This window comes from Periplaneta americana, chromosome 6 (genome assembly GCF_040183065.1).
Source record: "Periplaneta americana isolate PAMFEO1 chromosome 6, P.americana_PAMFEO1_priV1, whole genome shotgun sequence".
Lineage (NCBI taxonomy): Eukaryota > Metazoa > Arthropoda > Insecta > Blattodea > Blattidae > Periplaneta > Periplaneta americana.
In genome coordinates, this window is record NC_091122.1 from 17,789,318 (window position 1) to 17,850,265 (window position 60,948).

Genomic DNA, 60,948 nt, shown 5'->3' on the forward strand with positions numbered 1-60,948 from the left:
TCGAGTGGTACGCAGAAAATGATCTAAGTTAAAATACAAGCAAAGTTAGAAACAATCTAACATTACGCTACCTGGTTTTGGCAGACGCTTTCCACCCATAGTTGTAAATATTCTTCAATATATACAGGGACATCATTTTATTTTTACTTGCATTTTTATTGTACCTGCATTTCTGAATGTACTTCACTCCCACCCCTTCACTATTGTCCTTGCTCCCGTCAGAAACACAAACTTACGGCCGCTGTTTCATTCAAAGTCTTCAAGCAGTGAAGTAAACACTGCAGTGTATAGTGTGTTTCAGAAATATGGTTGCGTTTTCTATAGAAGAAAGGACCTATATTAATAATATCGTACTAAAAAATTATATTCAAGAAACGATAAATTCAATTTCAGAGAATATGCTTCAAAATGTTTTTAATAACATGCGTACAGAATTGAAGCCTGCAGTGTAATGAACGGCAACCATTTTCAGCAACTTGTTTAAAAATTCAGATCAGTTTATTTTGAATTGAGGTGGCTAGAAGCAAAGGAATGCTAGTGACATTTGTAATAACATGAGTTAAGTGCATCCAGTGTAAGCTAAAGTATCTAAAATTTTAGTGGCAAAGGGATATTTTAATCTCATCACACATCAAAATTTAAATAAAAATTTCACCGATTTTACGAAAGCTTAAATATTTAAACCCCATTTTCTCAAAAGTAACTTAAGTGCACTTACAGCCCTTTACTTATGACCCCCTCAATTTAAATGCACTCTCTATATTGTATGTTAACATCAATAATTAATATACTAAATAAAGTAGACATTACATAATGAACATAGCCGCCTGAAAAGTTGAGTTTTTGAAAAAAAATGTTACTACTCTACTGTATTTTGATAAATTCCATAAAAGTGATGATCAAACTGAAAATCATATCGTATTTCCCTACAACATAAATGGATACACTACTTTTCTCTCCTCCTATACCTAGTAAAATGATTTGTTTACATATTGCATTAGCAACATCAAACTCCTGTAATGGAAGGGGGCAACAGTGTTTCCGAGTATAGCCAGGTTAATGTTAAAAATGTTGGTAAAAATAAAGTGATGTCCCTGTAGAAGCCCAACAGAATAATATGTTATGTTGACCAGGGATCTACGAGGGAAGGCGGCCGACACTGTTGCTCCGCGACCCCGAGCTGATAAAGAGTGTGATGGTGCGTGACTTCGACTCCTTCGTGGACCGGCCCACATTGAAAGAGCGAAGCTCGCCGTACGTAGACAACATGTTGCTTAACATCAAGGGGCAACATTGGAAGAACGTGCGCTCCCTTCTCACACCCACGTTCAGCTCGGGGAAGCTGAAAGAAATGAAGAATTTGATAGACCAGTGCGGTCAACAGCTAAACACTTACCTGCGCACACAGACAGGTCAGCTTTCTCTTTGCTTTTTTTTTCCTTCTTAAGGGGAGAGGATGGTATTTTTTTTAACTTTTTTCCTATTTGATGTAAAATATTAATTTTTTGTATGTAGTGAGCTAATAGCTGTGGCAACTCAACCAAATAAAAATATTTTGAAAAAAAAAATTATTTGGGGGTCCAAATTTGAAATATATATATATATATATATATATATATATATATATATATATACCCAATGCAAGATTGTACTAAAACCGATATATCTAAACCGTTTTTACCAAGACAGATTCAAACAGTTTTTTGCAATGTATTTGCAAAAGCATGTTCTACAAACTGTCTGTAACAGAATTTTGATATTAGTCCCTACGTTTGTAAAATAAACGACTAAAATTTAATAACAATTTTCTGATTTCCTTTCTTGCAAACAAACGGACGTATTTTTAAATGAAATCAATTAACAAAATTCTGTTACAGAGAAAAGTTTCCTAATAGTCTAAAGAATGTGTGTTCTAAATTTCATGCATGTATCTTTAATAGTTCAGAAATTATATCCATTTTTATCTGGCAAAGTAGAAAAAAAAAAGTTACTGGAAACCGATAAAAGCGGGCGTGTGATTTAAAAATCCATAGCGCAGGAAGTTTAAAAATGACGTCTCAATATCCGATAAGGGCACAAATACCCACAAAATGTTATGCAATGCATTCCACACATAGGCTATCAAAGGGTGTTTTAAAGAAAAACAAAATTGAAAATTTAATTTACAGGAAACAACAATAAAAGTGGGCGAGTGATTTAAAAATTCATAACGCAGGAAGTTTAAAAATGACGACTCAACATCCGATAAGGGCACAAAATGTTATGCAATGCATTCCATACATATCACAGAGTATTTTAAAGATTTTTTTTTAATTTACTCATTTTTCACCAAAAAATACCATCCTCTCCCCTTAAAATATGGTCATTTGGTTCAGAGAAACCCTTTTTGGTGCAATGATAATTCGTTTAACATTTTTCTACATTAGACTTGAATGCATCCCTTAATAAATCACTCCAAATTAATAGAGTTAATTGTGTACGAAGATAATTTTTATGTTAATCTTGCTCTGCATCTTTTTTTTTTCTTTTCTGTTAAGTTTATTTTATTCACTCCTTAACATCTGTGGTCATGTCGCGTGTTTAGAATGTGTGGGTATATCAGTAGGCCGTTTTTACTCTTGTTGAGTTCCTGTTTCTATTGTTGTTGTAGATGGCTTGTGTTCATGTAACTGATCATGGATTTTGATTAATGGTATTGGTAATTGAGACGGTAATGAATCATGGCATGTATTTTTCCAACCCAGCATTTGCCTTTTTGCAGGCCCGGATGGCTCAAGCGGTAGGGGCACGGCATGTCCCTATCACTTGGTCCGAAGGGTTGTGGGTTCGAGTCCCCACTCGGACATGGGTGTTGTGTTTGTATTAGTATAAGTAAAACAAATGAAAACGAAAACAGAAAACAAAGATAACTTTGGTAAACGGCCTCTGGCCGGTCTAAATTTAATTACAAAAAAGAGTACTAAAACCTGAAAAAAGGCAAAGTAGCAGCTAGTTAAAAAAAATAATGTTTTTGGTATTGGTAATTGAGACGGTGATGAATCATGGCATGTATTTTTTTCAACCCAGCATTTGCCTTTATGACTAAGGGAAATCATGAAAAACCCCAGTCAGACTGGTCGCCCACGGGGTTTGAACCCGGGAGGACTTCCCGAATGCGTGTCTCAAACGCTACCGTCTGAGTCAACTCGCTCGGTTGTATATCATTATTTATGCAAATAAAAAAATGAGGTACCCTACGTAAATATTATTTTAAGAAACACAGGAAACGAATATGGGTATATTATGAGCGCAGGAACGCCATTTCGTGACACCTTTTAAAATAACTCAGCTCCAGTGAGCTCTATGGTAAAATGCTTATTTATTATGAGTTGTATTTTTGGTCAAGTAAAAATACTCATCTTTACGACAAAACTCTTTACTATTATGTTGTGTGAACAAAAAGAAACTTAAGTGTATAAAATTAGAGTATTTTATATGCACCAAATAAAGTTGCAATAATCAAGATGTACAATATTTCGACAGAATATCAAGTTTTCTGTGCGTAAAGATCTATTTTCATCTTACCTCAGTCCTCATATGTAACATTACAGCCATCTAGAGAGACTACAAATTAATATATTAATATTGATAAACGTCAAGGCCGCCTGAAATAGATGGAGTCATTTGCTTTTATTTCATCATATCCATCGTTGTCGTTCCTGCATTAACTCCTATGTGACAAATCCATTTTCACATTTTTGCTAGAGCAAATAACTTAAATAGTGATACAGCAAATAATACAACCTACTATATGTAACTACGAGTATATTTTTTTCTTACGAAAATGTAAGAATTCACGATCTCCTATGTACCATTGCCATAGAATGAATAAATCTGTTTTTCTTCCTACTGAAAAATTTTATATTATGCACATAGGAGTTATGGAACAACGACGCTATAATCTGAGGCGGCGGTGGAAATGTATTGTATTGTTATTTTAAAACTCTTGTATATCCTTAAATATCAGTCCTATCAAAATTTTGCTTGGAATAAAACTGATCGGAAATCATTTTTAAAGAAACTTTTGTTATGTAACATTCTTCACAAAAATCAATAATAAGCGAGATATTTCGGTTTATTTAATTCAGGCTCTCTTATAACCCCCCTTTTAAATAAAGTATTTTGAATGCCATAATATAGCCTAAAATCTAAGTTACAACGAACTTAATTTATATTCCAATTTTCAGCAATTATCGCGTGAAAAGGTAACAAACATCCAAACAGAGAGACAGACAGACACACAAAAATTAAAAAAAAGTGATTTTCGGGCTCAGGATGATTAATTATACATGTTAAAACCAATTATTTTTGGAAATGCGAAAATTACCAGAAAAATGTCGCTTACAGATTTATTATTAGCAGTCCACACCTGTGGAGTAACGGTCAGCGCGTCTGGCCGCGGAACCAGGTGGCCCGGGTTCGAATCCCGGTTGGGGCAAGTTACCTGGTTGAGGTTTTTTCCGGGGTTTTCCCTCAACCAAATACGAGCAAATGCTGGGTAACTTTCGGTGCTGGACCCCGGACTCATTTCACCGGCATTATCACCTTCATTTCATTCAGACGCTAAATAACCTAGATGTTGATACAGCGTCGTAAAATAACCCAATAAAATAAAAAAAAATATTATTAGCATAGATTTTGTTTGAGGTGCGGTCTTCGTTGTGGACGAGGCCTTGGTCTTCGTCCTGCACGTACTTGTACGAGGTCAGTCTCTTTTGCACATGATAACTTCTCATTTTTGTTTCTCATAAACCTATGGTTCCGTGTCGTAGATTTAAAGCACGTATAAGAAACCTGTTCTTAATAGATGGCTCCAGGCAAAATCTGTCGACCATTTTTCGACCGCGCTAAATTTCGACGGTCAATAACCCGTGCAGTTGAAATCGTCATTAAATAATAGTAAATTATGCAACGAGCCTATAATGGTAGTAATTAAGACGCGAGTATGTTTATGAAACGAGCGCAAGCGAGTTTCATAATTTTCATACGAGCGTCTTAATTACCATTATAGGCAAGTTTCATACGACTTTTTATGCTCGACCATATTCCTAACTTGAAATTATTCATAAGTATTCATGTTATTCTTATCTGACTGGGGAGCGGAACTGACCTTGTGCAATATGTCGTAAATTGTGAGATGTGCGCAGACGCGAAAGTATTTATTTTTTCCGAGAAACAAATGTCATTGACCTTGTTATAATCTAGAGAGTAAAATAAACATGAATCTTTATATAACCTTGAAATTGATTTAGACATTGAAAAACGAGATGACAAATTGCATTTATTTGAATATTATTTACAATTAACGCTAATTATTATAGTAACAGAACATAAACTTCTGCGACAGTATTGGATTTCCAGCCTCCGTGACGTTTCGCTAGTTGTCTTTCGATTGCATCCGATAATAATCAATACTTGCGCTTTCATATCGCTACAATGGTGCTTTCTAATTGGTGAAACACCTGAACTTTAATGAATAGGTATACTTTAATGAGGTCCATTAAAGGGCTGCTACCAGGTGTATAATTACTACATTTCGGCATGGTCGAGCATAAAATACTATTCACTACACGACTACTAACAACCGCAATCAGTGACATGTGACGTGTTCGTGATCTGCAAGTCACCGTCTGATCCTGGATCTGTGTTGCAGGCAAGACAGTCTCAGAAGTGGAGCTGGAGATGAAGGAGCTGTTCGGACGGTTCACGCTGGACCTGATCGCGTCCTGCGCGTTCGGCGTGCAGTGCGACTCCCTCAAAGACCCGGAGGCCGAGTTCGTCCGGATTGCCGGTACCTACAACGATATTTCGTTGCTGCAGAGGATCTTCATCTACCTCGTATTTCTGTTCGTGCCACAGTACGCACATTTCTTCCCAGTCAAAACGTTTAACCCGAAGGTGAGTAAAAAATATACAGTGAAACCTGTCTAAAGCGGCCATCTGAAGTTATCTTGTAAAATGGCCGTTTTATCAGGTGGCCGCTTGATTAAGGTTGCGGTTTTTATGAATCAGTATTAAAATACTGAATTTCATTGACTTTTTAGTACTGTGCGCGTACAACAATCGTGCATATTAATATCAGCCTCTTCCATTCTTGCAACTAGCCTTTTCAAAACTCGCTTGCGGTACCTCAGTTTAAATGACTGGATAATACCTTGTTCAAGGGGCTGGAGGTGTGATGTCGTATTTGGGGGAAGAAACGCCAATTTCACGGATCACATTGCGATTTTGTCGTTTAATCTTCGAATTGAAATCGTAAAGCTTTATTGTTGGCAGGCCACTTCACCCCCAATAAGCCCATGTCAACATTTTTCAAACATCTCGGTTTCAATGATTTCCCTATCATTAAGAGTGCTTCTTTTTCTCCTGCAGCATTACAACAAAACAGCAGGTTTATTCTGTCTTATGCCAACTTCCCCCCTTTACACTCTTTTTCTTAAAACTTAAAGTTTTGTTAGAGAGGGCCCTGAAAAAAAAAACCGTTTCGTCAAAATTGTAAATGTCTCTGAGTTCATATTCCGCAAGAATTGAAGGCAGTCTATTTTTTTCCATTCTTCAATAACATTGGTTGCAATGTCACCTCCTTCACCAGAGACAAGAACGAAATGCAATGTTATGCCGTTTTATAAAGCACTCTAACCACCATTACTAGCAACGAAATAGCTTACATTGAGTTCTTTGGCAATTTCAAGACCTTTCTCTTGAATCATAGACCCACTTACTGGCAATTTCTTCGCCCTCGCACACTTGAACCATTCGTAAACGAAATCATTCACATTACTAAACACAGATTCTCTCTTCCTTTTTTGGCCACCACGCTTATTTTCCTCCACTCTTTTAATATTTCATATTTATTCTTAATTATACCGTTTGTGTCCTTCCACATTTGAATATTTCTGCAATTTTTCTCGCAAATGTTCCCTTCTCACTGTCTTCGCCCTCTAAACTTAACACCACTCTACATTTATTGTTAGACATGATTTCTCTCTCAAACCAACTTTACAGTTCCTCTGAATCAAGCGAATGAAAAGAAGAAACATTCGTTAAAAGCTGGTCCAAATAGGGAAAGACAGAAAAAGGAGAGAAAAAAATTCGAATGGTTAACTACTGACCTAAAACATACTATGACATTTTCGATAGAAAAAGTCCGTGTTTCAATGCTTTAAAAATGAGTAAGAATATACAGCTGTGCAGAGTCGGAGTGAAAAGTGACAAAAGAGTCATAAAACAGTAACCAACTAATCCCAAGATGTGAAGGGTGTACTGTTGTACACTTAGCTATTGTCCCCTGTCCTCTAACCATCGAAAAAATAGGTCAAACAGTATCCGTGAAAAGATTTTTTGTTGGACAGTGACTGTTATAGTCAGGTTCCAGTCCAAATAGACCCCGGCCGCTGGCCGGGGCATGAGATGGCCGCTAAATAAAGAGAGAATTTGTATTGATTTTATGGAAAATCCAATTGGTTCCAGAGAAAATTGGCCTTTTGACCAGGTGGCCGTTTAAATGAAGTGACCGCAAAGGCAGGTTTCACTGTACATACGGAAATTTAAAGGAATAAGGTTTCATGTGGACACACTGCATTACAAGAGCTTCTCAATTTGTCGCTTCGTATTCGCGAACTTCTCTAAAGGAAATGAAAACATACCGTGATATTTAATGAGATTATTTTGTGAAATAATAATAAATCAATCTATACTAATAATAAATCTGTAGCCGAAATTTTTCTGGTAATTTTCGATTTTCCAAAAATAATTGGTTCTAACATATATAATTAACCACCCTGAAACCGAAAATCGCTTTTTTGACATTTTTGTTTGTATGTCTGTCTGTCTGTCTGTCTCTCTGTCTGTCTGGATGTTTGTTACCTTTACACACGAAAATGGCTGAACAGATTTCGATGAAAATTGAAATATAAATTAAGTTCGTTGTAACTTAGATTTTAGGCTATGTGGCATTCAAAATTCTTTATTTAAAGGAGATGGAATTAAATAAATCGAAATATCTCGCTTATTATTGCTTTTTGTGAAAAAATGTTACATAACGAAAGTTTCTTTAAAAATGATTTCCGATAAGTTTTATTCTATGCAACATTTTGATAGGACTGATATTTAAGGATAGGATACAAGACTTAAAATAACCATACAATACATTTTCACAGCCGCCTCAGATTATAGCGTTGTTGTTCCTGCAATAACTCCTATGTGCAAAATATAAAATTTTTTAGTAGGAAGAAAAAACACATTTATTCATTCCATGGCAATGGTACATAGGAGGTAGTGAATTCTTACATTTCCGAAAGAAAGAAATATAATTACATATCACTATATATGCTGTATCACTATTTAAGTGATTTGAAGGGTTCAGAACCATAGTGGGCCAAGCGCCATTTACTGAAGACGTAGAAAACAAGGGTTAAAATTAAGTTATTACCATAATTCAATGGAAACATATAGCAAGTAATACTGAGTGTTCAGTTCAAAATGTGTCATGGCTCGCTGTATGTCGTCATGTGGCTATTCGATGAGCCTAGAGAATTCATTCTTCCTACACTTCCGCAGAGGCGTATTACCTAAATGCGAGAGAAGTTGCCTAGCAAGTACGGCCTTCATTCTGAAGATTACTTACCGATACGTACGGCAACGCCAGTAGTGGCAAGAATGTGAACTGTTTGGAAACACGTACTGAAGTGAGTTTTTTTTTCTTACTTTCGGGATATGGGGAGAGGGTTAAGACGATTACTTACGTATTTGTTGACATTAACTTGGACGGTCAACATGGACACGGAGCATTTGATTTGTGTTGTGGAATGTTGCCGTACGCAATCGATGATAACAAATACCCTGCGTACGACTTGCCCGCGCAAAACACAGTTCGAAAGAGGTTATGGTAGCACACAGACTTTACAGACCGCCATCTGTTGCTACGACATTCAAGTTATACCGTACACGTTCTCAAGTTCAGATTGAACGCCTTGATTAATAGGCAACTTCTCTGACATAAAAGCTGAAACTCGCTTCAAATCGCTGACTCACAACAGTGACGTCAAGACACACTTTGAAATGAAAACCCAGTATAAAGTATACACATTAAATCAAAATGATGTCAATCTTCATTAAACTATGGTTGCATGTAATAAAAATTAAGAAACATGTTAAAGGAATTGTCATTGCACCAAATGAGTGGTCTCTGGACCAAAATGATCGCATTTTAATTATTTAAATACAATTTAAATTAAGTAACATATTAATCGATTTATCCTTCTATCAAACACGAATGTTCCTGGATCAAATGTCCTATTTTAATTATGCAATTACTTTATAGTTATTTCTAATGGGTGCAGCGGAGCGCACGGTTACGGCTAGTTAAAATAGAATAGGGTAACGCATGCAATAATAAATAGTACTATATTTAATTAACTGGCCTAGCATTAACTTAATATCACTGGTCGACATGGCTTTGCCTCCAAAAATATAAATTAAAGCGGAAAACATTTCACAAATGTTCAAGGACAGGTTTGAACCTAAGTGACACCAATAAGACATCACTCATGTGGCAACTAAGCCAGGAGATAATGGGTAGGTTAGCAGTTCCATTCCCCCTCCATTGCAGACGTCGCTGACTATCAACATATTACATTAATGAGACTTCAGATGAATGCAATGTTCTTCCTGTGGCATAATATATCGTGAAGTGAGATGTACTGCCTGATAATAGATATACATATCAGCCAGAACCTCAATCAGATGTAAATTAATGATTAATGAAACATAAAAACTGCACAAATATTTGTGATTATAACTTTATTCTAGCCACAGGTGTAGCTCAGTCGGCAGAGGTGCTTTCCTGCTCACCCGGAGCTGCCCCCACACGTGAGTTCGATTTCCGCTTGGGTTAATTACCTGGTTGGGGTTTTTCCCGAGGTTTTCCCAACTGTAAGGCGAATGTCAGGTAATCTACGGCGAACCCTCGCCTCATATCGCCATCACCAATTATATCGACGCTAAAAAACCTAGCAGTTGATATAGCGTCGTTAAATAACTTACTAAAAATAACTTCATTCTGAACTCATCCTTCTATTAGTAACAGGTATAAACAGTTTTTGAGTTGGATACTTCTTGAATCCCGTAATTTCTTTGAATATGGGAAGTGAAATGAATTGTTTTCAAAATGAGCAAAGCGTATAAGGAAAAGTATGTCATTTCCGTGATTTTTTTAGTAAGTTATTTTACGATGCTTTATCAACAGCTTAGGTTATTTAGCGTCTGAATGAGATGAAGGTGATAATGCCGGTGAAATGAGTCCGGGGTCCAACACCGAAAGTTACCTAGCATTTGCTCATATTGGGTTGAGGGAAAACCCCAGAAAAAACATCAACCAGGTAACTTGCCCCGACCGGGAATCGAACCCGGGCCACCTGGTTTCACGGCCAGACTTGCTAACCGTTACTCCACAGATGTGGACTCATTTCCGTGATACCAATATTAATTATGTATAGGTATATTTGAGGGGCTCACAACCAGAGTGGACCAAGTCCACCAATGATCAGTTTGTGAATTAATACTCGTACTATCTCGGATGAAGAAAACGTAGATTTATTCACTGCCATAACAAAGAAAGTCCATAACTCATTTGTTACTCCACAGAGGGCAGCATTTCCTATGGAAGGTAAAGATTGGTAAGCATGAGCCAGGATAAGACTCAATATCTCAGAACTATTTCAGATGGACTTGGTCCACTCTGGTTGTGAACCCCTCATTTATTGCTTAATGCATTATTCGTCCCATTCAACAGTGATTAAAATGTCATGGAAACCATTTGGGATTTTTTTTTTTTTTTTTTTTTTTTTTTTACGTTTCAGTGTGTTGATTTTCTGGCGAATGTTGTCAAGGAAACAAAGCAATATCGCACGGTACACAAAGAGCAGAAATGGAACGACTTGCTACAGCTGATGCTAGATGCTGCTGAAGAAGAACAGGAAGAAGGAATTAGTAAGAATGAAGACAGCAGTACCAAAACCAGCACGAGGAAAACTTCTACAGGTGAGTGCAAGACAAGGCAAAATGTTATAAGTACTGGTACAGTTAAAAATAAAGAAAGCATTCTGCTTCACACGAAATTAGAAATATTCCAGCAATATACGAGTAAGAGTCAGTAAGTTACACATTCAAGCAGCAACCAACATGTTTTAATGAGTTGCTTGAAGCTATCACTTCTAGATAACAATATTATATATGTACGGACAAGCGAAACAAAGAAGCAGCAGTTCCAAGACGGCGGCATCTTTTAAGGTGCGTACCATTGGCGATTTTATCCAAACAATGATGCACGCTTTGACTCGGACTGATAATGATGATTCAAAACTCATACCCTGTGACTATCCGGGTTAGCACTCACTTCAGAAAAAAAATATTTCAAATAAAAGTTGAATACAAAAAAATCATCACACCATCCAAAATATCAGAGATATCAACCCCACCCTATGAATAGGGCCCAAAGGAATGCCTTCCATGACGTAATCTGACACGTCCCCTCCTCCAATTACATTTAGAAAAATCAACATTGTACTTTTAAAAGAAAATGCATTGTATCATTGTATGTGGGGCACCTTGTAGGTTTTCTGGTGACGGGATCGACGTGTAGTTCCGAAATGTTGGATGTACCTACATTTAGGTCAAGGTGTAAATACCCAAAAACGTCGTACCGCACTGATCGTCGTGAAAGTTTCAAATCATGAAAAACATAACTGTGAATATAATGAGAACAGATTATACTCAATGAAATACTGATGCATCAGGAACATCTTCAAAAACAACTTTTAAGAATTTGGTCAAATATGTGAAATCTAAAGACTATTCAAAAAATAATAAGACATTAGACCCGCTTTACTGTTCCATACAATGGACTAAAATGTGTTCTGAAAAAAGATCGAGGTTAGTTTCATGTGAATACATCTGACTTAAATCGACAGACATGCGAGATCTTTCATTTGGCACTAAATTAAGCTCGCGAGGTATACTGCCCGGATTTTTTTTCCCATCCTCAAAATGGCCGCGGCGCCAACTAAAGGTCATGCCCACATCGTAGTCGTATACCCGATCGAACGAGACCACATTTTTTCAGTCGTGTTTATTAGTCACGAAGTTACAGTGTCGGAACGCAAAAGTTACATTCCAGTTTCCGTCCTTGTACCCTAAGTGTCGATTTGAGTTTAAAGACATATTCACATCAAAAAAAGTCACAAAAGGACAACGAACGCTGTTTCAGTGCTGAACGAGGAGACAATCATCGCTCAGTCGTTGATGTTCCTGTTGGCTGGGTTCGAAACATCCAGCACTCTGCTGACGTTCGCTAGCTATGAGCTGGCTCTGAACCAGGACATTCAGCAGAAGCTGCGTACCGAAGTCGAGGAGGTTCTGGGCAGATATGAGGGACAGTGCACGTACGAGGCCCTGCATGAGATGAGCTATCTGGAGATGGTGCTGCTAGGTGAGTGAGTGAACAGAGAACAGGAACAGTGCACATACGAGGACCTGCAAGAGATGGTACTGCTATGTAAGCGAGTGAACAGGTAAGAGGGACAGTGCAGGTACGAGACCCTGCAGAAGATGAGTTACCTGGCGATGGTGCTGCTAGGTGAGTGATTGAACAGAGAAGAGGAACAGTGCACATACGAGGAACTGCAGGAGATGGTGCTGCTAGGTGAGCAAGTGAAGAGGTAAGAGGGACAATGCACATACAAGGACCTGCAGGGGATGGTACTGCTAGGTGAGCAAGTGAAGAGGTAAGAGGGACAATGTACATACAAGGACCTGCACGAGATGGTACTGCTAGGTGAGCAAGTGAAGAGGTAAGAGGGACAATGTACATACAAGGACTGCACGAGATGGTACTGCTAGGTGAGCAAGTGAAGAGGTAAGAGGGACAATGCACATACAAGGACCTGCAGGGGATGGTACTGCTAGGTGAGCAAGTGAAGAGGTAAGAGGGACAATGTACATACAAGGACCTGCACGAGATGGTACTGCTAGGTGAGCAAGTGAAGAGGTAAGAGGGACAATGTACATACAAGGACTGCACGAGATGGTACTGCTAGGTGAGCAAGTGAAGAGGTAAGAGGGACAGTGCAGGTACGAGACCCTGCAGAAGATGAGTTACCTGGCGATGGTGCTGCTAGGTGAGTGATTGAACAGAGAAGAGGAACAGTGCACATACGAGGACCTGCAGGAGATGGTACTGCTAGGTGAGCAAGTGAAGAGGTAAGAGGGAAAATGCAGGTACGATACCCTGCAGAATATGAGTTACCTGGCGATGGTGCTGCTAGATGAGTGACTGAACAGATAAGAGGGACAATCCGTCCACGTATGAGCTCTGCATGATATGAGCTACCTGGAGATAGTGCTGCTATGTGAGCGAGTGAAGAGGCAAGAGGGACAGTGCACGTACGATGGGCAGGGTATGTGGCACGCATGGTAAAATCCAGAAAAATGCATATAGAGTGTTAGTTGGAAGGCAGGAGGGAATAAGACCTTTGGGGAGGCTGAGACGTAGATGGGAGGATAACATTAAAATGGATTTTAAGGAAGTGGGATATGGTGGTAGGGACTGGATTAATCTTGCTCAGGATAGGGACCGATGACGGGCTTATGTGAGGGCGACGATGAACCTCAGGATTCCTTAATGTCATTTATAAGTATAGTGTTTTCCTATCCTACACTTTAGAACCTATTTTATGTTATATAAAGCCTAAAAGAGCTTATTTTAGGTAAATAAAACACATTTTTAGGACCCAAAAATCCGCAGTCTACTCATGTGTTCGCAGAGACACTGAGGAAGCACCCGCCCTTGGCCAGAGTGGACAGGAGCGTCACACAGCCCTACACGATCCCCGGCACCAATATACAGCTGGACGAGGGTGTGTGCGTCTCCATCCCCGTAATGGGGCTGCACCACGATCCTCGGTATTACCCGCAGCCCGACGTGTTCGACCCTGACAGGTTTCTGCCTGCACAGAAGGCCGCCCGTTCGCCGTATGTCTACCAGGCGTTTGGGAATGGGCCTCGCAACTGTATAGGTACGCAGGTTACAGTTTTGTAACAACTATCACAAGAACTAAAAAAACAACCGTTTATGTTGCAGTATACGCCTTGGTCTTCTTGTCTGTCTTCATCTTTATATTAAACTAGTGGCTTGTGCAGCAAATGCTGCAAACTAAGTTCATTAGACGTTCAAATAAACATTTTTCAGATTTATTTTCAATGAAGAATAGCAGACATTCTGAAAGTTATTTGCTTCCATAATAACGAAAGATACTCTCTCTCGAGCCAATACTGAAGAGAACCAAGCATATAAATATTTACACCACACCGCCATTAAATATATGAAAAAGACCGAACCCCACTTGATTAATAACTATAAAAATATTTTATTTTTAATAATATTATCTTACGTAAGTTTTACAGCTTTCAGTAACATATACTATATAACCGCCACTCAGTAAAATATAGAAATCAAAATCTAATTTAAGTTATTCTCTACATCTACTTATATAACCCCAAAACGTTTCACTTTCGTATCATCAATATAGCATTAATATGTATAATTAATGAAAAATAGTCACATCATGGCATTAACCACAATAACATTTCATTTCTAATGGCAATAATGCCATCAAACCACCTCAAGATTCGTAGTTTTTAATATCCAATACACAGCTGTACCCAGAAAATTACAGACCACAGAATCGAACCTGTAAATTAAGTTAAGTTTTTAATAACCAATTTAATTTGAGCTCTAAATATGTCAGCATTCTTGGAGATCATGGCCTTCGTGTAATATTGTTTTCTGTAGTGTGTGTTTTGTTTTATTCTGAAATGCAATTAGCTGGTTCTCAAAACTGACGACAGATGGATTTTGGAAAATAGGAAAATTATGTTGAAAAACTGAAATTTCACTGAAAACTACTATTTTTCTGAAAAACTTTGAGTTCCAAGCTTCAAAATGAGGGGTCATTTATTAAAATCCGTTCAGCCGTTTTCCAGTAATTTCCATTACCAGAGTATATATTGATTTGTTCCTAATATCTCTCTGTTTCCATTTCTACCTCCATTACATTTGTAGTCATCTTCATAATTATTATTCGTATCTCATCTTCGCCTTCATTCTACATTTTGTCTTCATTCTACATCTTGATCGTCATATTTATTTTCCTCTTAGATAGTTTCAATGGTCCAATTAACTTTAACTTCATTGTTATCTATACCTTCATCTTCGTCTTCACTATTATTTTCATCACCATTATTATCTTCGTTACTGATTTCATCTTTATCTCCGGCTTCGTTACATTTATCTCATCATATCTTCATGTTTATCTTTATGTAATATTAATGTTAATTTTAGTGCCCATTGTTACTGTTATCCTCGTCACATTCACATTCACTGTTATTTTTATCTTCATCTTTGTATGCAAGTTATCTTTATCTTCATTTTATATCCGTTACCTTTATGTAAATCTTTATATTCACATAATTTGTTTATATTAATCTTTATATTCATGTTACCTTTATCTTCATCTCTGTACTTATGTTATCTTAATCTTCATATACTTAGACCTATATCTTCATTTTTACTAATGTTACCTTTAACTTGATCTTTGTATTAATGTAGCTTTATCTGCAATTTGTATTAATGTTACCTTCATTTTATGTTTGTACAAGTTTCCTTTATCTTCATCTTTGTATTTTTTTTTTCTTTAACTTTTGTAGCTTTCGTACGTTGGGTTTCCTGAGTCAGCCATGATCCATTTCCTATATTTTACCATTTTTGTATTCATGTTACCTTTATCTTCATCTTTGGATTCATGTTACCCTTTTTATCTTAATCATTGTATTCATGGTATTTTTATCTTCATCTTCACATTGTGTCTTCATGTTATTTATCCCTTAATTTTCGTATTCATTGTTACCATTATCATCACCTACGTCTCCTTTTTAATAATCATCTTCATCTTAAACTTCGCCTTTTTTGTTACCCCCATTCCCACCATTTCATCGTCACAAATCTCATCCATATGTTTATCTTCATTTCCATCGCCATCTTCGACTTCTTCATTGTTATTTTTTCATTATTTTCTTCATCTTTATTATGTTTGTGGGGAATATGTTGCCGCATTACCTGCCACATTTGGAGATTGGCTCCTTGACTCTGGTGGAGCTGGTATTGGAAATGGTTTTCCTTCAGGCCTGAACTGCGTTCGCGGACTTATTGGTCGCAAAGGTGGACTCTGTCCCACTCCTGAAGACGGCATGTTTGAAACACACTGCTGGGGCTGTTGAGGGGGCTGATGTGAGGGTTGTGCCCCAAAAGGATAGCGTTGGTCCTATTGGTTGTTGGCCTGTCTACTGTTCTGAGGCCCTATTGGCAGAGGAATTTGGTTCCATATACTTATACAATGATGTCCATCCATCTTTGGAAACAAGAAAAACACGTTCAGGACGAACTGTTACTTTCCCGCAAAGTTTGAAATATGTTCTCTAAGGGGGAAGTAACGTGGCTAATCTGTGGTTAGCCTTGACACTAGTCATTTTGTAATTATTTTATTGGCTATCCTGTTTCTCTTTTGTTTTCTGTTTCCATGGATATTCATTCATTGATTCTTCCAATAAAGCCATTTAGTTTGGAGTTAAATTTATTTCAAACTCTTATTAATTAATTGTGTACTCACAAAATATCAAGTGGTATACATGTTCATCTTCAATTATCTTTGCCTCTATATCGTCACTGTCAACGTAATAGAACTGGTTAGCGGTACCTTCTTCTACTTTAACAGTTACAATTTTGAGTTAGTAGGGAGGTTCTATGTTCTACAAATCACAAATAATTTAGTCTTCTTCACATTTATTTTATGTTTCAATTTCCATAAAATTGATAACAGCACCTGCAACATTCTTTTTATATCATTTACAGAATATGATAAAACTGCAGCATCATTCGCAAATATAATACTGTGTATTTTTATGTAATGTAACTTCGAACGTAAGTAATTTAGTTTATTATTCCAGAACTGATTTTTTTTACAGGTACACGTTTTGCTCTTATGAGCACCAAGATAGCCATGGTACAAGTTATCAAAGACTTCTACTTAAAACCATCACCAAAGACTGAAGTTCCCTATACGATCAGCAGATTCTCCATGCTCCTGAAGTCAGAAAATGGAATATGGCTCAATGTAGAGAAAATTTAGTAAAGTTATCTGTATAAAGTAATGAAAGAAGCATCAGCTTTTGGGTATGCCGGCTTCAAAAGTAGCCCAAACAATATTTAACAGACATGAAAAAAAAAATGAAAGTGATGTCACGACTGATTCTGCATTGACCATCACAGTTAGACAAACATTGATTTTGTGAGATACAATCAATTGTTTTGGTAACTAATTCTTTGTTTGATCATTCTATGCGCAAGCGTGGTTGATCCAGGTATCCACAACTAACGCCATGATGTAGCAGGGAGATGGTGGCTCATTATGGCGCACATGAGGTGAAGTAAGCAACTTTTCATGCCTAATTAATGCTGTAATGTAACTCAGTATGCCAGCATCACTTTTTTTAACGTTCGCAAAAATATCTAAATGCTAAATAAAAAAGACGAAGTTAATATATAGCCTAAATTTATGCAAAGTAATTTAAACAATCTACAACTCAAGTTTCAAATACATTTAACTGCACTTCAGTGTGTCCTTACAATTTTCCATATTTGTTACATAAGTTAATACATTTATATAGGCCTAATTGTATTCAGTGACATTAATGAAGAACAAATATTTACGGAAATGAAGTCACAAGAACTGAACCAAATGGCAAATCCTGAGTTTAATATTCAAATCCTATTTCAATAGAGAATTTATTTTGAATCTAATATTCAAGCCGGATTTCCAGTAAGTTTATTTTTAAATAAAAAGTAGAAATATCCTGAATGTTTTGTTACACTTATTAAGGCCCATTCACAATGAAAATTAAACATAACCGCAACATAAACACAGAAGTTTGCGCCCAGGCTACCAAATGGGATCATTCACAATGATTCACATAAGCACTGGCATAAACATTACCGTACGACGTTAACATGAAAGTTCGCAAACTCCAAATTTTCATGCTTATGCTTACGTGATTTGCAAACAGAACACAATCGTGGAGCGCTGAAGTATACGATAGAATATGAGGAAATGGCGTCGTTGTTATGTTTCCATGGTTACCAAGTATGTTTGCTGTTATGTTTATGTTCCCATCGTGAATGATGGTATGACTTCTTGATTTTACCGTAATGTTTATGTTCTTAAGTTAACGCTTACGTTATGTTTAATTTTCATTGTGAATGAACCTTTAGTTTATGTTATTCACACAAAGTATATAAGACCGTTACATGTATTTATCTAGACGACGTTGATGCCGATAGAAAAGTGTGAGTATAGTTAAAATGTACAAAAAACCTAAGATTTCTTTGATGATCTAGATTTCTAGTCTATGTAGGAATAGGCCCATATAGTAATAAATATTGCACGACGGGAGTCAAAAAAGTATATTTTTTAAATGCGAATAAATCCAAAATTAAATAGCCTACTTTCTATGCCGAAATTTAAGATTGTTATTCACCGTAAAATACATCCCTAGCCATTAAAAATAATTTACCGCCGTGCTGTAGATTGCTGAATCAGTTTTGAACTCGCTTAGAACTTTTATTTTGGTAAGGTTTATGGACATCCTTTTAGAAGTAATTTTACAGTTCGTATTAATTCAGCCAATCCATTGGGTTATTCATGAACAAAACATTGAGAACAGCTTCCTCAACAAGGAATACAACCGTATTTTAGAATGAAAAGATATTAAGTGACAAACTTCGATATGTTGTACAACACTTGGAACAACACAGCTTAATAAAGACAATTTCACTAGTAACTAGAATGTACATGGTTAATTCCATTGCCCTTCTATTGATTAGTTCATTCCATTGTAAGAAGTCTTCTATTACAGCGTATTCTTAGCCCTTTAAGATATAACTTAAATCAGAAGTCAGCAAAAATGACGTCATATGAAACACAGTCCGCAAAAAAACAGCAAAGGGGAAGGTGAATGGAGGGAGGTGTAAGAGGAAAGTCGCGGAACACCTTAACTATTGTAAGTTCTGCGTGAGCAGACACGGACGTGAACATACCCACAGGGCATACTATAGTCCCGTCGCTCTAATTTCCGGCAGCCAATCACGTTGCCGGTCGGCTACATTTAAACGTGTGCGTCTTGTGATTCGCTGATGCATTTCCTAAGGCTCGATAAATACTTAATATAATCGCCCGCCATTTTGGCTCTTTCGTTGGGTTCGCAGAAAGCACACGAGGGCGTTATTTGCCGCTCAATTATTTGCTAAATTACAGTGTCTTTGATTTATTATTACAGGAGCTACGACATGATAATGTTTAACGGTGCGGCAAATAGATCCCTCGTCTGGTAGCTCGGCAACGAAAGAACAAAAATGGCGAACGATACTACCTACCTAGACTTTATAGAGCCTTCACTTCCTAAGACGTAAGCAAAGAGGAGGAGTCACGCCGGGAATAACAGCGTCGCGACTATAAGGAAAAGTTCCATTACGTTTATGCCAAAATATATTTGTAAGTATGTGGGTTACAGCAGGCCATTATTTAGGAACATGGCCGAAAGAAGACGGCAAGTTATTGCTCTGGTGGCAAAAGGCTATTCTGCTCCCATCTAAGATCGAATCTATCTCGCGATTTTTATGACTTCAAGCGATTGAACATAATTTTATTACTTGATCTCCCAAGATTTTTTTATTCCCCTAGTCGAGCCAGAGTTTGGAAATAATTCGTGTAACTATAAAAAAATGAAGACAGATAACTTGTATAAAAATTAGTTACGTTAATAAAAATAACTGACCTGGTCGATAATCGAACGCGTGCCCCGGAGACAGCAGCTCCACCGGAGAGGACGTTACAGAGGCAGTACGGAGAGAATAATTCTTTTCTTCTTGTGTTACTCCACGATTATTCTTTTGGAGACAAATGAACAACGATTTTCCCTCATATTTCGCAACATGTGTTTCTGTGGTCTTAGATCAGCACTAAACCAAAATTACATAATCTAAGATTAATATTATAATTTTATGAACATAAATAGAGAAAACATAAAGTAGGCCTATATGATTATGTCTCGTGACCACAATACTGTACGAAATGGAAATATAAAAATTGGAAATTTATCCTTCGAAGAGGTGGAAAAATTCAAATATCTTGGAGCAACAGTAACAAATATAAATGATACTCGGAAGGAAATTAAAAACAGAATAAATGTGGGAAATGCGTGTTATTATTCGGTTGAAAAGCTCTTATCATCCAGTCTGCTCTCAAAAAACTGAAAGAATTTATAAAACAATTATATTAACCGGTTGTTCTGTATGGTTGTGAAACTTGGACTCTCACTTTGAGACAGGAACAGAGGTTAAGGATATTTGAAAACAAGGTTGCTTAGGAAAATATTTGGGGCTAAGAGGGATGAAGATACAGGAGAATGGAGAAAGTTACACAACGCAGAACTGCACGCAATGTATTGGTCACCTGACATAATTAGGAACATTAAATCCAGACGTTTGAAATGGGCAGGGCATGTAGCACGTATGGGCGAATCCAGAAATGCATAGGCCTATAATGTGTTAGTTGGGAACCCTGAGAGAAAAAGACCTTTGGGGAGGTCGAGACGTAAATGGGAGGATAATAATAAAATGGATTTGAGGTATGTGGGATATGATGGTAGAGACTGGATTAATCTTGCACAGGATAGGGACCGATGATGGGCTTATGTGAGGGCGGCAATGAACCTCCGGGTTCCTTAAAAGCTATAAGTAAGTAAATAGAGATAGGATTCAGTTCATTTCCTGACCTTCGATCAAAAGTGAATTCCAGTTAGAGATGTTTATGCAAACGGGCCTAAGTCTTCCAGGTTACGGAAGTTTAACAACAACAAAGAAATCACGTCAGCTGTTTCACATTGCTAATGGCGACAGTTTCCATGGCACTGACCAAACCATTCTTGTCTGGGAATGCTGCAGCAATCATGCGGGGCGCCCGGCGGAGAATGTGCGAACACTGGCGTCTTAGTCTGCACTTCGGATTTATCACGCCCGGTGAGGTTCACGAGGCCGATGCTGGTATACATGGAGATGGAGACGCGATTACGTCCGAATTACACTTCGTCGAAGATTAGTTTCAGTTGCCGACATAACCTCCTATCACAATTTCATATACACCATCTTGAAACTGTGGTTTTACGTTGAAATACTCTATATTTAAGAAATATGTCTGCATGCAGAAGCGGTTCTAAAGCTTTTAAATTGAAATTAGGCCATTCCAAAATATTTGCAGTTCTCTTCCTTCTTTACACTTCACACTTAGCCATGTGCGTCTGTTCCGTCCCCAAATTCTACGTCGCCATCTTTTTCTTGGATGACTCATTTTTCGCCTGCCTACTGGCTTATAGTGGTAACAGTAGTTAGGAATTATTTTCTCTTTATATGTATGTGTGTGTGGTGTGTGTATGTGTGTCTGTCTGTCTGTATGTAATGTATGTATGTATGTATGTATCGTGCCTGTGGCTAAGTGCAAGCGCGCTGGTCTTCCATCAAGTCGTAATGGAATTTGTGGTGGAAAATGTAAATGTTGCAGAAGGTTTTTCTTGGGATACTCTCGTTTTTCTTTCTCATTCCACCAACAATCTCCTTAACCTCATTTAAATAGATTTGGTGATGTCTTGGGTTTAGTACGGTTTACTGATGCTGATATAGAAAGAGCTAGCGACTTAAAGCCCATTCACAATGAAAATTAAACATAACCGTAACATAAACACAGAATTTTGGCGCCCAGGCTACCAAATGGGATCATTCACAATGATTCACATAAACATTGACATAAACATTACCGTAAGACGTTAACATGGAAGTTTGCAAACTTCAAACTTCCATGCTTATGCTTACGTGATTTGCAAACAGAACACAATCGTGGAGCGCTGAAGTATACGACAGAATATGAGGAAATGGCGTCGTTGTTATGTTTCCATGGTTACCAAGTATGTTTGCGGTTATGTTTATGTCCCCATCGTGAATGCTCTTGATTTTACCGTAACGCTTACATTCTTAAGTTAACGCTTATGTTATGTTTAATTTTCATTGTGAATGAGCCTTTAGGCTCCAGGGACATACCAAGTAGGCCTACTCGTCTGGAGACAGGACCTGGCTCGTCAAGACTGAGGCAGGATGGTCTACATGTCAGCATCGGATTCACGAATGCCACCCAGGTCATGTGCCGTCATTGGACAATCATCGCCTTCATAGGACCCACAATGGGCCATTTTAATCCTAATTAACGCACACAATAAACAATAAATAAAACTAGTTAAATTAACTGTATGGAAGAAGAACTCTTAACATTTCTGATGCTTTAGGGCAGCGTTTCCTCAAACTATGGTCCGCGGACCACTTGTGGTCTACGAGGTATGCCCTTGTGGTCCTTCAAAAAAGGCAGAAGAAAAAATAAAATTGAAACCAACTGCGCATCATTCTATAGTTGAAAATCTCAGAGCTTGGAAATGACACATGGCAATCACCTTTCAGTTTTTCTCCCAGTACTGACATTTTATGAAATTTATTACCCTATCACTCTACTGACTTTCCACTCTGTCCACAACAAAAGAAGGGATTTAAAGCACTATGAACGTGGCGTTTCCCTGCACATCTGGCGCTGCACCTGCAACCCAGCCAGGGACCACCCGAATTCGTAACAGAGGACTTAACCTTTTCATGTATTTATGACTTTCTTAATAGTTTTGCCGACACCCAGTCTGCACATTGAAATGATCACGTACTGTACGTCGTACACCAATAATACAATTTTAAACTTATTTTCCAAGTAAATATGACGAATTTTCATGAGTCCGTGATCAATTTCATTGCGATATTGAAACTAACAAACTTCCATTGAGTGAAAGAGAACAGTTAATTGAACTCTCGAATAAGACCGGACTTAAAATGAAATTCGAAGCGGAAGGTATGGTTAATTTCTGAACCTCATCACAAGTGAAAAGAGAATATAGTGAATTGTACAATGGTGCTTTAGAGATTGTAATTCAGTTTGCTTCTACGTATGTGTGAGAACGGAGTTTTCATCACTAATTCTAATAAAAACAAAGTAGGCGACCGTAATCGACTCATGTATGTGACGATCACCGACTTAAGCTTACTTAAGGGACTGTATAAGATCATCCATCTCATTAAGTGTAGCAACATTTATTTATTTATTTTTTTTTAAGTTAATAAGTTAAAGATTATCCAAACTCTAATAGCCTTGAATTATTAAAGAAACAAAAATTAATTTTCTTCTATTAACATTACCTTAATTAGTTAATACTAGTATAAAACTAATTTAAGAGTAAGATGGTCCGCGGAATTGTTCTGAATTAAAAAGTGGTCCCCACTTCAAAAAAGTTTGAGAAACGCTGCACTAGGGGATGACCCGTGGCTAACGAGATAGCCAGGCTACGGCGGGAATCGGAGTCACTAGTTATCATGGTCTAGTCATGGCTATCTTGACAATCGAATAATATAAATACATGTTCAAAGTTCTTAAAAAAATTGCTATATTAAGCTCATGTAAAACGTGCATTTATATAGGCTAGTCTATAAACTTGTTCAATGTTGGCCATATTACGACTAAGAATGTATAATATAGGCATCCGTTCCGGGATCCATGGTGAAAAAAAAGATGACATAACTTCAAGTGCTTACTAACTACACTCTGTGCCACAGCCGAGTGCTAATATTATCAGCTCAATGACGCCAACTCCGCTCACTACGGGAATGAAGGCGTCCAAGCTGCCGTACGGCGCGGCCTCTCAGTAATATCTCGGCATCGAGAGCAGCTACCGCTCGAATGATATGTAAACATGAGTTCTGCAATACTAAAGCAATAATAGATACGTACGATACACCTAAAGAACAATAGTACAAAATTTGTGAGCTGGGACTATTTTGGGAGTGTCACTTCATATCAAGAGAAAATACAGTATACTGCATGTCATTAATGATATTACTTCTCTTATCATAGGCCAATATTGTCCATTTGTAAACTGAAACAAAAATAAAACATTCAAACCAACACAAATTTAATGTATAGTTTCATTCCTGAAACTGGATGACATATCCTACGTGCCGGTGTCCATGAAACAATCCCAGAATTTTTTACATGAAACTGTTTTATTGTTTACGTTCGCACTGAGAATGTAGCTTTACTGAAAGATAAACTAAACATACATTCAACCTTCTGCCCAGATCATAATCACTGCTCGGATCTGATAGCGGCAGACACCGTGTATCAAAGATGCGCTATAATTCAGTATGCCTATTTGAGCGTCCTGAGTAGCATTTCCTCTGTTGAGACATAAGTTCACAGAGAAGGATACACTGCTACCGTCGTCAACTACCACTCCCATCATTTGCCTTCAGAATTTGAACCCTCTGATCTGTCTGATAATTAAGACGAAACATTACACAGTCACAAGTAGCGAGATTTGTTAATCATGTGGACAACACGGAACAACATCAAACATAAGGCAAGAGAAGCAACCGCATCTGACAAGCAAACATTCTGATGGGGGCAGATAAAAAAGTTTTTTTTTTCTTTCACCAAGTTAATATTAGTATTAGTATTTATTTATTTAACCTGGTAGAGATAAGGCCGTCAGGCCTTCTCTGCCCCTCTACCAGGGGATTACAACTATAACATGAACAATAAGATTACAATTAATATTAAATTTACAATTACAATTACAATAAAAATTTAAGTACGACAAGAATACCTGATTAATGAAAGCTAGACATTTTATCATAGAAGTTAAGAACAAATAATATTTTTGTATTTACTAAATTACAAATTAAACCTACAATAACAAAATTCTATAGTGATGAAATTACCGGATATTGAAATATTTTGTGATAGATTAAGAGAACTATTTACAAGAAACCATGTCTGAACGAGTCTCAATTACTGACCAAGAGCCTAGTAAGTTTGCGTTTGAATTGAATTTTATTTCGACAGTCCCTGATGCTAACAGGTAACGAATTCCATGTTAATAGTGTCAAAAAAAGTGCTTATACAAATTTTGGCCACTCGACCGCACTTACGAGGGCGTAAGAAAATATGTTCGCGAGGGGCCGTTAACAGAAAGAAAACATAATTTCATTGAAAAAAATTGTTGGAACAGATACAGCAATTGTTGAGCTATTTTTCAATATATTCCCTACCTGAATTGAGGCATTTGTCATATCTCTGTCATCGGCAGAGAAGTGCAGACGGCTGTCAAACGTTGGTTCCGATCCCAGGCGGCTGACTTCTACGACACAAGGATACAAAAATTGATCCCATGGTATGACAAATATCTCAGTTCCAGTGGGGGATGTGTTGACAAATAGCGCAACAATTGCTGTATCTGTTTAAATAAATCTTTCAGTGCAATTGTCCTTTTTTTCTGTAAACGGCCCCAGGGAAAATCACTTTCTGGAGGCCTCGTAATTGCGGTCGACTGTCCAAAATTTGTATAAGCAGTTCTTTTGACATTAATAACATGGTGGAAGAAAAAAATTAGCTTTTTAATCTGATCTCATCAAAATATTTGCTTGTAAGTTTTCACTGCTTTCCGTGAATGCAACCTGAGACCACTGAATTAGAAATGTTACCGCTTCTGCCACAGCAGAAGACAAGATGGATTATCTTTAAATATGTATACAATAAATCGTCAGAATCGATTGATGAAAGCCTACTTCATTCGTGTGGACGGATACGTCATGAACATGTCCAAAAGAGGAGGATATTTTATGTTCAATCTAGCCGACTTCTGTACTCGGCCATTAACAAACCGACTAAATACGTACAAAGAATAGTACCATACATACTCGTACAAAGAATTTGAAAGAAAGGGAGCGAAGGGAGGGAGAGATGTACCTCCAGCGGCAATGCTCAAATGAACTCACCGATATGGACACAAGATTGAAAAAGTGGGAAAACAATAAACACGCCGCTCACATGGAAACAGCTGTCTGTCTCCATGCCGACAGTTTCTCAGAAACGTGATAAAGAAAGCAGACGTGCCATCAGGTGCTTCCACTCCTGTGCCACTTCACAGAGAAATAAATTCTACCCAAGACAAAATTCCTGCCCAAACTGAGGTGCGACGTATACGCCCATGTCGTAGGCTACCCGCTAGACTCAGGAGGTGAAGATGTTGCCGATCAGTAACGGCGAACGTACACGGCTGAGGGAAGGCACAGAAACAAAGATAAATGAAACAAGTGTATGTATGTATGTATGTATGTATGTATGTATGTATGTATGTATGTATTTATTTATTAACACTACAATTGGGTATACACCCGGTGGCAGTGATATATAATATACAATAATTACAATTACAAAAATAAAATAAAATAAAATAAACGTAAATGAAATAAAATAAAATAAACGTAAATCTATAAATATTAGATGCAATAAACCTAGGACTATAAATAAAAACTATTCTATAATAACGCCTACGATAAGCAAAAGTAAATCTAACTTATAAGTACTTCTATTTCACCCAACTATTACCAATTTAAATAATTACATATCACCTTAATTAATTACATACCAACTTAATTACATATCATCTTAATTAATTATATATCACCCTAATTTATTTACATATCAACTAAATTACATATAATCTTAATTAATTACATATCAACTTAATTATATATCAACTCAATTAGTTACATGACAACTTAAATCATTACACTGCACCTCCAATTACATTTTCAGTCTAATCTTCTCAACCTTTCCTTAAATGTATTGATTTTAAGAGGACCATCCTGAAAGATTGCCGCAGGTAAGCTGTTCCAATCTACTATTGTGCGGTTAACAAAGGAAAATTTTGCCACGTCCGTTCTTTGTTTTATACATTTAAACTTCCTAATATGATCAGCCCTTCCTAAGTATGATGGTGTTGCTAATCTAGCATTGATATCGGTCCATGCTTTGTGTCCCATTTGTGCCTTAAACAATGCGGTGAGTCTGGTTTTTAGTCGCCTTGATTTGAGAGGTTCCCACCCTAAATCTTTTACTATCTCCTCACCATGTCCCTTCCCCATTTTGACATATTTTGCTGCCTTGCGTTGCACCTTTTCTATTGAATCGATTTGGTTTTGTCTGTACGGATCCCAACCTACTGTTCCATATTCCATAATTGGGCGAACAAGGGTTTTGTATGATAGAGAAAATAAAGAGACGAGAGGATAAGAAAACAAGAACTAAATGGAGACGAAAAAGAATCGTGAGAAAATGATAATGTGGGTAACGAGATGAAGAAAAGGACAAGATTATGGTGAGAAAGAGGACAAAGAAAGATTATGAAGAACGAAAATTAATGAACGATTATAGGCCTAATGAAAAGTAAAAGTAAAGGAAGATTAGTATAGAAATACGAGAAAAAACATTGCGATAAAGAATAAAAGACAAAAGCCTTACTATGACGAAGACGACAAAGTCAAAAAGACAAAAAATCGAAGCTGTTATGAGGAAGAAAATTACGAAGAGGAAAAACAAGATTATGAAGAAAAATGGACAATTGACACACAATAAAGAAAAAGAAAAGAAAAGTAAGTTGAGGAAAGAAGTATAAGATTATCATGCAAAAAAATAATAATAATAAGTTTGTTAAGGAGGAAAGGGAAAACGTCACGGAGGGTTGGTAGCGTAATTTACATGATATTGTTTTATGTAAATTACAATTTACGTCGCGCAGAGAAACTAATATTTTACACGGTTTTATACCAAGCGTAATAAATTATTTTCATAAAAAGAAATTAATAAGTTACATTCTCTACTGTGCTTGAAAACACTGTCTTGCTGTGTTTTTAATTCTCGAACCACAAAATGTACATTCTACGCTGTTTTTATTTTCACGTTTTCTGGGAATAAGACCAACTTCCTCATATTTGCTATGCAAAGATCTTCCTGCGTAAGACATGTCGTCTTCAACTTTTATTTTTAATACATCTTACTAATTTCAAAATCAATTAAACTCTTAAGCAGCTTTGGATTTTCTGAACGCTTCGAAACTAGCCCAGGCCAGTTTTCCAAACACACACAGCCAGCAAATCAGTTGTCGCGAGTAGACAATGTTCAGCTGTCGCGAGGCGTTGTGAGACACCATTAAGCAAGGCGTCGCGTCGCGAAGAGCCGCGCCGCGTCTGATTCTGTGCGCACAGACCTGACTTCCCAACCCTGAAGAGAAGATTATGGCAATAAATTAATAAATAAGTAAATAAATAAAACAGCTGTCTCGCAGCAGATAACATTGTATTTATTATTCAGTCGTTGCTATGTGACAATCTGACTTCTTTTGTTCGAAAAACAAAGATAGACCACAAAACTCCCGGATTTTAGCGTTATACTGGAACTAAAATCATGTTTGTGCGAGATCGTATTTGCTTGCTTTCCGCACAAAACCAATACGCGGTAAGTGTGAAATACCACATTCAGTATTCCCAACGTAACACACATAACAATTTCCCTATTCTTACCGCTTAAGCGTCATATTCATTTTACTGCTTTAGGCTTTTCACATATTATTTTTAAAGACGTTCAATATAGTAATAATTATAAATTGGAAACTTACCACTGCAATTTCACCTAAATTTCACTGTTAATTATTGCTTTTAAATATTTGCAAAAATTAAGTAAACTCTACAACACCACTAAAGTTACTGCATTTCTAATGCAAGTAACATTAAGGAAGCCGTGAAAAAATCAACAAGATTCCAGACTCATCATAGACTGGGGGGGAAAAAAAGACAGACGTATATCACGGCCTGCTGGAGTATAGTAAACACAGAAAACATTTTATAGGAACAATGTTGAAGATAGATATATTTGTTTTCCAAAGTTGCCGTCATTGAACAGAAACCAAGATGGAGATTTCATTGCAACTAATTAGAAATTCCTCTTTCAGGTATGTAATAAACGATCTTCGCACAAAATAATGTGCGATACACGAGCGGTATGTTTGTTTTCATGTTCTCGGAAATTAAAAAAGCTCAACTACGTTTCGCTTTTTCAATCTTTTCCTCGAACATGAAAACGTCAACATACCGCTCTTGTAACGCATATTACTATTATGCAATCCTAGCATTAAAACACTATAAATCGTACACAATGTCCTAATTGTCGCATTGCTGCCAGAAAAGGTTACCTAGCAACTATTATTCCATACGTCATCACCGCCTTCACAACACAATTTTATACAATATACCTGTAAGCTTCAAAACAACAACAAAATAACATTGTCTTAGAAACGGTACTTAGCAATCATGCAATATATTACGTCATATCTAGTACTCATGTCTCTACTACGTAATAACATTACATTTTGTAAATTCATAATTTCTTTTACATATTTTAATGCTAGAATAGCATAATTACCAAGATTATCTACATAAATTACCATTGTATCCTGCTGGTATAATTTTTATAGCGGCTCCTCCCAAACTGATCAGACTGAATTTCAATAAAGTAAACTATAATATACGGTAATATCATTCGTAAAATGATAAAGGAACTTACTGAAAGCACGTATGATAATTATTTTTGTTTAATTATTTTTGGTGGTCATCAATTTAAGAAATTTCGAGTAAACGCTGAAAGGTACCAAGGTCAAAACCTGGCCTCTCAGAAGCAGAATGCATCTGCGAAGAATCGAATTCGAGACCTGTAGATATTTGGCAGCATGTTAACATTCCAAGTCGGTGGAAAATCCGCCACTGATCAGATGTATTGTCTAGGCTATCTCCATTAACATCAGAGCTACACAACCTTGAGCATGTGAACAGTACCTGGACACAGAGGTCATCGCATCCTGCAATCCATCACATTCACACGTGGAAGCGGACTTTCAGAGTTTCTCCCTCTGCGGCGCCAGTGACGGATTTCTGCTCAGCGTCACATACTATGAAAAGTTTGATATCTGCCATTAAATTAATGTTGAAGTAATGTAAAAGAATAGGCCCTAATAGTAATAATAATAATAATAATAATAATAATAATAATAATAATAATAATTTATTTCGTTGGGTTATTTTACGACGCTGTATCAACATCTAGGTTATTTAGAGTCTGAATGAAATGAAGGTGATAATGCCGGTGAAATGAGTCCGGGGTCCAGCACCGAAAGTTACCCAGCATTTGCTCGTATTGGGTTGAGGGAAAACCCCGGGAAAAACCTCAACCAGGTAACTTGTCCCGACCGGGATTCGAACCCGGGCCACCTGGTTTCGCAGCCAGACGCGCTGACCGTTACTCCACAGGTGTGGACAATAATAATAATAATAATAATAATAATAATAATAATAATAATAATAATAATAATAATAATAAAAACGCGAATATTAATATAGATGCCTCAGTAAATTCTTCTGTTTCGACTTCAATATGTTACGTTCCATCTTTGCACCTCACAACGGTCATTTAATCAACTTATTATTATTATTATTATTATTATTATTATTATTATTATTATTATTATTATTATTATTGTTGTTGTTGTCAGAAGGAAGGATAGAACACCCATCTCGAAACCGAAACAAATCCTGCAGTATGTTCTTCGTGAAAGAAGTTCCGTTGGTCGCCCAGCTAAGCGATGAACTGATGTGAAAACGTAAGACCACCTGGTCTAACTGTCTTCCTCCGACTACTTTAGCGCTGGGACCTGAGGTATTCTTGCCATCGGTGAGGGGGGGTTGCAGGTAGATTCTTTTGTTGCTACAACCAAGCCGAGCCGAGCGGAGTGGGAAGTATTAATCGTCCAAAAATATGCAGTCTTCAGTTTGTAGTAGTGTGTGAATATTTCATATACATAATATTTACGTAGGCCTATATGGTTTTATTATTAATATATTAAATATATTGTTGCAATTTTTGCTCAAACATCTCCCTGATGTTAGCTATGTTAATATTATATGAATTATTCATTATATGAATTATTCATATTAAATATTTCACCGTTACAAGTCATTTTTAAGGAAACATTCTGTAAAAAAAGTTTTTGGTTTTATTCTCTTGGAATTTTAGAATATGTGTGATTGGTATCGTGAAAAGCAGAATCCTATAATGTCATGCTAAAATCATTTGTTGGTGATATCTTAAAATACAAATCAAGTAGTTTTACTTCTTAAGTGAATTCAGCAGTAGCCTTCAGTATATTTAAATTGATTACCGGTACTTTACAAATGTAATTCAATTCTACTAATCACTAAATTTTATAGTATGATTCTTTTCATTTATATTATTGTAGTTGTATTATGATTTTCCTTTGTATTTATTTTATTGTATTTGTATTTCTGGTGGTGTGATGGCTTTAACTTCACCAAAATAAATAAACTAACTAAATAAATAAATAAACTAACTAAATAAGTAAATAAATTAACTAAATAAGTAAATAAATAAATAAATAAACTAAGTAAATAAGTAAACAAATAAATAAACTAAATAAGTAAATAAATAAATAAACTAAATAAATATGTAAATAAATAAATAAATAAAATTTTCTACAATACTTTCCTTCTCTGAACACGTAAGTAGGAATGGTTGTATCTCTATCTCGCCAAAAATACGTTAGAAAACTAATAGGCATACTGCTCTCGTAAATTGAGCGAATGTTTTCAGTATGATTGTACATCCTTCCAGACTGCCGCTGTCACTGTTCCCTCCCTCTCCAGTACCGCGCTAGGCTAGTCGGAACCGCATTCCTCTCATCACTAAACTCCTCAGAGGATGACAGTAATACATGTTTTGGATGATGATAATAATAATAATAATAATAATAATAATAATTATTATTATTATTATTATTATCATTACTCTCATCACTACTATTATTATTATTATTATTATTATTATTATTATTATTATTATTATTATTATTATTATCATCATCATCATCATCGAAGTAATGACAATGCACCAATATTTACTCTGAATGTGACTGCAATCTCCCTCTTCATTAGAATTCGCATAATTATTATTCTTATTCATTGTGGAGATATCACGGTATTACTGGCAATTTTATTAATATTTTTAAAAGTTCAAATAAAACTTTGATGAATCTTATATTTGTTATTCTTCTACCATATTATTGTATCTCTATGAGGAAAGTAGGAAAGACATAGTTAACGAACAAGATTTTAAAAAAATATAAGTAGATGTTAGGACCGTTGCAAGCGGCGCCATTTTGCTATGCAATGTTCCTGGGTGTGAATCAGCGTCAGTCTGAAGGGTTACAGTGACTTACGTTTGTAATTAATTCTCCTCCTCGTTCAATAACATAGAAATTGGTAAATAATGGAACAACGGTTAATTATCACTCATCAGCAAAATTAACAAAATAATACAAAATGGCCATAGTACAGGATTTTTAAATTGCTTTCTAATGTGAGAATTTTTTTAAATTTTTGTCTCTTAAATATGCTGCCAAAGCACAAATAAGCCTTTATTTCTCTCGCAGAAATATACCATCACTTCCCTATGTAAGTACAAACTATAACTCAATCGTTTTCCTCCATGGAAAAAAAAATAAACTGAAAGGCAGAACGTGCGAAACGTTACATCTGAATGTTGACAACCCAGCATTGCAGAGCGCAGGCGCAGCAGCCTCTCTTGCGATCAAGTTCATCAACACTGAACCACGTGACCGACTTTGTTTCCTTTGTCGTTGGCTCAACAGCTATGGACAGACCGAGGCCGAGAGAAACAAAATAATGCGAAAGCGGTTGCGCAGCTGCGATGCGATGCGATGCGAAGCGAAGCAGCTCAATGAGGCGAGATCTGTTCTTCCTTGAGATGTCATGCAAGAAAAATCGTCGATCAGCATGAATTGCGGATTCAGGAGGCAGTGACAGTGACAGTACTCGCATTCAGCAGGCTGTGACTCGATTCGCAGTTTCATCGCTCGTCATCTTATCTTGTGTATCAGTTATTATAAGGAGCCGTGTGTGACTTACGTCATACCATTGTTGTAATATTTCATTGTTGTGGTCTTCCGAACGGCAGCGCCTCAATCGGTAAGTAAAGCAACTATTAAATAAAAATAATTTAGGTTATGTTTGGTGCTAATTGCCGAATTTCATGAATATGCGTGTTTGTGAGCTATAAGCAAATATAGCAAAGTCATGTCTCACGCATATACCGACGATATCAAGGTAAAGGAATTAGAATCAATCTTCAATGCGTATTTATAAACCTACACCGGTTCGACACAAAATACCAGCTTTTTAGTGTTGATAAAAATCATTGTTTTATCTGGACTTTTAAGGAAGTTGTTATCTGAGAATACAGATATGGATGATGTCACCATGTACAACGAAAGAATATTAAAGACTAGCATTAGGTTTCTTTCTGAAGCAGTTTCCACCCGTCATTAGCATGCGCACCTCGACTTTACTGTTCGTACAGTGATAACTTCAATCTCTGACTGCTTGCTGATTAAGTCCGGCGTTCTTGCAGCATATCAAACCGTCGCCAAACCATTTTCTGATGGTCAAAAAATTTGAAGATCAAGCGCAAACCAATCTCAAATCACACTGACGCATGCGCATTAAGATGGTTGTGCTTTACTTTTATCCACTGGACTGGTACATAGGCCTACGTACTTTATGCATTAATATTTTATGTTTCCATGCTTATTTATATTTGATTATTAAACTATACTGCGAAATTTAATTACGTCTTCAATATACGAGATTAGTAAATTATTTTATAGTAGGTAGGTACAAGAGCGTTCGAAATTAATTTTTTAAATCACAAACTTGCTGCAGCAACAAACAAATTATCCACTAACCACAAAGGCATAGTTACCAACCTTTGAAGGCTAAAATGTGGAGATAAATAATATTAAATATATAAATGATCAGCATCATGTGTAATGTGAAAAATGTGGTAACATTTCGAATGGAAACTGGGATTTAAAATTATTTCGATGTTTCAGACGAGTTTTATTGAAAAATCAAGACAAAACGGTGTGGTTCCTGTATTTCTGTGTACAAATACACTTTCTTTTGTAAAGTTCATTTAGGACTGAATGATGTTTTTAAATTTGTGTACATACGGAGAAAGTTACACACTGCAGAACTGCACGCATTGTATTCTTCACCTGACATAATTAGGAACATTAAATCCAGACGTCTGAGATGGGCAGGGCATGTAGCTCGTATGCACATAAAGTGTTAGCTGGGAGACCGAAGGGGAAAAGACCTTTGGGGAGGCCGAGACATAGATGGGAGGATAATATTAAAATGAATTTGAGGGAAGTGGGATATGATGATAGAGAGTGGATTAATTTTGCATACGATAGGGACCGATGGCGAGCTTATGTGAGAGCGGGTTCTTTGAAAGCCATTTGTAAGTAAGTACATACGGTTATAGCGAGATCCGCCAAAACAAACTTTTTTAGAAAATTACCTTTGTTTAATACCAAAAACAAAATTATGAATTGGAGCTCGTTCTGCCGAGAGGTATGTCTAAACTGCGGGATATAGAATACCCAGAAATTAGGTGGCAAAGGACGTGGTAGTAGAAACAGACGAGGCAAAAGTTGGGAAAAGAAAATACAATGTGGGGAGAATAATAAAGGACAATGAATTTTTGTGGCGTGGGAAGAAATGATCCAAAAAGAATTTGTACTATGCCCGTTGAAAAAAGGGATAAAGAAACTGTTGTGATTTAAAAAATACATAATTTCTGGTAGACCTTCGACAATAACCAGTGATCGTTGAAAGTCATATAACTGTCTGAAAGATGGAGGCCACACTCATTTCACAGTCAACCATTCGTACAATTTCACTGATCCTGAAACACAGGACCACATAGCCACACAGAACATAGAACGTGCGTGGTGCGAAATTCGTGCAAAAATTCCGTGATACGGAAGAAAGAAAAGAACATTACGCTGCATACAACGTTGAGTTCTTATTCTAACGTACGTATCCATATCATTGCGAACGTACTCATCACTTTTTTGAGTAGAACAAACATAAATACACAAAAAAGATGTTCTTTACACCAAAGATAAATAATTAAAAGTGTATTAACGACATAAATATATACGCCGTGATTTGAAGTCGTGTTTTACATCAAAAACAATAGTGGTAATGAATTGGAGCTCTTTTTGTCGAGAGGCATGTCTAGATCGCGAAATAAAGCAACCCCCCTCCCCCCCCCAAAAAAAATAGCTGATAAAGATGTGGCAATTGAAATGGGGAAGATGAAAAACACTACGCAGGGTACATCGCTGAGTTCGTGTTCAAACATGCACATCCAAAGCTGTTTGGTAAATTGTATCCACATTTCTACATCTAAAAATTGTGAGTGGAATAATTAATTGGGGGCTTCGTCCCCTAACACGCCGTAATTGAATAACCAGGAAACCATTTTTGGAATTGTGGGCGCCGCTCGCTAATTATGTAAAAAAAATGCAAGAAAAATTAAAGTATTAATTGGGGGACTTCGACCTCCAACCCCCTTCAAAATAAGTTTCCGAAAACCTTCAATATCGGAACCATGCTCGGCATGAAAGAAATGTTTACAAAAACGTATTTTTCTTTATTTTTTTCGCTAGAAAAATTAAAGTATTAATTGGGGGGCTTCGCTCCCAACTCCCTTCAAAATAGATTTATGAAAACCTTCAACATCGGAACCATGCTCGGCATGAAAGAAATGCTTACAAAAACGTATTTTTCTTTATTTTTTAGTGACGTAGTCTTTGTATATAGAAAGTATGTGTTACCTTCATGACAGCTTCTTATTTTGTTGGTATTAGGTATTCATATGTTACAGACAAATATATTTTATTTCAGACTAATGTTATATTAGTACAGAAAGTGGTATACCAGGAAATATAAATAGCATTTTAAATACCGGTAAATTACTGGTAGACATTAGCTTTAGAAGTTTCTTATAGTCATTATAAGCTTGAATAAGCAGGTTTTGTTGAAAGCGATTGCGTGGCATAGTGGGTAAGGTGCTAGCATGATAATTCTAAGGCTGGTAGTTCAATCCCGTCGATTTCCCTAATGTTTTTTTTATATTTTTTATTCTAATTTTTTACGTCTACTGTATTTTTATAGTTAATGTATTTTGTCAGTTTCTTTCATTCTTATTTTTAAGTAAAATCATGGAAAAATAATATCCAGTGAGGGCACACAAACTTGAACTTTAATTAATGTCTTTAATTGGTTATTTTACGACGCTTTATCAACTGATGCATGGTTATCTAGCATCTGAGAGAGATGAAGGCGATAATGCCAGCGAAATGAGTCCACGGTCCAGCGCCGAAAGTTACTCAGCATTTGCTCGTAATGGGTTGAGGGAAAACCCGGGAAACCTCAACAAGGTAACCTGTCCCAACCAGAACTTGAACCCGAGCCAGCTTGTTTCACGGTCAGTCACGCTAACCGTTACTCCACACTGATGGACATTAATGAACTACACGCTTATCTTAATAGGAAAAATATTTTCTGAATATATGAAATGAAAGTAATAGAATATAGGAAGTAAAGAAATAAATTAGATCTACATTGAAGCATATTTTCATGACGTCTGTAATAATATTTTGTTTATCATCCTTTTCGTCAACACAGGTTTCGAATTGCATGTCTGTTATCACTCGTCGAAGTTTTATCTTCCATCATTTCAATGTATATTCTTCTTACACTGCCATCATGCTTCTTAAACGTTGCTTTACTTATCTTATCAGTATCAGAACTATTTAGCAGTCTTTGGTATATTTATTACTTACACAGAACGTGTTGGAATGAATTGTTTACAAAATGGTTCTGAAACTCCACTCTTCTAGGGCAGTCTTGTAATTGAAAGAAAAAATGAGAATACGAATACAAAAAAAAATCAAATAGTAACCGATTGTCAACAGATAAACTTAAACTATCAACCTTATGGCTGCTGGACCAGAACTTTATCCATTGCGCTACTGATATTAGGCCTATAGAACCCTATACCTTTACTTTACATCTAATGAGAGCTGTAAGGACGTTCAAAAACTAAAAGTTTGAAAATGAAGGCACATTCGACAGCATTTTTGGGTGACTACTGTTTCTTTTATTATTTATGTAGACTGACCTCATGAAAGTTCAACGAAATCGGTGCTCGGAACACTGTGGACTCCTTGGGTGACGTAGCGCTTGGGTACCACCACCACCACCACAACCACCACCACGACTACTACGATATCGTGCCTAACCTACACTTCGAGAACCACATCGTGCGTTCGTTAATGTGAGTTAAGAAATCTCCAGACATGTACAATCCCAGAAACAAAATTTGGGCGACTTCATTTTACTGTTACAGATACAACGCAATGCGCATGTGCTGTAAATAAGGGCGCCTAAATGTATGCTACTTGTGGACAGTCTTGAGAAGCTTGTTGCCTACATAAAGGAGGACTGCTACAAAAAATCGGCCCATTTTTCTAATTCCGAACCTGTACAGCCCCCCCCCCTCAAAAAAATTACCAGTCTTAATTTCCAGATTCAATGCATTGTGTATGCTCAGTGGTCCAAAGAAGGTACATTATCTCTCTGGCATTATTGAAGTTCATTTTACATCGATTGCTGTGACCCGAAAAGCATTTGAAAAGATGCGATAAAAATTGACCTAGTCTTAATAGGTGAAAGGTAAAGGTATCCCCGTAACATGCCATGAAGGCACTTGGGGGGGGGGCATGGAGGTAGAGCCCCATGCTTTCCATGACCTCGGCACTAGAATGAGGTGGTGTGGTCGGCACCACGCTCTGACCGCCTTTTACCCCCGGGAAGGACCCGGTACTCAATTTTATAGGAGGCTGAGTGAACCTCGGGGCCGTTCTGAAAGTTTGGCAACGAGAAAAAATCCTGTCACCACCTGGGATCGAACCCCGGACCTTCCAATCCGTAGCCAGTTGTTCTGCCAACTGAGCTACCCGGCCGCCCCTAGTCTTAATAGTACATGAATATTTATAAATCGGGCAGTAAAATAGAATGATGGTAAACGAAAAATAACCTGCATATTTAATTATTAAAGAAGACCCTTTCCTCAACAGTATCCAAACCGTCAACTTTGTAGTCTGCGAGTAGAATACAGTAAGTACACTAGAACAGAGCTATCAGAAGGCCCATTCACAATGAAAATTAAACATAACCGTACCGGTAACATAAACACAGAAGTTTGCGGCCAGGTTATCAAATGGGATCATTCACAATGATTTACATAAACATTGACATAAACATTTCCGTTAGACGTTAACATGAAAGTTTGCAAACTCCAAACTTTCATGCTTATGCTTACGTGATTTGCAAACAGTACACAATCGTGGAGCGCTGATGAATACGACAGAATATGAGGAAATGGCGTCGTTGTTATGTTTCCATGCTTACCAAGTATCTTAGCGATTATGTTTATGTTCCCATAATGAATGTTCTTGATTTTACCGTAACGTTTACATTTTTAAGTTAACGCTTACGTTATGTTTAATTTTCATTGTGAATGACCCTTTAAGAGGTTTGTCGTATCGTATCTCGTTTGTTTAATAATAACTCTTAGGCATTAATGTGATCTATTTTCTGATTAATTTCGTGCTTTTTGCATTCGTTGTGAAATACCTCCATGTAATAGTCCTACAATTCAAATAATACTTGGTTGAAAATCGTTGTTAAATCGTTGTGGTCTAAATCATGGTCCGCAAGGCTCTTCAAGAATCGGGCCATTTTTTTTCTGGGACAGTACCTAAGACAATGTTCATCCCAGAGAGGTTTTCGACAGCAGGACTGCCGGATACGTGCCCGCCACGCTAACCTTGGGTTGCCATTGAAAGAGGTCATTGTTGTGTGAAAACCTTTGTTTTCTGGTCGTAGACGCAACAATGCCTCTGAGGGAGTGGTCGATGTTTTCTAAACTCCGGTACACATGTCTCTGGCACGAATTCCGAGCAATAAAACTGTAGGAAGTGAATGCAATAAAAGGTCCAGTCATACGCTGTAATGGTTTCCAGTAACTCGGAGGTAAAATTAGTTCGTGGTGGAAACCCACATTGCAGTATGCTACAGTTTTATTTCCCGATATTTCTATATAAAATTAGATTTCAAATTTTAACTGTAACACACGTATTAAAATTCTGTGAACGCATTTTCCGATCCTTCAACATTGATTAATTTCATACGAATAAAGCTAGATAAAAGATTCGACAATATTTCACTGAGTGCAAAGTCTTTCAACAAAATAAATGCTGGCGAGTTACACGTAAAGTGACAAGTTTCTGCATAATAATTATGAACCTATGTAGCATTTTTCTTATGCTTTTTCTTCTGTTCGGCGCTTTGCCTCTAATGCTCTTTCCTCTCGATACAGGGAAGCACACAGCTAGTTGCGAGTGTAGAAATTTAAGAAACTTCTGCCAAGTTACCTAAAGCAGCTTGTTATTTTTAAACCTAGACTTATAGTACAGTTCATATTTAATTTTCTTCAGCTGTCATGGAAAAGCAAACATAATGAAATAATTTAAGATGGAACCAAATAAGACGAACTTTAGTTTTCCGGATTACAAATACGATAATCCCAAAATTAATATGTTTGACTGCATTCATAAAATTTACGGTTTAAGTAAAGTAGTTTTTTTTGGACTACCATAACATAATTATATTAAATACATATATAGGCCTATCATAAATATGTTTTATAAAATCTAACTTTCAGATTTTTTGACAGAAGACTAGACGACAAAAGCTTCTCAACCGAATAATAACACGCATTTCCCATATTTATTCTGCGTTTAATTTCCTCCCGAGTGTCATTTATATTTGTTACTGTTGCTCCAAGATATTTGAATTTTTCCACCTCTTTGAAAGATAAATCTCCAATTTTTATAGTTCCATTTCGTACAATATTCTGGTCACGAGACATAATCATATACTTAGTTTTTTCGGGATTTACTTCCAACCCTATCGCTTTACTTGCTTCAACTAGAATTTCTGCGTTTTCCCTCATTCCGAGGCTTACTGTTAGGTTTCGTAACAAGCTGTTTTTTACGGTGATGGGTTATATTACCGGTTGTTCTGTATGGTTGTGAAACTTGGACTCTCACTTTGAGAGAGGAACAGAGATTAAGGGTGTTTGAGAATAAGGTTCTTAGGAAAATATTTGGGGCTAAGAGGGGATGAAGTTACAGGAGAATGGAGAAAGTTACACAACGGAGAGCTGCACGCATTGTATTCTTCACCTGACATAATTAGGAACATAAAATCCAGACGTTTGAGATGGGCAGGACATGTAGCACGTATGGGCGAATCCAGAAATGCATATAGAGTGTTAGTTGGGAGGCCGGAGGGAAAAAGACCTTTGGGGAGGCCGAGACGTAGATGGGAAGATAATATTAAAATGGATTTGAGGGAGGTGGGATATGATGATAGAGACTGGATTAATCTTGCTCAGGATAGGGACCAATGGCGGGCTTATGTGAGGGCGGCAATGAACCTCCGGGTTCCTTAAAAGCCAGTAAGTAAGTATCATAAATATGTAAATGATGACAGCATTTTTAATCATATGTTATGTTACAATGTTCAGGTTTTAAATATATTTATTATTTTAATCCCTCCATGTTTATTGAACAGTTTTAAATATATTTATTACTTTTAATTCCTTCATATTTATTGAATAACTCTTGATGAATGGTTCAGTCATTATTTTTGTCATGTTTTTATTTACATATTTAATATATCTTGGTAATCTTTCCTATTACAATAGAGGTTGGTTGGATTTTTCCCGCCAGCCCACAAAATAAGCAACATTTGTACGGTCTTATAAATGCCCCGCCATCTGGTAACGCTGTGTCATAACAGGGAAGCAACATATTCCTGTAAAACCTTGCCCATTACTATCAACATGTACCAAATCATGTGGTTTTGATTTTTGGTGGAGGTACGACAAGCCACGTGCACTTGGATAATTCATATGACTATCATGCTGCCTTCAGATGTCGATGTGGCCGTGGGCCTGGAGTCCTTTAATTCAGGACATGACATAAATCTATTACACGGGCCTCCCAACTGTACTTCCCTTCCGAAAGAAACCCAAACTTGTTTGATGATCATCTAGCTCTGCTGAGACAGACGTGAAGACAGCGGTCGGCTAAACGGCCTTGAACCCTTTATGGGCTGCCTTGCCAGGGGTTATTATTAACCTGTTAAATAAGCTGAATTGTTGCGTAAAGTTTGAAACGTTAGAATGGAAAAGTATGTCATTCTCTTGACACGGTTTCTTTTACTGCATGTTTATGCCATTAATTATTATTTGTTCCTGTCCGGCAGATGTGACTGTGTAAGAGAAAAGTTACGGCGAGAAAATTGCTTGCAGTCGTTCGTCTGTCTGCTATACATGTCGGGGAGAGTTTCGGAAACTGTCGATCTTCTCTTGCCAGATCAATACTCAGTAACAATTTGCCAGCCACTATTATTATTATTATTATTATTATTATTATTATTATTATTATTATTATTACCCATAAATAAAATGTAACAGCATCACAATTGAACATGGAAATTTGGAGCACTAAAACGAAAGTAATGGCTTTAGAGACAGAAATCACATTAGAGCTCTCATTATTTATCACTGATAACCAGGCTTCGCATTTCTGTCACGTTGAATTTATCGAGGAATACAGCCTTGCATGAAGGGAGTTCAAATGTCTGGCGCTCACTGCATAAGTGGCGGTACAATAGGCTTACGGTGAATGTAAAATAGCTATAGTCGCGACGCTGTTATTCCCGGCGTGACTCCTCCTCTTTGCTTACGTCTTAGGAAGTGAAGGTTCTATAAAGTCTAGATAGGTAGTATCGTTCGCCATTTTTGTTCTTTCGTTGCCGAGCTACCATACGAGGAATCTATTTGTCGCACCGTTAAACATTATCATGTCGTAGCTCCTATGATAATAAATCAAACGCACTGTAATTCAGCAAATAATTGAGCGGCAAATAACGTCTTCGTGTGCTTTCTGCGAACGCCAACGAAAGAGCCAAAATGGCGGGCGATTATATTAAGTATTTATCGAGCCTTAAGAAATGAATAACGTCTTCCTCAGCGAATCACAAGACGCACACGTTTAAATGTAGCCGACATGCAACGCGATTGGCTGCCGGAAATTAGAGCGACGGGACTATATAATGGAGCGTATCATAACAATACTGCAACTTAATTTTAACGGTTTGCACAATCGAAACGTTTTGAAGAAATCCTATTTGCCACGCCATTGATTACAACTGAATTTCAGAATTAATACTCTAATAATAAATATACAACAGAAGTTTTAGACATATATACAAATAATAATTTACACCTATTTATTGAAATAACTACTGTACTATTACAATGACAAAAAATATACATTCTAAGAATGTGTTACCATTCCTTACACAAAAATAATTATTTCCAAATTCCAAAATAAACAACTGTAGTGTAGATATTGACGGGGGAATTTCTCTCCTGGTGCATCTTCGCTATGACTGAACTGGATCACAATGAACTCATCAACATACAAACATACGTAACAACGTGCGCTTCTACATAACACAAGTCAGAACTCAAGAGTTCTTGTAACCTGTCTGCGCCTTTGAATGACGTCATTAAAGTACCAGGAGAAACTACTCCATACAATATAGCTCTTGTGACAAACATGCTAAGCCTGTTGATAAAAAAAACCATAGACAAGTTAAAAATGGCCGAGGAATTTAACCTGAAACCGTCTGAGTCAGTTTCTTTTACGTGCCATAAAAATACAATACGGGACCCACAGTTTTACTTCCCTTGCAGAGAAAGCCATATTAAGAATTTTACAGTCCTCGGCGGTGTTCAACTAGCAAACCTCGGACCACCTAGACACCAAGAATGACAGATTTATGATAAAAAAAAAAAGATAGTTGATTGGAATTCGAAAGCAACTTCGGGTGAAGTCGGAAATCTTTGATCGAGGAGCGTATCTTGCAGATTTTAATTCCTTGTAAATCTCCTCTTGGCAATATTGAGTAAAAGGGCTGAATTAATGAAATACTTATCGTGTAGGTCGACGCAATGGGCTTCGAAGCGTGGTGCATTCTCCTGTCGGTGCTACTCGTGTTGTTCTACTTGTACTGCACAAACACGTTCGGCTACTGGGACCTGCTCGGTATACACTACCTGGAGCCCACCATCATCTTCGGCAACATCAAGGACAGGATCCTGTTCAGGATTTCTTTCCACGAGTTCCAGAAGAGACTCTACGAAGGCTTCGAGGGCCACAAGTACGCAGGTGAGAGGACCTAACTTGTAGATTAAATTCCACTAAATACAGTACCTCAATATCTCTAGAAAGTGACTGTGCTGCTTGGTCTGTTGTTACACAACTCTGTTCAATTGATGAGAAAATTTAACATTTCAGCGTAACACTAAGTTCAAGGAGTCTTCGCTAGATGCTGTACCAACCAACCAACATCTTGTTGCACTGAAAGTCTACATGAACGGAGATCAAGCTGACTTGCTTTTGACTCCTCCTTTAATTTATAGTCACTTTGAAATTGTTCAGTCTAGTTCTTCAGTCCTTGATGTTAATCCATGATGAATTTATAAAAGATATGGCTGGTATAACTTGGGTTTTATTCTTTATGCTTGATGATTAAACTTCTGTAGCAGAGGATTTGGATGATTTTTCAATGTTTGTATAAATCTGAGTTTTAAATTTTCCGAAAGCTCTTCAATTGATGCTATGTCCAAAACTTCATGTAAAAATTTATTGGATGTTGTGTAATGAGCTCCAGCAATTGTGCGCAGAACTGTTCTTTGTACACCACGCAGTCTTCTCAGATGACCAAGCTGGATATGGCTAGCTCTGATTATTGTTATATAGAAAGTTTTCTTAGTCCACAAACTCAGCGATGGCGACTTGAATAAAGGACACAAACGTTGAAACATAGCATATCCTTTGGCAGCAATTTTATTCATGTGAGGCTTAAAAGAAAGCCTATGGACTAGATGCTGTACATATCAAAGCGTACGATTGCTGCCATCTGTGGAGTGCTATGCAATCTGCACTTGCAAATGAATACGTAAACCATGTCCCTAATGATGGAAAAAAATAGTAATTAAATACGAAATAAAACAACAGAATCCCCTACCACTTTCTTTTTTTTATTTCTTTCACTTCTCTTTTTGCTTTTCTCTCTTTAATTTTCTTCCACCATTAACCCATTCCCTACAATACACTTACACTCATCCAATACACGACATAACTCTCCACAGATACACATCATGCATAACGTGGCCCGCAGAAGTGGTGTGCAGCTTGAAAAATGGGTCACAATCCTGCCATCTATCCGCAGTATGTGGAATCCGAATCACGTTAAGTGAAGTGGGTAGACATTAGACACACACACATAATTTGTAATTGCTTTTGCTCCCTGGTGATCACTCCAATGAATGATAGCGTCTCCTCCCCCTTTCACAACTTTACTGTAAAGTAGTCTCCAACAAGCCTGGGCGCTATTAGCTCAATTGAATCATACAGACTTCCCCTTAAAGGTAAGCGTTCACTACATCGTATCGCACTCCTCGTACGAATTGCACGCAACGGATATTTTAAGTGCAGTGCGTTCACTGTAACGGCTCCACCTCATCGGATTCCCCTATCAGCTATTTAAAACATGACGTCGTACGATATTATAATAATATAATAATAATGATTTATTTTAGCTGGCAGAGTTAAGGCCGTAAGGCCTTCTCTTCCACACAACCAGCAAAAAGTGTATATACATATGCATGAACTTACAAAGAATTCAACAATTTGATTTAGATGAGAGTTACATGTATACAAGAGTTATTTACGAATTAAACAACAAAATACTATGAACTATTAATTAAACACTGAAATAAACTGGGTAGCAGAATTAAACTAAAATACATAGAATGTTAATATATTTCAAATTATATTAGATAATAGAAAGAGATTATTATGAGACAATTTTGAAAATGCAGCACAATCAGGATGATGTCTAAAGAAAAAAAGCAACAGTGTAGTCAGTAATATTTTAAATCAGTAAGATTGGAGTGAAATGCTAATAAGGTTATCTTTTAAGCTGTTCTTTAAGGTGTTTGTTGTCTTGCAGCCCCTAATACTTTGTGACAAGGAATTCCATTGACGCGAGGTGGATATTGTAAAAGATGAGGAATAACAAGATGTTCTATGAAGAGGTATATTTAGCGTGCCACAGATAAGTGATCTGGTATTTACGTCGTGGTTAGAGTATAGATAAGAGAAACGAGACGAAAGGTAATTTGGTGTTGAGGTGTGCAGAATTCGAAAGAGTAAAGACAAAGAGTGTAAAGTTCTGCGTTCTTTAAGTCGGAGCCACGAGAGACTTGCGAAGGACGGTGATATGTGATCATATCGTCGGATGTTGCACACGTATCTGATGCACATATTCTGAGCTCGCTGTAACTTGACTGACAGTTCAGAACTTAGATCACTTAACAAAACGTCACAATAATCGAAGTGCGGCATTACTAGGGTTTGTACTAGGGTAAGTTTTAGTTGCTGGGGCAAGAAGTTTCTCAAGCGACTCAAAGAGTGAAAGGAGGAACAGATTTTCTTTGTCGTTTCTTTAACTTGAAAATTCCAACTTAGATTATTATCAAAAAAGAAGCCAAGATTTTTTACGACAGATGAATAAGGGATTAGCGTGTTGTTAAGGGTAACAACTGAAAGATTACTGTTATTAAGGGAGTTAACTACACGCTTATGTCCAATAATTATGGCTTGAGTCTTACTTGGGTTAAGTGCGAGTCCGAAATTGGCCGCCCAAGTGGAGACAGTGGCTAGGTCACAATTTAACTTGTCAATCGATTCATTGATCGTATTGGGTCTGGAATGTATGTAAAGTTGTAGGTCGTCGGCATAGAGGTGATATCGGCAATACTGTAAGTTCTTTGATACGTCATTAATGTAGATAGAGAAAAGTAGTGGTCCTAATACGGAGCCCTGCGGCACTCCCGCCTTTGTGTATCGCCATTGGGAGAATTGATTATCAAGTGAAACACACTGTTGGCGGTCCCGTAGGTAGGAGTCCATCCAGCTCAAGGTATTGTCTGATAGGTGCAAAGTTTTCATCTTTGCAAGAAGCAAGTCGATATCAACAGAACATTGCTGAAAACAGAGGAGTTGAGGTTAGGTCTGTTAATTACGTCTGTTAGCGAATAATAATTTGTAATTGCTTCATGCGTCTTAATTGAAGAGTAAGAAACGAAAGAAATATTGGTTACATAACATATTTGCAAGAAACGACTTGATTACTGTAATGGGAACGCCTCAAATTATATAATTCTTCGCAATTTTCTACACGCGAAATAAGTTTTCCGTCTGTCATTTTGGCGCAACACTGAACATGGCACAACATAGATTAATAGGAACAGTTGACCAATTAAAATTGATTTATTAAAGAAGGCCATGATCGCACGCATCGAAAAAGTTGCCCATCCGAGAAACGTGGACGGATTTGCCGAGAGGCGATGCGTCCGATACGATGTAGTGAACGCGGTTACATAAAAATTACAGCAAAGATAGTCTTTTTCCGATCCGTGCGATTCGTCCGATGAGTGCGATACGATGTAGTGAACGCTTACCTTAACTCCTCACTTCATCTTCCTCGGCTGAGACGAGTAGACCAGCAGTTAAGCACTGCTCAGAGAGAGATTGCATCATAGCTTTTACGAACCTTCGTTTTTGCTGGTCGCCTGAAATCCATCACTGATGCAGTGTCCACTGTGCGTTTGTTTATAAGACAGTGAAGGGGGATGGACATGAGAGGGGATTTCAGAGTTTAGTTCCACTTCCCCATTGTGTCTTCGATATAAGAACAAAAGTACGCACAATAGAAACCCAATAATCTGTGTTATGTTAACCAGGGTTCTACGAGGGAAGGCGGCCGACACTGATGCTCCGCGACCCCGAGCTGATCAAGAGCGTGATGGTGCGTGACTTCGACTCCTTCGTGGACCGGCCCACGTTGCGTGTGCGCAACTCGCCGTACACGGAGAAAATGTTGCTCAACATCAAGGGGCAGCATTGGAAGAACGTGCGGTCCTTGCTCACCCCCACGTTCAGCTCGGGGAAGCTCAAAGCCATGGAGAACCTGGTGGACCAGTGCGGCCAACAGCTCGCGGCCTACCTCCGCACACAGACAAAAGGTCAGCCTCCTTATCTCCTTCCCTTTTTCTCTTTCTCTCCCTCCACATCAGCCTTTATCGCACTTTGTTTCTTCTAGTCTTCTTCTTTCTTATTCTTCTCAATCTTGCTTCACCTCCTCCTCTCTTTCCTCTTCATCACTTTCTTTTCATTTCTCCTTATCCTCGATTACCTAGTTGTATTGAGTATTGAGTAGAGGTTCGTAGGTTCAAACCTGGCCTAGAGCACTGGATTTTAAAGCGCAATAGGATTCTTAGCACAGCTTCTTTCAAAGGGGAAGTAAATCTGTGTCCTTTGTCGTAGATTTATAACGCCTAAGGGCAGATGTAGATCCAAACGTATTTTTTTTACAAAATAATTAATATCTCCTGAAGTACTGCGTCTAGAGCTATGACATTTTGCATAATACGTGGTAATTTATGTGATTTTTTCTGATTTTTTATCATCTAGTTTTTAATTTTTGGACTTTTCAAAAGAGTAATGCAATAATAAATTTACGTACATTTTTATGGAGTGTTTAATGAGACAGTCTGAAATTTTTTTCTTCAGAAAAACACAAATATAAAATACTGTGTCACGTAGAAAGTTTTCTTCATTCCTCTCCTTTTTTATATAAAAAATTTGAATTTCGATTCTAAAATGTTAATAATTTTTCTTTCTAAGGTAAAAAAAAAAAAAGAAAACCTATCTCACAATAATAAATTCTACTGTAATATAAAGTTCATTTACTCAATAAAATTATAGTGTAATCATGATAAGTTTCATAGAATTATCTCAAATGGTTCTTGAGAAACAGGAACATGAGTATTGAAAAATGTACTCGTAAGTTACGGTAAAATGAGGGAAAATACTCCTCTGCAAGGGGCGTGACAATGCGCATTACTGAGTATTTTATTTTTAAAGGACAATTCGGGTTCAAATTTTGAGGGAAGATTCTTCAGACAAATTAAGTCTGCTATTAAATAAGGCAATAAAAAAATGTGTTTTTACCATATTTGATCTACATTTACTCCTAAAAGAAACATGTCCTTGAAAAGCTGCTGGCGGCCACAGACGTGGCTCAGTCGGTTAAGACGCTTGCCTGCCGGTCTGCAGTCGCGCTCGGGCGCGGGTTCGATCCCCGCTTGGGCTGATTACCTGGTTGGGTTTTTTCCGAGGTTTTCCGCAACCATAAGGTGAATGCCAGGTAATCTATGGCGAATCCTCGGCCTCACCTCGCCAAATACCATCTCGCTATCACCAATCTCATCGACGCTAAATAATCAGTCGGTTAAGGCGCTTGCCTGCCGGTCTGCATTTGCGCTCGGGCGCGGGTTCGATCCCTGCTTGGGCTGATTACCTGGTTGGGTTTTTTCCGAGGTTTCCCCTAACCACAAAGTGAATGCCAGGTAATCTATGGCGAATCCTCGGCCTCACCTCGCCAAATACCATCTCGCTATCACCAATCTCATCGACGCTAAATAACCTAGTACTGTCGGTGACTCAGGAGAAGACGAGAGCGGACTGAGGAGGAAGGGATGTGAACAGATAACGTAAGAGAACATATGCAATATTTGTACTGCAGTAAGCGGAAACATTAGGTCTCCTTTTGTTCAACTTGGCTTTAATTTCCATACGCACTGTTACTCATGTTTCCTGCACGAGTAATAACCTGGCTACTGGGATGCTTATCTGAGAGATGTTTATAACAATCAACAGCGATAGTCAAGAAGGTCACATTCTTTCCGCTCGTCTTCTCCTGAGTAACGGACAGTAGTTGATACAGCATCGTTAAATAATCAACGAAAAGAAAAAGCTGCTGGCTAAATTTGTCGGCAAAGTAGAATATCGATGCTGAGTAACCTCTGCAATAAAAGCGCTAATACATAAAATACTGCTCACTACTTGATTACCCAACCTACAACCATTCTGTGAACATTGACAGAATAGGTCAGTGCACACAGACATATTCGTGTGAAAATACAGATCTACAGATATGAAAGCTCTAATCGTCTGTGTTGCAGACAAGGCTGGCTCGACTGTGGAGCTGGAGATGAAGGAGCTGTTCGGACGGTTCACGCTGGACGTGATCGCGTCCTGCGCGTTCGGCGTGCAGTGTGACTCCCTCAAAGACCCGGAGGCCGAGTTCGTCAAGATCGCCGCCACCTTCAACGACATCTCGCTACCGCAGAGGATCCTCATCTTCTTCGTCATCCTATTTGTGCCACAGTTCGCACGCTTCTTCCCACTCAACTTCCTCAACAAGAAGGTGAGTTCAACAAAATACGACAATTTTGAGATATGATCAAAATCCTTGGCATGGCATCCTCCGAGAGTGAAGTAAACCTGTTAAGTCCGTGTCGTAGATTTAGGTCACGTAAAAGAAAATTGTTCTTGTTCCTGACAGAAGACTTCAGATTGTATTTGTGGGTAGCTAGCTTCCCGCCCAAGCCGAAATTTGTAGACAGAACAATGAATGAGTCCATCAGTGGCGTAGCGTCAATGTAAGCTGAAAAGCTTAGCTTCCCCAGTTAATAATAATTTCATAATAAACCTGCAGTTTATGGAGAAAATTATTTATTAATTTTAATAGAATTTATATTTACGCGTTAAATATTGTGATGCGGCAGCTCAGGATGATTTGTGATGCAGCAGTAAACAAGAAGCCTGCACACACCAGCTTCCAAGCAGACCGGTTTCTTCTGTGTAATCCACCCCGCAGATTTTCCATCCCTTTTAAACTACCCTAGTCGCAAGGCTCGAAAAGAAGCTAGCTTTAACATTTAAAATAAGTAGTTTCCGAGTTATCCCTATTCGTCAGTTGTGTTCAGTTGAAGTGTTAGTGTGCATTGTGGCTGATATAATAAATAATGAGCGAAATAACAGTTCCTGACACTAATTTACTTGAATTTTTTAGGACAATTGTATTATCAAGACTGACTTACGAACAAAAGTGTGATTTAAAAAACAAATGACCGACTCCCTTGCTGTCAATGAAGGACACAACCAAAAGACAGACGCATACTTACGTAATGATACTAATATTGTGATTTCTCTAAGCATGACAGGGAGTGAGCTAATGTTATACTTATACGTGTCTATTTGTTAGAGATATGTGTAAACCGTGAAATCATATTTTACTACGTATCATTTGAGGTCATGCCTTATTGGTGTTACTTACGATGTTCTAACCAATCTTCGACTGCTGACTTGAAATTGACTACTATTTATTTTAAGACTGTATTTTTGTAATACGTTTTCTCATATTGCATGAAAGACAACTTCAGTTAGCTTCCCCTGCTCAAAATTTCATGCTACACCACTGGAGTCCATAATATTTTTTAATGCTTGAGAACTTGTCGCACACTTCGTCTCCTAATCCGTTCGTGAATCAATACTTTTAAAAGTCGATTTTCGTAAACAGAAAAAGTGACATACGATTTGAGAAAGTCCCCGTGATTTAGTAGAGTGGCTATAAAGAAATCTGGGTAATGGAATTAGGAAAAATAAATACAATTTGCTGTAAGATTTAAGTGTGTTTAATGAATGGAATGAAATACGCTATGAATAGCAATGATACTGATGATAATAATGATAATAATAATAATAATAATAATAATAATAATAATAATAATACATTACTATTAAGTGGACAAATAAGAACTGTTATACTAAAAATGTTATTTTTTAATCTGTATGTGAATAACGTCAAGTTTGTATTAAGTTTTTACAATTACCCATGTATTGTGTACGCGTTTTTTTCACGTCCATATCAAATCACAACTGAATAATATTATTTTTAGAATATATTGTAACCCCTCCCTATGGATTATAATAAACTTTCCCAAGTACGTTATGTATATACGCAGATTCCCCTTGTATATAGGAATGGACTCGTTCACAGTTATTTTATCCGTTATCACTTAAGCATTTCTATGATAACCGAAGTGAATTTTCGTTTCACAAAACCCTTTTATTCTTTCATTAGTGTATGTCGAATATAGATATTGCACGTCAAAATAAAGTTAGAAACTAATACACGAACAGTTATTTATGTAAATTCGTGTAAAATTAATTACATCTATCACTTAAATCTTAAAATTTATAAATGAACAGATATCACTTATGGCTGTATAAAAAGTGCATGTTACTTACTTCTTAACACGTGTGTCCAGCTATAAGCTGATTACACGATGTCCACTGTAAATCAAATACTGTTATTGCAAGTTATCTTGAACTTCCTGAGCGGGGACAGAGGGGCGAGGGAAGGAAGCGCATAACGTAGGTGGAGCCAACTGAGTTGTTTGCGCATGCTCCGCATCATAATCTCTTGTCGAGAAACACAGAACTATTTCTTTCACTGCGTACCAATAGTGTTAACATGGAGCAGGAACTACAGGGTAGTAATTATGGTGAAATCACACCACCGCGGAGAAAAAGTAACGCTGTTATCCACAGCGGAGAAATAGAAATTGTCGCAAATATAATTAAGTGTTGCGAGGAGGAAAAATTAAACAAATGTTTGCTGGAACCTCTTGATAAGGAATATGACAGAGCGGCTAAATACTCTGGCAAAAGTATTAGTTCCGTGGAGAGAATTAAGAATAATATTGAATTACGACCGAATGAACCTCACACTACTCCGGGAAAGAATAGGTATGCAATGTTTAGAAATTATTGCTATAATAGTTATGTACAATAGTGTGTGTACTGTAAGCGACATAATTAATTACTGTAGTAAGTTATTATTTTGTTATAGTTCTACAAAACATATTTCATTCCAGAACTAGGACTTGTGTAAAGTTGAAGTGGAAGACTTCGATCAACACGTCATTCAGGATACAATCGAAGAATTCTATCTTGTTCAGAAAGTAGTACCTGCGATTAAGAAGATAATTCCGAATAGATGATGCCATTGACGAAATAATCAATTTGGGCCAAGTGATGATGGCAGCAATGATAGGGATATGGATTGTGTATAATTGTAAATTAATGTAAATTCAAATAATAAGCCTGTAAAATATTGTTATAAGAATATGTACATATTAGCTGAAGGCGTAAGTCATGCAGGTCTGTATAATGTATAGAAATAGCTATAGTTACTCCGCCATTGCCGGTCCCCAGCCCGGATGAGAGAGGAGTGTACACACGATTATATTTAAATACTCTGCTAAAGGCTTCATTGCCAGATGCAAGGCACTAGACAACAACATATTTAAATACTTACTCATTATAGGTTAATTAAAATCTGCTACAAAACTATATTCTCCTCTCAAAACCGGAGTATCGTGAGAAGGTGATGTTTGTATTGAACCAAGTTCTTTTACAGTAGAGAGCCGTAAGGTGAAAGAACCAACGCTTTCTGAAAAGTCACGTTACCTGAGGGAGGGGCATCCTTGCCCTGTCGTTACGTTGATGAGTACATGCCGTACCGAGCAGTTCGAAAGACAGACTTAGGGGATGTAAGGTTCAAGATAACTTGCAATAACAGTATGCAATTTTCAATTTTCCAGAGCTCTAAATTTGTGAGAAAAAAATAAAATAAAGCCAATCTACTTATTTTGGAGGACAGCAAAGGATTTCATTCATGTATATCTGTTGAATGATAGTTCAAGAAAATAATCTATGAACGGAAATATATATCAGCATCATAAAGGAACTATGTGTTGCAAAATACGCAATAAGAAAGTATGTGTAATTTTCGTGAGACCGATATTTTTGTATTCTTTACTCTACATCCACAATTTTAAAGAAAAGAAGTGTGTTTATTGAGCAATATCTTGACAGTTCCTTCAGGCAATGACAGGAGAGATCCAGACGACTATGTACCACGTCATTAACCACAAAGAATACTCGTTATACATAGCATAAAAACAAGGATAACATGATCTGGCCATGAATTTGCTATTTCTATAAATAATCTCAAATCATTTATACATTTCAGGCTGTAACCTTCTTGGTGGACGTTGTCAAAAAAACAAAGGAATATCGCAAACAGCATAAGGAACAGGAATGGAATGACTTCCTACAGTTGATGCTCGACGCTGCTGAAGAAGAAATGGAAGAAGGAATGAGTAAGACTGAGGACACCAGTACCAAGAGCAGCACGAAGAAGACTGCTACAGGTGAGTCCAGAGAAACGAGATAGAGCATTGAGAGTATTGAATAAGCTACAAATAAGGAAAGCATTCTGATACATTTAGAGATTAGAAAGCTCAAAACCACTGGCAACATGCTAATTCATTACCATATAGAATGAAATCAACAATACGGTCAGATGGATAATTCTAAATCCCTATCCTAAATAATATCTGAAATAAAACCACTGCAATATTCTCAATTTCATCTTCTTCTTTCTTTCTTCCCTCCTTTTTCTTCTCCTTCGTTTTCTACTGCCACTTGTTTTTCGTTGTATATTTCATGATTGGAGGTTGAAGTAACGGGTGGATATGGCCACTCTTATGAGTGAGGGTACGTACTGTGTAATTTTTATAGTTTATTACTCAGGGGTTGTGTACTACCCGTCAAAAACATTAGTTTAGATATTATTGCGTTATATTATTGCGATGTACCGAAGTACTTATGATATTTTTGTGCAGTAATTCTGCGTTATCATATGATAAAGGATCGGTGGACCAGAGAAAAATTCTCTCTGGCACCGGGATTCGAACCCGGGTTTTCAGCTTTACGTGCTGGACGCTCTATCCACTAAGCCACACTGGATCCCAATTCAGATGCCAGTTTGAATCCTCTCAGTGAATCCTCTTAGTTTCCAACCCTCATGCACTGTGTTACAGATGTGTGACAGTGGCACAAAGTCCAACACACTAATGTGCAGAGGTGCACTCATTACGAGTGACTAAGTGCCGGGATACGACGGAATGAGTGCCGTCTTAAACATCCGTCCTGCATGGAAATAGAATTATGTACTTCGGTACATCGTAATAATATGACATACATATATAATCACTTGTTTGATGAGAAGATTAGTAGCATCACTGGTGTGTGAAATGTTTTCACTACTAGTAGCAGTAACAGAAGCTGCCTTTTACCTACATCAGTGGCATGCTTGTGCTATCCTCCACCCATGTTCTTTTCAGGCCGAAAGTACCAGTCAGAAACACTACTCCTCGCCTTCTTCCTCCTCCTATTCTCTTTCTTAGCTGATATTTCAATTATTAATTTAGTACATCTTGATTACACAACTTTTAACACTGTATCACTTCGGAATATGTATGGTAAGACTTTCCTGTGTTAAATTTCAATGTACCTCGTTTACATTTAACACAAGAAAGTCTTACCATACCTATTCCGTATTAATTTAGAATTACAAACTCGGCCAGGCTAGCAATAGACTGAAGTTTATAAGTTATTCTGCACAAAATTTTCATTTCTAAAACCATCACTTACTTACTTGCAATTTATTTCTCTGCCTGTGTATCTCTTTTTCTTTCCTTCCTTCCAATTCTCACATATACTCAATCTCAAAAAAAAAAAAAAAAGTGTCATAGAAATAGTCCAATGGCTATTTTAAAAAATTCTTTAAATTTGTTGACATAAAAATTTCTATAATGACACACCAGAATTCGCCTGTTAAGTATTTCGTAAAATAAGTCCAACCTAAGAGCTATTCAATTATGATAATTCACCAAAATACTATTCAGCTGTTAAACTGTCGTTACTATTTTACAGAAGGGTCTGAAGTTCATTATATCAATTTAAAAATTGCAATTACGTTGATGATTATTTTTTTTCAGTGCTGAATGAGGAAACAATCATTGCCCAGTCGCTGCTGTTCTTGCTCGCTGGGTTCGAGACATCCAGCACTCTGCTAACGTTCGCTAGCTATGAGCTGGCTCTGAACCAGGACATCCAGCAAAAGCTGCGCAACGAGGTTGAGGAGGTTTTGGGCAGATATAAGGGACAGTGCACATACGAGGCCCTGCAGGAGATGAACTACTTGGAGATGGTGCTGCTAGGTGAGCGAGAGTGAATCTATGGGCAGGTTAAGAACAGCGTGTGGATGAATATACTTCTACTTATTCGACAGTAAATTTGTAGACATAGTGTATATATTCTAATGTACATCAAAAGACAACGAAGATGTGGAGGGGGTTATTTGTGTGGTTACGGGTGGGGGTTGTTTTACAGTGATTAATTTGAACAAGTTATATAATGGATTTGTAGAATTGCTGATTTGTTTATTTAAAATGGGGTTACCTTGATTAAATATTTTAGCGATAAAATATTCCTCACAGCTATCAGTTATATTGCTATTATTTATAGATGCACTCTGGGTAACTTCATGTTCACAGAGGCATTGAGGAAGCACCCGCCTGTGGCCAGAGTGGACAGAGTTGGCACACAGCCCTACACGATCCCAGGCACCAATATAGAGCTCGACGAGGGTGTGTGTGTCTCCATTCCCATAATGGGGCTGCACCATGACCCTCAGTACTACCCACAGCCAGACATGTTCGACCCTGACAGGTTTCTGCCTGCACAGAAGGCCGCCCGCTCGCCTTACGTCTTTCTGCCCTTTGGGGCTGGTCCTCGCAACTGTATAGGTAAGGACATTACAAATATATACAACCATTGTAAGAACTCAAAAGTATCCAACTATCTTCTTCCTATTCATTTTAATCTTTGTATTACTGTTGTAATATGTTTATCTTTCATTGTTACCTTTATCTTCACCTTCACTGTCACCTTTATCATTGCCTTAATTGTTATTTATAGCTTATCTTCCTCTTTGTGATCTTTACCTTCATCTTGATTCTCATATTTATTTTCGTCTTGGATATCTTCGTCTTTACTTGCATCTGACTTCATTGTTATTCATACTTTCATCTTTGTTTTCATTATTATCTATAGCCTACGTTTATCTTCATTGCCACCTTATCTTCGGTGTTACTTTCATTTTCTCTTTCGTTATCTTTGTCTTCATTTTTTACTTGTTATCTTTATTTTTTTTTTTTGTTCTCTCTATGTTTGTCTTCATGTTATCTTTATATATTCTCTCTCTTCACGTTATCTTCATCTGTCTACATGTTATCTTTATTTTCATCCTCACCTTCAATGCTATCTTTATCTTCATATTTGTCTTCAAGTTATTTCCATATACAGAGTGTTTAAAAAGTCTTATATTTTGAGAGGAACTAGTATTCATCAAAACAAAAAAAATAAGTCTAATAAACATGAGTCCTAAATATGATATAATATAATATAATATAATATAATATTGCTTTATTAATTCAATCTAATTGACATATCACAAATATAGAAAGTCAATGACACTTACCCATGTAAGTGATCATTGTGTACTATACAAATATAAAAATTAAGCAAACATTTTCGCCCTTCGGGCATCATCAGGCTTTTTTACATTCAATATCTTGTATATTTTGTCTTATTGTGGTAAAAATGATTAATCACAACCTTTTATTGTGGTACAAATGATTAATCACAACCTTTTATTGTGGTACAAATGATGAATCACAACCTTTTATTGTGGTACAAATGATTAATCACAACCTTTTTTATAATGAAAATAATATCTATTTAAAATTGACTTATGGTAATTAACAATCTAAAATTAATGTACAGATATGAAAGTGTAATACATAATAATGATATAAAATTGTGGCTGCACTGCTGTGTTGTGTTTAAATTATAACATCATAAAACTGTGAACATGATAAAAACATTTCATTCCTCTTTAAACTTCATAATTTCATTAACTGGATGTTTTACTGCTAGTCTTGTCTCAATGGTTCGTTACTTGTTATGGTGAAATCAATCTGAAATATATTAATTATTATGTAGAGATTCCTATATGACGCAATGTTAAAATTTATTAAATTGTTATTATATTTGAATCGGTTGGAGCTAAAAGGAATTAAGTCACTTTTGACAACTTTTCAGGAGAAGCAAAAAATATTCCACTAATAACACAAATATTATATTTTTATGTTATAGAAGACAAAAGAATATTTAAAAGTCTTAGTTCCTTCTTCCACCGTTCTATGCACATGACATCAGTTGTTCAAATTGTTGCACAACCCAAAACTTCATATTTTGACTTAATTCCTTTTAGCTCCGACAGATTCATTTGTGTAGTACACAATGATCACTTACATGGGTAAGTGTCATTGACTTTTTATATTTGTGATATGTCAATTAGACTGAATTAATAAAACTATATTATATTGACTATCTGAGCATTTCAACATGCTTTCTAAGATAATAAGTCCTAAAATTAATACTATAATGCTGTAAACAAAAGAGTAAATAGCCAGATGTGACATATACCCAAAAATAAGCTAGCAGAGATCTCACATTAAGATTTTCTATTGTTACAGTACCAATTTCATAGTGCTTGTTTCTTCAAAGGACCCATGTTTATTAGACCTCTTTTATGAATACTAGGCCTACCTCCTCTCAAAATATGAGATTTTTTTTAATGTCTTATATTCATCTTCATCTCTACTGTTACTCTTATCTGCATCATTTTCGCCTTCATTCTGATCTTAATTTTTTATTTTTCCATCTTCGTCTCCACTGTTATTCTTATCTTCTTCAACATAATTATAATCGTCACCATCAGCACCATCATCATCATATGTTTTTATCTTCATTCTTATTGTCATCTAGGAATTTTTGTCTTTGTAATTTTGATCTTGTTCTCTTCTTCTTTTGCTTTACAGTCATCTTCATCTTCTTTTCCTGTGAAATATTGGATATATTTACATACTCGTCTCTTTATAAATTTCAAAAGTAGACAGCAACCTACGCAATATGTTTCAACATAATCCCAAACAAAAACTTTTGGATGTACACTTAGCGGCAAAAAGAATGGGCCGACTCTTGGTCGATAGAAATGCAAAGTGCTATTGCGCGGTTCACTCGTGTAAACATAACCCACTGCAATGCATTGCTGTGGTGTCTCTTCATTGAAAGTCGTCCATCTATAATGTGGTGAACCTTACGAGCAGTCCTGTCGGAGAGTAGCATATGCAGAATAACCTATGCAAACCAGGGGAATGAGTCATGGTTTTCTGTGCCATCTTCAAGCGTAATGACGAGACAGAACATTGTATTAACAGATAACAGTATTGCTTGAAAGAGAAAGGGAGGTTTATTATTTATTAGAGTTTGGGCATATTCTAAGAGATATCGCCACATAATTATAGCTCTGCGAGACACATATGATGGCAAATTTGTAATTAAAAAAAATAGATTGGGGGAGATTCGAACCTTGAGCTACTACTATCAACTTGTTCAATAGACCAATGCCGTAACGACTTACGCTACTGTGACTGTTAATATCAGTTTGGCATAATACGTGGTTTTCCTATTCATATTCGCTCCAGTTGATTTTGTATTTATCAATTTTATTATTATTTCACTCTTCAAGGGCCCTGATGTATCTAGAATCAACCTACCATTCGATTTTATAACATATTTTAGACTCTTAAACAAAATACAGCAAATTTAAATGGTTTAATTATGTGTTACCTGGTGAACTATGGCTTTGACGAGACGAGCATGCGCAATGTTATGTCTCTGGAACTTAGAAATTGTCGGCCGGCCCATTCTTTTGCCGCTAAGTGTACATCATTTTATTCTGTATTTTCTAGAATTGATTTCTGTTCACAGGGACAAGGTTTGCACTGATGAGTACCAAGATAGCAATGGTGCACGTTATCAAAGACTTCTACTTAAAACCATCACCAAAGACTGAAGTTCCCTACACTTTCAGCAGGTTCTCCATGCTCCTCAAGTCAGAGAATGGAATATGGCTCAATATGGAGAAAATGAAGTAGTTTCTTAGTTATTTGTATAAAATGGTGGAAGCAGGATCAGCTTTTGGGTATGGTGGCTTCAAAAGCAGCCCAAACAATATTTCACAGACATTAAAGAAAACCACAACAAACACCATGATGTAGCGAGGTGAAGTGGGCAACAGGGGTTAGCAATCTTTTATGAGCACTGTGCCAAATTAATATAAGTTACAAATAAAACGTATCCAAAATTATATATCTGTATCTCCCAGAAAGTATTTATTATAGTACTTTCAAATGGCACCATTGCAAAAGGAATCTCACAAACTTTTATTCATACCTTGTTCAAGTGCATGCACCATGAGTGACTTCAGCCAAGGGCAGTGAATGATTTCGACACTGCAGGACAAGAATGTACTATATATTTTGTAGTTGGCTGAGTTGAAATTCCGTTACTACTGTTCAGCAGTGTTTTAGAATGAAATATGAACATGAACATGGAAAAGTGTTTAGTTCTGGGACAACAAAGTGTGAAATACAGGAATAAGTAGATATGCCAACTGATGAAGAAAGTGGCAGCTACTGAACATCAGAGGCCAGGAGAAAGTTGTTTGAAGAACAAGAGAAGAAGAAACTTTTTGTACAGATTATCCTTATTTGAATACACTTTTGTTCTCAGCTATGTAAGTCAACAACATGGTAGAGAGAGAAGTCACAGTCACACAACCCAGATAATCTGACCCTGAATAATCATCAGTGAACCATACATGTGCCTCTAAACAGTGACAACTGGTGATGAGCAATTGCGGCAAAATTGTAAAAATCATTCTGCTTGCCAAGTAAAACAAGTATGCAGTAGATTGCCAACCCTTATTCTAAACTATGGTAACCTAGAACTTTATTTTCGTACACTTCATGGACATATTTTTGGAGGAAAGTTACACATCATTCTGATTCTGTCAGTAGTTTTTTTATTATTAATTCACCTTAACTTTTTAAAGAATGAATCAAATTAAAATTGTAGCTTCAATCGAAAGCTCTGAAGTTAGTATATTTTTACATATTCCAAATTGATTATGTGGAAAATGTATATTTCAAAACTTCATTTTTTATTATATTTTTACAGATTCCAAATTGAGCGTGTGAAAACTTTAGATTTCAAAACTTTATTTAATTCAGGGAAATTTGGATTTAAAAAGTTCATTTAAGTATTTCCATGGAAACATGTTTTGTTTTGAATAGAGATTATGTAATGACCTGTAAAATGTTAATAAATTTATTAAATTTCTCTAAAAATTACGTTCTATTCTGAATTCATACTTCTTCCTTTTATTCTATTTCTCCCTTTTAAACCCAAAATTTATTATGAAAGTAATATTATACTATTTTACAGTAAGTTAATGACCACTGAAAGAAATCTTAATTTAATATTCGTGTTTACTTAAAATTTGGCAACATTACCTTCCCAGTTTCTGAAACGTAGAGATAGAAAGTTTATACGTACAGTGTGCTTAAATCAATGTAATTTCAATTACTGGTAAGTTATTCTAAGACTATAGTACTTGAACAATATGTAACAAGATTTCAATCCATTATAACCAGACTAGAAAGGTCTGCATGCTGTACATTATTATAGTTTCAATATACTCACTACTTAAGTCACCATTCTTTTCACACAATTTGGTTCAACGTATCATTGAATCTCTCCTAATGCTTGAAACCATCGCATCTCACATTGTTGTACCAATGTTAAAATAGCATTTTTAGGCAG

At 36.9% G+C, this 60,948-nt stretch overlaps 2 protein-coding genes across 2 annotated transcripts in view; both read left to right on the forward strand.

Annotated features, from left to right (window-relative positions):
* LOC138701067 (cytochrome P450 9e2-like) overlaps positions 1-18,975 on the forward strand; it is a 21,095-nt gene extending 2,120 nt beyond the window's left edge. The window contains exons 2-7 of the mRNA XM_069827618.1: positions 1,134-1,412; positions 5,693-5,937; positions 10,899-11,079; positions 12,305-12,526; positions 13,860-14,111; positions 17,116-18,975. Of these exons, the coding sequence (XP_069683719.1) occupies positions 1,134-1,412; positions 5,693-5,937; positions 10,899-11,079; positions 12,305-12,526; positions 13,860-14,111; positions 17,116-17,279 (1,343 nt within the window). The 3' untranslated portion in view covers positions 17,280-18,975. The remainder of the gene's footprint in view (positions 1-1,133; positions 1,413-5,692; positions 5,938-10,898; positions 11,080-12,304; positions 12,527-13,859; positions 14,112-17,115) is intronic.
* A 14,117-nt stretch (positions 18,976-33,092) lies between these two features.
* On the forward strand, positions 33,093-59,370 carry LOC138701069 (cytochrome P450 9e2-like). Its single transcript, XM_069827623.1, has 8 exons — positions 33,093-33,232; positions 43,266-43,491; positions 47,136-47,417; positions 49,419-49,663; positions 53,339-53,519; positions 55,152-55,373; positions 55,710-55,961; positions 59,053-59,370. Exons 2-8 carry the CDS (start codon positions 43,275-43,277, stop codon positions 59,217-59,219), a joined length of 1,566 nt encoding a protein of 521 aa, XP_069683724.1. The 5' UTR covers positions 33,093-33,232; positions 43,266-43,274; the 3' UTR covers positions 59,220-59,370.
* Positions 59,371-60,948: the final 1,578 nt, after the last annotated feature.

Excerpts from the sequence above, each read along its gene's own strand:
- LOC138701069 (XM_069827623.1), top strand. The coding sequence starts at position 43,275 with ATGGGCTTCGAAGCGTGGTGCATTCTCCTGTCGGTGCTACTCGTGTTG. Across the intron at positions 55,374-55,709 it reads CTTGGAGATGGTGCTGCTAG|AGGCATTGAGGAAGCACCCG; the intron begins GTGAGCGAGAGT and ends TCATGTTCACAG. Across the intron at positions 55,962-59,052 it reads TGGTCCTCGCAACTGTATAG|GGACAAGGTTTGCACTGATG; the intron begins GTAAGGACATTA and ends TTCTGTTCACAG.